This window comes from Taurulus bubalis (genome assembly GCF_910589615.1).
Source record: "Taurulus bubalis genome assembly, chromosome: 8".
Classification (NCBI taxonomy): Eukaryota; Metazoa; Chordata; class Actinopteri; order Perciformes; family Cottidae; genus Taurulus; species Taurulus bubalis.
This window is the reverse complement of record NC_136596.1, coordinates 8,597,066-8,669,154: the sequence shown is the minus strand read 5'-3', so window position 1 is coordinate 8,669,154 and position 72,089 is coordinate 8,597,066. Positions and strand designations below refer to the sequence as shown.

At 41.0% G+C, this 72,089-nt stretch overlaps 1 protein-coding gene across 2 annotated transcripts; it reads right to left on the bottom strand.

Moving 5' to 3' along the window:
- Positions 1–12,075: 12,075 nt before the first annotated feature.
- Positions 12,076–70,060, bottom strand: pdlim5a (PDZ and LIM domain 5a). 2 transcript variants are annotated; one of them, XM_079221967.1, is made up of 15 exons: positions 69,949–70,060; positions 69,302–69,554; positions 57,448–57,599; positions 35,751–35,790; positions 34,680–35,083; positions 32,267–32,287; positions 32,139–32,156; positions 31,527–31,699; positions 31,297–31,333; positions 20,508–20,590; positions 17,497–17,683; positions 15,906–16,086; positions 14,310–14,430; positions 14,004–14,119; positions 12,076–13,807 (listed from the first exon to the last, which is right to left on the bottom strand). In XM_079221967.1, the coding sequence occupies exons 2-15, from the start codon at positions 69,398–69,400 to the stop codon at positions 13,718–13,720; spliced, it is 1,722 nt and encodes a 573-aa protein (XP_079078093.1). In that variant the 5' UTR covers positions 69,401–69,554; positions 69,949–70,060; the 3' UTR covers positions 12,076–13,717. The 2 variants fall into 2 exon arrangements, with proteins under 2 accessions (XP_079078093.1, XP_079078092.1); XM_079221966.1 differs by lacking the exon at positions 34,680–35,083 and adding an exon at positions 33,497–33,522.
- Between the last annotated feature and the right edge of the window lie 2,029 nt (positions 70,061–72,089).

Sequence of the window (72,089 nt, the reverse complement as noted above, 5' to 3'; positions counted from 1 at the left end):
TGTACTAAATGTTATTATTGCTCTACACAGCTGACAGAATGTGTCAAAATAAACTTAAAAAGTTGATAAAAAGTGAGGGCTGGAATTGAAAATGTTCCCTCTGTGTGCATCAGTCTGACGTAATCGTTTGAGCACCGACACAGCAGATAACATCACATCATACATGAAATGCCCTCGTGCTTCTTTACAGTGTAGAAATGCTAAGAATCTAAAGAAGTTAAGAGGTGTACCAAACGAGTCAGGTTTAAGTTGCCTGAAAGTAAAGTTTAATAAATGCAGCGTGAATTATATTAGCATTCTTTGTCAAGCACATACAATGTTTCTTTCTCCGTCTATCTGTCCTTCAATTCATTCCTTCTGTGTTCATTCTCATTTACACACACACACACACACACACACACACACACACACACACACACTCTGTCTCATTCTCTTACCTTCTGTCCCTCTCCTCCACCCAGACATCTGATAGTGATTATAGCAAAGGCTCAGAAAGGCTCACTTATCTCTTTGCTATTAAGTGACTTAAGTTCACTTGGTACCACTGACATAATTTGTTCATCTACATATAGAATTAACTGACACACACACACAGACACACACAAACACGGGCCCCCGGAAAACAGCCATTGAGGCTCATGGACATACACACACACACACACACACACACACACACACACACACACACACCTCAATCATGCAACCACATGCGCTCTCTCCCTCCTTCTACCCTTATTCCCCCATTTCAGGCAGGACCCTCATCCTGCCCCCCCTCTCCCTCTTCAGTCCCCTGGAACAGAACAGTCACGGCTGTGTGCACCGTTGATTAGCTAGAACCTGAACCCAGTGGTAACACTGGAAAGCTCAATGTTCTTTATTGTGTATCCTTCTTAGAGAAAGGGAGCCTCTGACAACGTGGCTTTCCTTGTCCTATGACCTTATCTTGTACTAATGTAAGCCCAACATTAAAGCCACTTTCATTGTGACTCAGATATCTTTCATTTTTCAGAACTGTCACCAAGATACAATAGAATGCAATAGAGATTTTAAGACGAAGTTGACACGAGAGGAATATGTGTGTATGTGTGCAGGTCTGAGGTTGTAATTGTGGAGAGTTGAGTGTATGGTGGGTGCATGAGGTCATTTGCTGCAGTTAATTCATTAATCCCACAACATGTGCTTGAAACCGGCAACTGATGCCTCTGAGGACAATTCGCACACACAGAAAAATGACATTGCACCGCTATCATTACTGTTAACCCCCGTTCACTGCGCCTGCTGCAGCCGCTCATGTTGGACAGGAGAGCTATGGGAACTGGATTTAGAGAAACAAACGAAGAATAATGTGCCCTCGTCGGTTACAAAGCTTTTAAAAATGAGACTGCGGGATGTTTTACAATGTTCATGACAAATCCTGTCATTTTGATCTCGGAATCCTAAAGACAGACTCCACAGAAACTACACAGCGAATTAACAAACAAACATGTTGAGGTCTGTCGAGGCCCTGATCTCTGTCTGCTGCTGATATAACTAAGCTACCTGGCAGCTTAACAGTGATGCACGGTAGAAGGAGTAACACATACTTTGTACCATCCATTTACCACAAGTAGTCCCTGAAACTACAACAACAAAGTCTACAACATTACTACTTTCTTTTTCTAATGTTGTGAAGTAGAAATGAATACAAAATACACTGGCACTATTAAAACAACTGTTTCAAATTATTTCTAGCATAAAAAGAAGAAGATGAATTTAGCTAAAGCTTGTTTTGACCCATTAAACTAGACAATGTAGGACTTTTAAAAGGTGTAAAAAACATGGAGCTCTTCTATTAGTGTGTCAACTTGGTAGTTTGTAAAGTGACCGCATCTCATTGTGTAACACATGTGGAGCTTTTAAAGAGTGTGATATGAACGCTGATCATGTACACAGCTGACCTGCAGATGATGAGGGTTTCCTGGTGGCTCATCTGGCAGAAGCATTGAGCTTAATAAGACCCACGCTCTTAACCTTCAAGTCAGTCCCGTTCTACGATGCCTTGTGTCATCTGTTACTGTGTGCTGAGCAGACAAGCCATCTATGAGACTTAGAACATCACATAGAGCTGCGAGGGGTGCAGGTTAGGTGCAGGAAGCTGAGTGGACATGGTTCAGAGGCTTCGGCTCCCAGCATATCACAATGTATATAAAACCAGTGAGCGTGTGGTGCAAATGTGTGCGTATGCATGCACACCTGTTTGGTTATGAATGTGAACCCAGAGATGCTAGTCACACACGAGAGTGTGTGTGTGTGTGTGTGTGTGTGTGTGTGTGTGTGTGTGTGTGTGTGTGTGTGTGTGTGTGTGTGTGTGTGTGTTAGCGTGCGTGAGAGAGCAGACGGAATTTCTAAAGAAAGACTTACAATTTTAAAAAGACGGAAGTAAATAAATAGATCGTATTTTCAAGAAAGCAGTTCATGACTTCTTGATGAGTGATGCTTAATGCAGGAGGTTATAGTGTGTGTGTGTGTGTGTGTGTGTGTGTGTGTGTGTGTGTGTGTGTGTGTGTGTGTGTGTGTGTGTGTGTGTGTGTGTGTGTGTGTGTGTGTGTGTGTGTGTGATGCTGACCTAATATGTAGTCATCAGCTTGATGGTGTTTGGCTGGGAACCTACAGGGCCTGTTAAGTGAGGGACATCTGGCCTCTCTTGGACGCTGTTGCTCTAAATGTCTTTCTCATTTTGGATCTTGCTCTCCCTCTGATCTGGTAGAGCTGATTTGGTGTTTGGCATCAGGTCATCTCCTTTTTCTTTTTTTTATATCACTTAATCAAATCTGCAAACAACAGCCCTTGTCCTACAGCATCTGGCATGATGTGATCTATACGCCTCACATTTACTTCCTGTTACCGGTGTCCAATTAAACTCATCGTTAGTCTCTAAAGAAAATATACGTCACACTCGATCATAAATATCCTTTCATGCAGCAGATGTCAGGGATCAATGAAGTCCCCCTCTTTGCTGCATCCATCTGTCAATAAACTCATTCATTAAGCATTACATAACATACAGTGTGGCAAGCGACACAGATCAAAGACTCCCAGAGGCCTGCTTCAAATTGTAATTTGCTTATGAGGAGGATATGTATAAATCCATCGGACATGTAAGTGAAGAAACAGACCCCTCGAGATTGGATTTCCCCTGCATAAGACGCACTATCTCTGGGGCAAAATTGGATTTGGTATGAATCAGATTGAATTACTCTGGAATCATGACTTTGGAAAACACATTGACGAGCTCATCATGAATTTATGTCTCATGGGAAGGTGGTGTCTGCACAGGCAATGCGAACGCAATTTCAGAGCTATCAGGGTATCGATGATGTGACACAAAACAAGGCATCTGCAGATGGAGGGCTTTTAGACCGAGAGAAAGAGAATAACTAGTGGCTTCTGAGTTTGATTATACGCATTATACCCTGATCCTTTGCCAACGACACATCTGCACAAATCAAAGAAAGCCATTTATCATTCCAGACCTAAATGCATACGTGTGGAGGACTAGAAGACGAGTCAGTCAGAGACTGCGAGAGACACAGACCACAAGATAAAGGAGCAACTACATGCCAGAAAGAGGTGCAGATAATACCTTTAATAGTCACAATTTATTTTTCCACGTGATAACACGACCGAGTCACTGTGAGTCACCTACTTCTTTGTCCCTTTACCTGATCTGCACCTTTGCACTGGATGCCTGAATGCTCGGTCAAAGTAAAAGCCCCTGCCTGCGTGTGTGAAGATGGTCAGATATTCTGTTTTTGCTGTTCAAGTATGCATGGAAAAACAGAACCGATCCTAATAAATGCATTTATATGGCACCTTTCCAAAACAAAGTTTTGTCAATCCGTCAGATGTAAAAAATAAGCCACCTGGTAAAAGTGAGTCTTCAGAAGAGATTTTCACATCCCATTTTTTTTCACATTTTCAAATAAGGGAGTGATGGAAAACCCTCACTCCCTTATTTGACCTTTAATCTATCAGATTCTTAGAAAACTGACAACTGGCAAAGCCACAATTTAAAGTTATGTGAAAAAGAAATCTCAAAGCAGATACTTGATGCCGCGGTTTATCAGGAATTAGTTATCCAGTGTTTCCATGTCCTATTTAAACTACCTACAATGTTCATATCCAGGGTTCTTATTCTGCATGTAGTCGCCGTATTAAAGTTTTGAGTAGTGAGAAGATTTATATAGACCCAGAAGTAAAGGCACTTCCCTGAAACTTAAGAGTAACACTTGTTCGTAGACAAATGTTTCTTCCATCATTGATAGAATGGCACCTCAAAGGAGGCACCATGGAAATTGGGGGTCTCAGGTTTGGAGGGCAGGAGAGATGAAATTGTCCAAAAGTGGATCCAGATGGATATCTCCTCTACTTTTCTTCAGTCCCGCACTCATCACTCCATCATCTCTCTTTTTTTCTCTCTCTCTCCTTTGAGTGAACTACCGGCCCGGTGATTACTTTCGTTAGGAATGAGCCAAACCAAACACAAGAAGTTGTGGTCTACCAAATACAGAACAGCCTCACAGTTCAAAGCAAAACTCGGTGCAAGTTCAAGCACCCTCAGGGCCCAACCTGCTAATGTTTGTGATCGGGGTGTTCTTATCAACAATGCACCGTTTCTTTAATTTAGTCATGTACATAGTTATAAACATAGTTATAAACAGTATAAAAGCAATGATTAACCACAAGGTGACGAGAGCTAAGAGAAAATGACTTTGCTCACGCAGGAAAGGGTGCAGAATGCCAAAGAACTGAGAGGAAAGAACTGAAAGGGGAGTGGTTGAGTTGTGCGACCTGTGTGAATTAGAGAGCAGTGAGAAAGAAAATAGCCGAATCATGAGATCAGAAGCTGGCTGGTAGTATGCTTTAGCATCCGCCCTGTGGGACACAAGCCTTAACTGATTCTGTGGGCTATTAGCCGGGCTAATAAATCATAATTTAGACTTGTTTTATACCATCAACATATGCTGCTCTCGGTGCGATAGTATGGCCAGCAGCCGTAGTTTAGCCACAAAGTTTGTCACAGTAATTTGTTGATTTCTCATTGTTTCTCAAGGTGTTGATGCCAAACTTTTGTCATGTCATTCAAAAGAAAAAGAAAAAGGGGAAGACCGGGGGAGGAGTCGCTGAACTGTGTGTCCTGTGTGAATTACAGAGCACCAAGATGGAATAACTCCATCATGAATGTCCGCCTTGAGGGGGAACAGGGGAGTAATGGAGATGAAGATTAGAATAATGAGACTGAGCGTACGGGAACGATACGACTGATAAGCACAGACATGCATATAAACACACCACTATGTCCACCTGAATAAAAACACTGACACCTCAACTTTAGTATCTTACAAACCTGCAGCCACACCAAAAGTACATTCACACATGCATAAAACTACTGTTGCTGTAGCACTCTTTTATTCCTCTCTCTTTGCATACCGGCCATATCAGCGTCTTCATCATCATTCATCTACAGCAGCTACATGGACCCAGTAAAGAACACTTCCTGTCAGATCCTATCTTTGTCTCTGCGACTCACGTCCTCCACTAACAAGTCTCTTTTTAAAACAAATGTACTGCTCCCTTTATTACGAAAGAAATAGTAGACTGACAAACTAGTACTGCAGTGTGAAAAGGGCCAAATGCAACGCTTCAAACGTTGATGAGACAAAAAAAACACACACTGCAAGTCTGCAAATAGCCGGTGTACACAGGTGCATAGATTAAAATAAGATATCTGTGGCCTTAAGTGCAAATTAAAATGGTCTGAAATGCTTGCGGTCTCGACACGGCGTCACAGGAAGTAAGGAGCACGGACGCTGTTGCAGGAAAACATGTGTGTGTATACAAACCGTATGTTGTGTGATGCTCAGTTAAAAATTGTGTTGAAGCTTTGTGAGCATACACATGTGTCAGTGCATTCTTGTTTGAGCATGTCAAAAGCAGCGCGGGCAATAGATCACAGTTTCCATCGAGAAAGGGAAGGGTCGACTGTTTAACTCATCCCAGCTTCAGAAGACAACGGCGGAGACCGGATGGGATCCACGTATGTGGAGACAAAGACGCGACACGTACATACGTACACGCACAATTTGTATTCTGCTTATTCAGTCATTTTACAAAAAGTAGATTCACAAGAGATCATTTTTTACATTAAACTGCATAGGATAGACTTTTGAAGCAGAACACAGCACATGTAAATGTAAAGCATGTATTGGAAAGTAGGCATATTTCAAAGGAAGGTAAATGCATGCTTGAGTTTCTTGAGCTTCAGACAGCTTGAGTGAGCCTTTTGTCAAGATAAAGTTCACAAACATGGTGTATCTCACAGAACTAAGGATTTAGATGGAATGGAATAATTCACCTGTTCACATCTACCCTGAAGAAATCTGAAGAAATGTGTCAGGACTTGTGCTGTTTGATATGCGACAGCTAGAAAGCCTGTCTGGCAGACAGAGACGGTCCTGTCTGTACCATCTGATGGAGACCAGCTGAAGTGCTGCTTAACAGGCTGTTGTTTCTCTTCCAACTTGGGTGATGTGATGTGAAGTGCTTTCTGCATAAAATGAATGAAACACGCACTAATAAAGACAAACACCTGGCCCTCAACCATGTTAACAGGTCAGCTGCTTTGCACAGACGTCCTCTTCTCAAAGCGTGAATTCGTTAGGTTTTAATTGAGATAAGAAAGTGGTCTAAATCTACATTTTGGATTATTGTTTATTAATTTACAAAGGAGTTAGGGTTAAGTAAACACACGCATTCAAGGTCAACAATGCCTTTGGCCGTGTTTGATGCTCCATTTCTTCAGGATGACAGAGATCGGAGGCATGCTGATGCAGTTTTATGTTACTCAACACTGCATCCAGTCTTAATTTTGTATTGCCTTGACTCTTTAAGCTTTTAATAATGCTCAAGGCCTGTGGAAACCTTTCTAAAAAGCCCTCGTGTTACATAATTCTGGTGAAGATATATGCTGGAACGTTTCTATAAATCAAATTGACACCGTAATTAAGAAAGATAGATAGATCTTTTGAGAAGAAGGCCCCAGGCGCACGGCTGTTATCTCTTTTTGATGGTTATCAGCTCCATCGCTAAGTTGAGGAAATTGGATATTAGCGCAGCACAACGCAGGCAAACTGTCCCCAGGTTCACATGAACAATAGCTGTTCCTCTTTTGAGTTTGCCCTGATGTCTTTCTTGTTGTTCAACACATTTCTTTAGACACATGTACCTCCACAGAAATAATGCAATGACTGTAATTGGATTCTGCTGAAGGCCTTTACGGTTTCCTCAGTAAAATCCCCCCCGATAAGTGGAGAAGTGTGAGAGGCACGCAACCATCGCAGTGGCAGATGGGAAACGTTAAGAACACGACACATTTCAGAAAATGTAATAACATTTTTGGTCATTGTTCAGAAAACTTGAGGAAGTTCACAGGGCTGCCACCACTGCTCAGCCTGTTGTCAGATCCAAATCTAATTTCTTCTGTGAACTTTCTGAGCGCTTCATATTTAAATATGGAAATACGTCGACAGATTGCTTTGATATGTGTGTATATGTTAACTTTGTATTTTACTGAACTCACTTCAATCAATCAGACTTTACCAGACATTTGCTATAAACTGAATATTGCTCCACAGGCCCATTGTGCATGGCCATGTACCCTTTGGCTGTATCCTATGTCAGTCTTTTCCTCTTTCTGTCCCACTCATCAGACAGAAAATCTGTTTGGCTTGACAAATTTGCTATTCTTGGCACGTAGATTAAGCACCAGCAATGTTATCTGCATTTCCAGCAGTCAGAATCAGACACCTTGTCTCATGTCACGAGATGTCTGAAACTCTTAAGTGTTTCAACTGCTCTCTCTCTCTCTCTCTCTCTCTCTCTCTCTCTCTCTCTCTCTCTCTCTCTCTCTCTCTCTCTCTCTCTCTCTCACACACACACACACCCATCGGGAAAAGAAAATGAGGGAAATGTTCTGTTTACAGCTGCTATGTGAAACTCAATTACACAGCCAATTGAGAATGTGGCTATTTCTCAGATTTGCGTGATGTCTTGCTGACCTAAATAAGTTTGCTGTTCCTGCTGAAGCCTCAAGAACTGCATATACTTATAAGATTGACATACCCCCCGCCCAAAAAAAAACAGTACACACACAAACACACACACACATCTGGACCGGGACGTCTGCTCCTCTCATTCATATTTGCTGAGTGTTTTCCTGCGGGGTTCCCCGGTGTTGCTGCCCCCGGACTCCCTCAGATGAGGTGAGGTAAGATTTGGAGCCACATCGTTATGCCATCTGGATATACATTCACACATGCTTGCTCATGTGCACACGTACACACACGTACACACACACATATATACTATTGTCATAACCCACACTGACAAACACCTGGACCTGGTTACTGGACGCGGAGGGAGAGTTGAATATTTTGTGTGCATGTGTGCGTATGTGTGTGTGTGTGTGTGTGTGTGTGTGTGTGTGTGTGTGTGTGTGTGTGTGTGTGTGTGTGTGTGTGTGTGTGTGTGTGTGTATAAGTGGGGTGTATGGGGAATACTGGGTTGTAGGTTATTCAGCGCTGGAGGCTGAGTTGAGGTTCATTTTTGTTCTGCTCTCTGAGCCCTTGAAGAAGGGGGCTCACTCCCCAAAGTCTCAAAAATGACTTTTCTTTGTTACTAGAACAATATGTAGAGTAATTCTCACAAACACAAAGAATCACGACAGAGAGCGTTTCAACTTGTTTGTGATGGCACCTGAGTAACGTGATTGTTGGACTGCTGTGAACATAATAAGTACCCTGTTTGCTGCTGTAATCCTGAAATTTCCCCACTGCAGGAATAAAGGAATACCTAATCTAATCTCTAATCTAAAGTATTCATATGTTTACATAACTCATTAAAAAAAGCATTCGGCAACACTTTCCATGTGAACATTTTAAAGAAACATAATCCAGGAACTGTTAAGGCAAAACAAAAAAAATCTGCATCTAAATTTGACTGAAAGATATTGGATTTAAAGGAGTCTTAACACCAGTTATCGAGGTGTGTAATATGCTCTCACAGCTATAATTGAGTCATTACATCCAGCTGTTATTATGATGTTGTCATCCATTACCTAAAAAAAAAACGGTGAGATGAAAATCATCACCTTGAATCTCTGAAAAGACTGTCTGTCTAGTGTTAATATATTTAGTGTTATACCTGCAGTTACTGCTGTCCAATAATCTTTCTGAAAATAGCTTGTATTAATATAACCATTACCCTCACTACTATACTGATACACATGGACAAGAGAGTGTACTTTTCTGGGACCATCAACACACACAAGCACACACATTCACACAAATACAATAAACCATATTGCCCCAACACTACATACAAATAAAAGTACAGTAGTATACTGTCTGTTCAGTCATGCTAACTTGTTTCCAAACGCACACAGCACAGTGTTAATTAAGGACAAACAGTGAATCTGTCGCTCCTGTCACGTGCTCATCTTCTTTGTAAACAACACAGGTGACGTAGCCTGAAAGGGTCAACATGATGCTGCGCTGAGAACAACGTAAAAATATAGATATAGATATGTATGTAGATATGAAAGCCATTGGCAGACTGTTCGAACTCAATATAACTTCAACGTGTCTCTGCCGCAACGTCGCGAAATCTCCAACAAACGAGTGAACGGCGCGAGACTGTCAGCACCGCGCGAACCACACGAAAAGGGCAACGCCTGTCACTGCCGAAGGTGTTTGCAAAGCAGTCGCAATTAAAAAAAACAAAAAAAAAAAACATCGGAAAAGCAATACCAAAAAGAGTTTGTTCGAGTCAGCCGCCTGCAGTAAAAGTTGAACGCTAAGCTACTCACCTTTTTTAGAATACCTTCTTTCTTTTCTTATTTTGATGGAGAGCAGAAGTTTCGAGCACTCGGTAGGCTCCTCCGGACAGATGCGAGTCGGTCTCTCTGCACGCCAGAGTTGTGGCTTTGCTCGCTCTCTCTCTCTCTCTCTCTCTCTCTCTCTCTCTCTCTCTCTCTCTCTCTCTCTCTCTCTCTTTACCTCCCCCCGCACACACACATGCACGCGCTCACACACTGGCCCCTCAGCCCCTCGCCCCGCTGTATGAGGGGTGATTAATGCCTTGCTGAGGTGCATTAGCGAAGACAAAGGTGATTGAGTGAAGACGTGCTCCGACTGGCTTCCACAAGCACTCTCCTCTACTATGAATAATGAACAACCAAAAAGAGCCTAATTGTGCTATCTCTCCACCAGTAATAATATATTATTAATAACCTGGAAGGAAGTCATAGGAAGAAACAAATCAATGTGTAGGAAGTAGGCCCTGTCTGCTGGTTAGAATGGAAGGAATGTGTTTATTTTAAACCACAATAATTAGCAATGTAGGAAATTCATATTTGTTTTTTTGTTTAAAGAAGACAACTTTACATTTTTTCACATACATTTTACAGGAAAGGATACACTTCACAAAAAGTGTTACGTGAAAAGACATTTTAAATAATTGTTGCAAATCATGATACATTACAGGCAATTAGCAGCACCAATCCCAAATCAGATATGTAAACTACCATTACTTAACCTGTGACTACTGCATGATCATTCAGCCTGACCCTCTTCTGTCTGTGATGTCAGCAACTGATTCCTTTCGAATGGTAGAAAAACAAACTGCATCGTATCGCACACTTCACCTTCGAAATGAAAATGTTACACGTATTCAATGTTTCGCTGTCTTCATGAGCAAGAGCACTGAAGTACAGCGCACCTGGAAATCCAAGAGGACTCTTAGACAACTTTTGCTTGATCAGCTCCAAGAATAGAAGGATGATTAGAATTGGAGCCAATGCGACATATCTGATTCAGAGAGAGAGAGAGACATGTGTAGCCATGTCCACACACTCATTACCCGAGCGTGCATCTGTTTAACAAAAACACAGAAAAGTTCGACGCTCGCTCGAAAGCCGAGGAGCTGGAGAGTGGAGAGCCAAAAAGACAGAGATTCCAGGCTTCCCACCAAGCCCAACTGGAGGAGCAGAGAGCTGAGACCAGGAGGACACAGCAGCCCTGAAAAAGGCAGAAGATCTGCTTTTTTTGTGAAGGCCGTGGGTTTATGGCTTCATAGCGCCGCCTAAAATGTCTCTAACATCAAGCCCCTCATTGAGGTGTCACCTACATGTATTACATTTGGTAGACGGATGTAAAGGTGGAGACGGACAAAAATGCCTCTTGGAGTTATTCCCTAATCTCAAAAGGGAGTCAGACATTTTGAATTGAATGTGTGCTTCTAGCCTATTTTGAGCCCACTAGGCTCCGGACTTTAATGACCTCCTCCTACAGATTTGTTCAGGACAATCTAGAGGTAAAGAAATTGTTGTAACTTCAGTGTACCTTGTCAAATCTTCTTAACATTTCTAATTAGGGTCCAGGCCTGAATCATTCACATAAAAAATGGACTCATACAGTTCAGCCCCGCCCCGCCCCTTTCATAACTCATAAACTGTTTGTTGCAGACACTTGTGATACTTCATTGTGCGTGGGAGTGTATACTGGCGCAGGAAGATGAGGGCAGGTCTGTGTGGTAATTCATGCTTGTTTGAACGCCTCTAATAGACCAGAAGATATTTTAAATTGTTTTGCGGGGCAGATACTTGTTTCTTAGTGTCAGCTGATGGTGGTCCATGCACAAGTGATACAAAAGAGGTTAATGGAGTGGGGAAAGATGATATGCCTGCAGATTTTTTCACTCGAATCACTCACAAGTTCTTGCTACTATGGCATCGCTCACGTCCTCATCGCTCACAGTATCTTCAGCTCTTTGTTTTCTTTCTATCTCGGTCCTCTTGGACCTTTCTCAGCAGAGGAAGCATGCGTTGAAATCTGCATTTCACATTGCTCATGTCAGACTCCTCTGTGCTGCCATGTGGTTTTGTCAAGCCATGCAGGAAGTTTAGTGTGGTAAGATAGTATTACACCGACTGAGAAGAAAGCAAACATGAGGAAACAGAAGTTTCCTCTTGGGGGTTTAAAAGATCATCATTTATTAAACAAACCATTTATCCATTTCAACAGTTTTATTAGATGAGACTCAAGCTTTTTCCCCATGTTTGATCATCACTGTACACTGTACTCGCCCCCTTTTTGTCACATACAGTAAAAACCCAGCTTTCTTCTGATAAATATGTGAAATTAGTAATAAGTGAGTTGTGCTGCCGTTTATTCTGGTGTTTGATAAATAAACAGAAAAGACCGAGTGCACCCTTCAGCCATAATAAAAAGTAAATATATCCAAGTCAATATGTTGATCCTCAAAACGGAGGAGAAACTAGCCCCCATCCATTCCCTGAAAAGGAAACGCCAAGTTATTCAAATAGTTAAATACATATTGTCAGCTAAGACATTTCTCACTTCTATAAACAAAATACAATAAACAGTTTACAACACAAGGATTATGTTTGACCTTCCTGCAGGCCAGGACAGACAATTCTACTCATTTTTATGAAGCAGATGGAGGACCCCATAAACCACAAAATAATGCAATTTGTATAAATAGCATGAGATAAAATAAGTAAAAATATGAAATTGATTCATTAAACTATGGCACTCAGTATGGAACACATATTTCTGCAACTACTATGCAATTATCAAGATAATAGTCAATAATAGTAAGGAAATATACATAGATATAGAAAATATGGGCTTTACATTTTGTTACACATGTATCTATTTTGTATGGTTGTATCGGTCCCATGTATATGACTAAATGTAACCTTATATTGTGAAACCGGTAACATTTTATGTAAATATTTTATACAACAAATAGAAAATAAAGTTATTTTAAAAAATACAGAAAATTCTAATAATTCTAAGCACTGAAAATTCTAATAATTCAAAGGCAAAAGGTTTCCCTATCAACCCAGACATCCAGCTCATCGATATTAAAACAACCAGCACATATTTCTCTATGAAGATTCTGATTAAAAAAAGTTTGACACAGGAAATTGGATGGCTAATATTCTCTTGGACTTGTTTTAATACATGTGGATACGATTATTACATTTGATTAAAGCTACACAAACATTAGCAGTAACAAAAATAAACACCTGCTTAGAAAATAATTGCCCAATACCCTCCTCTCTTTAATTAAAGTCTGATAGCATATGTATGAATACACATGTATATTTTCGCTGATTTAGCAGTTTAGCGTCTTTGTACACTGACTTACAATTCTTAATGTGGCGATTTCACCACTGTCGTGCTTTTGAGAAACGCAAGATCAAACTCTGGATTAAGAAATAAAGACTAGGATTAAGTAAAAGACTAGGATCACACATATTGAATGTCTGACTTTGGTGATCATCATCATTTGGCAGTAAAACTATTCTTTACAGCAAAACAATCCAGATTAAAATCAATATTTGTGGTGGAATGTGGTAAAAACTGTGATTCTTTACTTGCTTGGATAAATCACATGAGAAAAGTACTGGTTTTAAAATGGGTCTAGGTCCCTAGACTAGAACAAGTTTACTTTTGCAAACATGGCAATGGTTCCCTTATTCTGACCTCTATGCTTCTGCGAGTACTGCTTGAGTTGTATTGTTGCAAGAACTATAACGAGGCCTTCCCAAGGGAGAAAGTAAGCTTCGAAAGATGAGAAGAAAGTCCAAGATTCATATTTTCAGTGTGTGAGCATGTTTCTTGCAAAGAGGTTTGTCTTTCTTGGAAAAGAAGGTCTGGCCTTGGAGAGTGGTGCAGCACACCTGATGAAAAATAAAACACATACACAGAAAGGTACATAAGTAAAGTTGTCCAGAAAACCTTTAAACTCCTTGTTGATAACTCGCCGTCTCCTTAGAAATAATGATACAAATGCCAGGACATGCATTCATCACATCACTGTGAGGGACCCTGGATCTGCTATTCAGATGACTGTGAATATACTAATCCTTCACTTACCGTGCAGACGAAGCAGGTGTCGTGCCAGGTGTAACCGAGGGACTCCAGGAACTTGTCTCCAGCCTCAATGGGGAACTCACAGCCATGGCAGCTGGTCCCAAACATACTGTAGAAGTCTTTTTACACACAAAGCAACATGGCATGACATACACTGCACTGAACAAAATAATCAGTACTTATTACTTATACGTATTTCTTTTTTTCTTTATAGTTGGCACCAAAATACAATTATTTTCCTCCTTCATCAGCCCCATCAGCAGATCAAGTGGTCCAATCAGCGTGTTGTTCAGAGTCCTCATCACTCACCTTGTTCACAGTACGGCTCTCCGTCCTCCAGATGGAAGATGTTGTTTCTGATTGGCTGCTGACAGCAAGCGCACAGAAAGCAAGGGACATGCCACGTCTGTTTGAGGGCATTTATCACCTCCTGGGAGCAAAAAGCAAAGAGTGTGGTTAGTTGGAGGCATCATGTAGCTCATTGGGAGCACTGGTCTTTGTGTGGCTCGGTCATAGTAACTGGAAATAATAAGATCCAGGAAACAGAGACTGTTGGTGGGATACTGCCGCGTTGATTGCTTATTATAAAAACGTGCCTTGTTTGTTATCAACCCCTGCTTGATTGTAACGAATAAATGTGTCTGTATGTCATATTTAAATATATTGTTTTCTTCTTGTGGGCCACATGGCCCACCTTAAAATAGACAAACCGCTTTCTTTCCCAACCTTAAACTGTGAGAACAAGACAGGACAGAGAATCAATGGAAAGTTGGTGGGCCGCAGTAAAATGAAGGATTAGGGTGAGAGGGAGTGAGAGTGAGAAAACAGGTTAATAAGAAGGCATAAGCTGGTTGAAGATGTGTGAGAAATAGAGGGTTGAAAGGGATAGAGCCTAAAGAGGTTAGAACATGTGAGGGATGAATGTCAGATCTGTTATGAGAGCAGAGATCTCAGCTTCCTGACACTCTGGGTTCATGCTACACCTGCAGCCTCGAGGCCAATAAGCCTAATTCTTCTAACACCAGAACATATATCACATTCCTGAGTCTCACTGGTGGTCACTATAGAAATTCCCTATAGCTTTCTGGCATTGGCCTCTTCAGCATTTATCCTGGGTTGGTCTGACCTTAAAGGTGACCATTTGAAGATGTAGCTTTACTATTTAGCCTAACATTGATTACAAAAAAGGTCTCAATGCACAAAGTAAAAAGACAGAAAAAGGTATTAAGAGAACTGGATTCCATAGTAATAAAGACGTACATGTCTAAGTTTGATGCCTCCATTTTCCCACTTCGAACCCCTCAACCTGCAGCTGGCTCACAGCGGCAAAACTACAGAGCAGTGAAGACTGAGAATTCAACTGACACGTGCTTAATCTAGTTGCTGTAAACCAGTCTGTTCACAGTCTTACAAACTGTTCAATCATTCTGAAGCACAAAAACCATAAAACAAAGTAGGTCAGGTGTCGGCCTGTGTGACAGGTTTGCACTGAATGCCAGAGGACTATCGCTTTGGTCTCTAAACAACAGGTGGTTGAGTTTGAAACAGCCACACACACAATGTGAAGGTCAGCTGTACAGTAAGTGAATGTTAAGGTATTCAGACAAATTCTACATGTTATCTTCGCTTGCTTTGTATTGCTAGAGCTTAGTTGTCATCTTCACTATCTTTTGCATTATCAAAGTTCATGAATCTGAACTGTACAGTACATTCTGTTAAATGGCCATCACACAACAGACAAGAGCAACTAGACAACAAGCCATCACCTCTGCACACACACACACACACACACACACACACACACACACACACACACACACACACACACACACACACACACACACACAAACACACACACACACAAACACACACACATCTGCTCTATTTAGCTTCACACTAACTCACCCCCAGTATTTTGGCCTGGCAGCGGCTGCATGTCGGAGCCAAGAAATCTTCATAGCAGTGTTCACAGTAGACAGATCCCTGTTCTTCCACAAAGCCTACATCTGCCAGTGACATACGGCAGTGGGCACAGTTAAATTCCTCCTTATGCCATGATTTCCCCATTGCTACCAAAAATGGTCCTCTGGAGAAAAAGAAATAATAGACAAGAAGAGACAACAAGATTAGTGGCAATCAACTTTAGATTTTGAACTGAAATTACCAAATAACTCAATTATGATGATATCTCATCATGAATGCACTATGAAAAGTAAACTACATTGCAAATGTACCCACTGCATAGTCTAATAAAGGAATATCTAATCTAATTGCTCAGCAGTTATGCTGATAGGTTCATTGCCATGCCTACAAACAGCCACTAGAGGGCAAATGGGCAAACCACTAATTAATAAATGAATGAATGACAATGTGAGTAACTTCTACAAACTGTGTCTCGCTAACTCAGCATATTTCCTGCTTCTTCGTTCTCCCTATAACAGAGTCAATACATTAATCATGATGTGCATTATGATGATTATGATTCGTATCAGAATTATTCCATCACTGATGGCTTCATTGTCTCAGTATTCCATTCGGGTCCCTCGTCGTTGCTTCAGAAAGGAGGAACACGGTTTAGAAATGTAATGTGTTGACGTCTACTGTTACCATCAGCCTCTGCGTCCACTCAGACGGCACCTTGGCACTGTTCACTTTGATGATTAGGCAAAGTGGGAAAACAACAGAGACTAATTTACTCCGCACAATACCGTCGCTGTGCTTATCGGAGCTTTCTCAGATAGTGGCCCAAGCTTGGCCTCCATTAGCATGTGAGCTACCCTATATCCTGAGTGATATGTCATGTAAGGTGACACAAGTTAGATAACACCTGGCTTAGGGCAGTCATGAGAAGAAGAGAAGGAGGCAGGAAGGAGGATGAGGACGTGATGTGCACTTGGTGGACTTACAAAGGAGGGAAATTAAAAAGACAAACCCTATAATTAAGCATAATAACTGAACAGGATAACTAAGAGTTGTATCATCTTATATCGTGTTTTCTTGTGTGTGTTTTGCATTCTGTATCTACATACTGTGTGTGTGCGACATCAACACAGTTTGATCTACTGCAGGTGCAACTTAATTCCTCTTCCCCTTATCTACACTACAGTCAGATCTTTGTAGTTCTACAGTTTCATACATAGATTATTTACTCGAGATGGGTTCCATTTAATTATTTTAAGTGCCGAACTGGGACAATGAATAATTGAGAAGTGGACATATTTTCCTTTCCGATCTTAATTTGCTTGAGTACAAATGGATGTCTGTGCAGCCGGGTGGAAGATATTGCCTGTTTTTTTTTTTATTATCATATCCTTGTGCAAGCAGCATATGAGCATTATATGATCAAACTAATAACCATGCATGTCAACTGTTTTAATTGAGTTCCATGGTTAAAAAGGTAGAATAAAATAAAATAATCCCTATAGTCCCTTCAGGGATCCTCATTCTTAAATTGATAAATGACGTTACAGTATTGGCCACGGTATCTGTCCCTCACCTGACCACCATGTTGCAGTGGGCACACATGGGCGTACGAGTGCCAGCAGGGATATGTTCTGCCATCTGGACTAGGGTGTCCTCATCTTTAGGGTGGGGCTGAGGTAAAGGCCGGGCTGGGACAGGACCTCTTCCATTACCCTTTATACCGAAAGATGGGGTGGTCAAACCTGCCCGTGGACCGTGACCTGAAGAAGATGGAGGAGAGACACAAGATTATACTGGTTGCGCAACAGGGACACAAAGATGGTAAAAGGAGGGAGGAACAAATGGGAAAACCCTTTCAAAAAGTGAGCACATACAGCATCGCAAAGGATGTGTGTGCAAGTGTGTGTCTGTGTTTTCTTCCCAGGTGTTTAAGTTATTTGACCTCTACCCTCTTTGTCTATACACCCAGCAGGTGTCATGGCGGTGCATGCAGCTGGCTGACTACTGTTGTCAAAACCATGAATTCTCCACATCAATCTTCCCTGAATCTTTCAGTCCACCTTTGACACATTCCTATGGCATATTATATGCACACACACACACACACACACACACACACACACACACACACACACGCACACACACACACACACACACACACACACACACACACACACACACACACACACACACACACACACAGACCACCAAGACATTCCCTCAGCTTAAACCCAGACCCACACCTGGCTAAACATATAGTTGGCCTTTGATCTCCACACTGTGGATGGAGATTGTTTTTGTATGTGTGTGCATGAGGAGGCAAGGGCTACTTTTAGAGCTTGGCTTTACCATAACATGCCATATTTAAGTGTGTCTGTCTGGGCTCAGAACGGGCCGGGTTTACATTAAATGTTGGGGCTTGTAAGGAATTCAATTGAGGTTAAACTCAGAGGCTGTATGTCAGAAGTGGACGTAGTCACCGTGACGTCACCTTTTGATTTGTGGACCAACGTTTGGAACCTTTTTTTTTGACATTTTGTCAGTCGCTATCTTGGCTTTTTTGTAACCAGAAGTGATACGAGAGGGGGGCGTTAAGTACAACCGAACGCAAAAAGTCATTCATAGGTGACCAACATGTTACAAAGTCTTTCATGGACTGAAAACACACAGTGAAAGGGTTAAAGCTGTAAGACGGAATAAGGAACACGCCGTTGTAGCGACCTGTTAACCACAAGGTAGCCAACCTCTAAGCATACCCTGTACTCTATTTTACTCTGAATCAGAACATCAGTGACCAAACGAACATCATGCTGTTTTGAAGAAGACTTGAAAGTAGCTTTTGAAACCATAAACTCATGTTTATAATTTTTACTTAGGGAATAAATCATTTTCTCTTGGACTTCTATTTAATCAGTTATTTTTGGAAACAGTGGAGAGGCCTCTCCTGACTATTAAAAAAAATCCACTTTTGTTGGTTGATCCTTGAAGATTTTTGTTGGCCACTTAAGGGAAACAGAAACAAATTGTGAACAGAACATATCCATACCTTTTAAGTTGATCTTGCAAACGTGGTAACACACAGCTACTTATTTAAACAACCAGCAGAGCAATATTACAATTTATTTGGATTTAGTTGTGTTTGCGCTCACCTGACCAAAACCAAAACTTTAGTTTAAACTCGCTGTAAAGCGCCACTAAGGAGCTGCAGATTCAGGTGATAATTCTCTGCAGGTTTGTCGCTAAAACTATGTATGTGTGCTTTTTTCTAATTGTAACATCATGCCAATGTACAGTATTTTACAATCGGCATTTGCACCAAGGCAGGGTCTGACGGCATGGGTTCCTGAACTAAGGATTCAAAAGGGATCAGTGGCTGACTGCTTCTCGGGGACTACACAGTATATTTTCATGACCCTGGGTCCATGGGTAAGTGACTATGTTCATGATTTGTGTTGAGTGGCAGTTACATCAGGGAGAGAACTGACTTGTGCTGACGAAATGGATGAGGTAAAAGTTGAAGCATATTAGGCTAGATTCATAAATAAATGTCCACAAACAAACGTCATGTATATTTTGTAGATAATAAGCAGAATAATGTCCAGAAAAGACATTCAATCTCTGAATATATGGGCTGAGTGCAGATGGAGTAGGGCCATTATACTCCAGCTCAGTGGCTTGCCTTTAAAACTTTATTCAGAACTCCCGACAGGTCCCTTCAGTAAATATTATCTTTCTAACCGAGTAGAACTGCTACATGTGTGACTGAGCAAGGCGCCACAGGCAGAGCGGGACCTTCTCGTCTGCTTAATGGGCTTCCATAGAGGAAAAAGACGATTAAAGAAAAAGAAAGTCTGCAATGACCTATTTCACAACATATGTGACGCTTCAAGCATGGAAAATAAGCCTCTTTCCCTTTGCTAACTGGCTGCAACAACATGCAATCCTACAGCAGTAAATCAGTTTTACAGATTTGCCAGGACAAAAAAAAAATATTATTTTTAACTGTAGGTGGGATACAAAATAATCAATCAAAATACATACTTGAAATAAAATATTGTTCAATTCCTAAATGAGAGCTTATTTTTGGGAATGTATTTTGGGGGACTCTACGTCATTTACTGTGATTTATGCTAAGAAAACAGTTCAGGCACCTTAGGCGGATTATTCTCCACTTGTTAATTTAGTGAAAAAATACCACAACATGCCCACAGGGAAAGCAACTCACACACAGTCATACAGATATGCTTTTGTTGGATTTTGCAATGGAATTTAGGCAATAATGTACTTGCAATTAGCTTGATGGACAAACATGTATTTTAGTTACTGAACACTATGTATAATACATTCTGTATTATTTAATGTGTTCACAAAATGTTATTTCGGTCAGTTAATAGGAAACATGCCAATTGTGGCTTGCTCCATGAATCATATTTTAAACAGAGGGAAAATATTACACCTGGGAAGAAGTAAATGAACAACCATTAATTAAAGATGAGCTACTATCACAAGTGGAACACACACACACACACACACACACACATACACACACACACACACACACACACACACACACACCATGTTTACCCTGGATTGCAACAGGTGCTTTGATCATGGTCTTGACAACTGCAGACTCATGGCTGTTGAGTTCCGGCTCATCTCCTTCCTCACTGTGCGGGGAGACAAAATGGAAATGATATGTAAATCAATTGATAGGTTTTGAAATGTAATTAATGTAATGAAAACACACCAGAAACCATTGCCCCTGCACATGAAACTCAACTTGCACTGCTTAGATTGCAAAAGGCACGGTTGCCATTTGCATCCTAGTCAGTCCGTGTCTTACAAAGATGTTGTTTTCGTGCCCATGAGGAAAAATAAATGCCACGCAAGCACATTCTCATTTGTCAAGTTCCTGTCAAAATGCAGTAAGACCGACTCCAGACCACCTACCTGCTGACAGAGCGGAGACAAATATGGTACCAAACAAAACACAGCATGCCGCTACAGCCAAAACAGCACAGTGCTCAACTTCATGGTGCACTTCCTACTCGTGAGCACAGATATGTTGCCCATGTGCTCCTTTCCCAGAAGAACAGAGACCAGGCCACCGGCCTAATGATGGATTGGAGACGAGTAGGTTTGCACAGCCCTGACGGTACAGCACACCCATTCAAAAATGATGCCGGTATATCAATGCAAATGACTTAACAGAGAGTAATGGACTACGGTGGAGTGAAATAAAGGCCTCATTCCAGATGTGCTGGGAGACAGATGCCAGATTGGCAGCACTAATGCTGGAGGGGAGACAGAGGTCTTATAGTGCAGTCGAGAGTTTACCTTATTCAGTGGATTACTTTGATATCTTTACAACTAATGCATATACAGATATTGTTGCCATCTCCCTTTTTTCTTTCAAATGTCTCCATTTAAAGTACGAGTTTGGACGCTTCTTTGAGGTCATGAAGAGACACAGTGAACGAATCCCCCCTACACTTTCATCTTTCATGGGCCCAAATAAATAAAACCTTCAAAATGTCACATTTGGGTCAAAAGCTGAGCAATTTTGAGAGACTCTGCAGTAAAATTCAGCGGTGATCTTTTCAAACGATGCCAGAACACTAAATTTAAGTGACAGAAGAAGGGAAATGACCTCACAGGATAAGCTCTCAACATAAAACAGATAAATGAACCCTTTAATGGGTTTTCGGTGTATATTTAGCCAACAGCCGACACATTTTGTCTCTAAATAGATGTATAATATTCCTGGTATTGTTTTGAGTACTAAGGCAAGACATTTGTTATATATTATTTTGGGGTCACACATTCTCTGTCGGGCCAGAATTGTTGCAGGACAAAACATGTGTCCTTAAGCGTTATTCCTGGATGCAAACTTTCTCTACTTGTTTAAGTTGTACATTGTGCGATACTTTTAGTAGGAAAAATACACATATTTATTTTTCTCTTTTTTTAGGGTTGTATTGACTGATTGTCTATTAATTATAACTGTCCAATTAACAACTAAAACCGGCTTTAAAAGTCCTTTTCTGTTTAACTTCCTGTCCTTGCAGAGGTGCCAGAGCTTGATTATAACGGAGCAAAATGTCTCTGCTCTTCAATCAAATGTGGCTTCAGAGCCTCAAACTCTCCATTGCCCTTCAATGTGATGCAAAATGAATTACGTCTAAGACTTTACGTCTAAGACTAGTCTATGACTAACATCAAGTGTGTGCTTTTGTGTGTGTGTGTACGTGTGTGTGTGTACGTGTGTGTGTGTGTTCATCACCAACCAGCCAGTTCAGGAGCTTGGGTGGGCCAGCAATCTCTATCCAAACATATTACACCCATAATGCATAATTGTGGCCGATGCCAACAGTTGGTTCACTGCTGTCTTCCCCTTGTGCTTGGCTGGTCGGGGACTCAAGTGGGAAGTGGGAAACAAGTGTTATGGCAACCGCAGCCATGGTTACGTTCAGTTTTGCCTGTTTGTTTTGTGTGAGTGAGAAAGAGGGAAGGGAAAATAAATGAGAGAGACTGATAGAAACCGTGAGGTGAATCAACAGGAACAGAGCGACAGAGAGAAAGATAAAGAGGAAGAAAGTCTGTGTGCTAACTCCACCTCATTAGATGCTCTGTGCATTAGCTTACCTCCCTGCCTCTGCCATGATCCATAACATCAAATGTCCCTACAGAGAGTTCTCTTGGTTTACCACCCAGGACTTACTCTAAAATCATCAATTCAAGCTTTCTGAATCAGTTTTGTGGAATAGCAGTTGTGGGATATGTGGTCAAATGTACAACTCAGGATGAAAGGAGAGGAGACTTTACATTTACCTAAAGACATAGACAGCATTGACGGGAGAAGACAAGAGAGGGTCTCCCTCTTCTGTGGCAGACTGATGCCAAGACACCCTTTGGCGTGAGAAGAAAACATATCACAGAAATAAGGAAAGCAACATACACACAAAGTGACGGAGATAGTTGGTTACAGCAGCCCAAAATGACAATCCCACCCGTAGTAGCTGTTATTGTGAAATATAGAGAAGATAACACAAACGCAATGTGAATCTTAACTCGTTGGGCAGATGGTTAGAAAAGGCATCCGATGAATATAAACAATGTTAAGCAATGAGCACACAAGCTACAGTGCAGTGACACGGATTGTGATGAATGCACCCTGCGGACGGCTGTGCTGGCATTGATTCCAGCTAATCAGCCTTTGGCCAATGCAGTCCTGATTTAAGTACTCTCTGTAGGAAAGAGACTGTCACACTCGTTATCTGCTTATCATTTTGTGTACCATGTGTCTGGCAGGAGGAGCCAACATTTACCTCTTACGCCGATAGCCAGAGAGAGAGAAAGAGAGCGTAAACAGTAGGCAGACAGCGTCAGAGCCGCCAGTTCAGAATCAGAGTTATATGACGAGCACGCAGGCTCTTGCAAGGAATTTGACTCTATTCCTTACATTTGTTTTATTTTGCATGTGCTGAATAGAGAAATGAAAATAACAGCTAGAAAAGAGGGAAAACAAAGCTGGACAAATGAAGGTAAAGAGACAAGTAGTGAAGAAGAGAAATGTGAAAGATGTTTACATAATCATTATATCATTATATTTTAAAAGTACCAATGAGCAAAAGAACAAAAATAAAATATCAAGTATTTATAAGTTGCAAAAAAATAACAACAGTGCAAATAAATAAATGATGAGTAAATCCTACATTTCATCATCAGTAGACCATTTACATTCTACCTTTTGCCAACCTTGTTGCATGACCAACAGCACTTCCACACCTGCTTGTAGTTCTGTACTTAAGTTATTGTACTTTCACTTGCTACAATTCTACTCATGGACATACTTTAGACATTAGCTGTAAGCAGTTAAACCAATGAGTGACCCCAAGGTTGCCACTGTTAAAAGTAAACATAATGCTAGAAATGTAGCACATTAAGTAAGTAAGTCACTAAGCTTTCTGGCTAGTTAATCAAACTAAATGTGCCGTTTTCTCGATACTGAAACAGAAACAAGAGCATCAGCTGGCGTCACTTTATCCAGCAGAACGATCCTGTAAAGAACAGAAAAGACCTCATCCACATAATGCCATTCAGCTGTAATGCTCTGTGAGATTAAAGGCTATAGTGACATCCATTCCAATTATCTTGGCGAACAAGCTAACAACATTCGTTTTCATTAGCTTCGGTAATTGGCTAACAACAGGTGACAAGTAGAGCAGGAAATAAGATGCTCGCCAGTCCTTCATTCATTAGAGCCAATTACAGCACAGCTCGTTAATATTCTCCACCAATCAGGACAATTATATGGGAACTTAATTGTATTCTGCAAGACTGTGATTGGTTGATTAATGGAGGCCCCGCTGTTCTGATTCAATAGGAGCCAGTTAGAGAGCTGACCATCTGGAAACACTGGGCCATATATGAACCTTGTTAACTGAAGGGATAATTAAAGAGGGATGGGAGGAAGGAGGGAGAGTACATTTATTTATTTGTATCTATATCTCTTTTCTGTCTCACTGTTTTACACTGTTATACCTTAATACAGTGCAACATAGACATTTTAAATTGTGTATAACTGCTCTGTCGTCGGGCGCTGCTCTGCATCTCTGCCAGGAGGATCACGCGATCAGTGTGTGTCCTTGAGTGAGTGAGTGAGTGAGTGAGTGAGTGAGTGAGTGAGTGAGTGAGTGAGTAAGTGAGTGAGTGAGTGAGTAAGTGAGTAAGTGTGCACCTCTGTGTCTATCCAGGCTATCAAACTGCATCATATTGTGAGTGCCCTGTTATGGCTCAATGGACATACTGCCATTAACTTCCTGCTGACTCCTCACTCACTACTGTTAACCGGCCTGTTAGGAGCCGCTGGTGATTACCCAGCCTAGTGCATCTTTGACCCCCCATCTCCGACTCTGCAGCCACAGCTGGGGGATAACATTATGTTGTGTGTTTGGCTAACAACTAATGGAAATACCAGCAACACACTGCTGCATACCTGTCCGCCTCTGCTCTACGGCTCACTTGTATTATTTTGGACGGTATGTTTTGCTAATCATAGATGGAACTACTACCAGGACACACAATACCTCACCACCAAAATGAGTTTTCATTTTGTTTTGAGGAAGATTGTGCTACGCGTCTTATACGACTGCTTTGAACTGATTGCCTGGCTTCACTACTTGTTTTTGAGTTTGAATGAAGTGAAATGTGCTTTTCAACACCTTACAGGCCACAGTTGGATTATCCAATTGTGGGTTGCATTCATTCAATCACACAATACAGTGCAGACACAACAGGCACAGATCTGCACTCCACTGAGTGCACCTGTCTAGTTGTTCCTATAGTCTATTTTCAGCACTACCGCCTAAAATGAGACTTCTTGTTTGCTGATATTAAGAGATAATGAGGAAAAAGAGTACAATTCAGTCCTCCAACTGTTTACATTAAGAAGTAACCCCTTGAGTGCTGCAGCTCCGATGAGAACTTGTTTTATGCATCTCATAAATGTGTGGGTTTGGTTTGAACATTGAACAAATGGTCCATTAGCATAGCTGACTGCTGTCCAGCAGCGCTCTCCACCACACAACAGATGGTCTATAATTCAGCACTGTGATATTCTTCGGATGGCATTCAATCCCCACACACTAAATCTTCCATGTGCATTCTCACACGCACACACAATGACAAAGACATCCACCCACACACTCTCTCCCTCACATACACACACACTTGTCATACTTCACGGTTTAAATGTGTACAGTTGTGTGGACTAGCCACCGACTGATCTGTGTAAGACGCTGCCAAGATGTTTCACAGTGACCACAGAATGTCATGAGTTGTCTCCAGAGACATATGGACCGTGTCTTTTATTGCTGGCATGCTCTGACCAAACACGGCCTTTTCACTGCATTGAATGGCATGTTCAGTGGATTCACAGGTTATTTCAACTACATGATGAAATTAGCTATACGTACCGTTAAAAAATAAAAATTCAACAACAAAATTCTACAACAAACACATTTGTTTGAGTGCTATCATTGTGAAACCTCATGCATCACATCACATTGGTGCATATCAATGAGTGAATGAGTATCCACACGTTAAATCGCATTAATTGTGAAGTAGATGATTATATTATTGTCACTCTTTAATGGACTTAGACATGGACAAAACTCTATTTAAAAGACTTTGAACCACAATCAATAAAACATTGCAGAATGCCGATTAGAAAGGATTGTTCACAATTGTTTTTAAACCTAAAACAGTGCCGTTTTGTCCAGGTCTGCCCCGTCTACCTCTTGTTCTTGGACAGGTGCAGCTCACTGACGCTATGGCGCTTCTTTTTCTTCTTCCTCAAGCGTAGTGGCGGAGCTTGAGAGATTGGAGTGGTTAGCAGGGCGTCCAATAAGCGGTGAGACGCTGCCTTCTCAGGAGGCGAAGGACTGCTCTGATAAGTTGTTCTGACGAGGGGACGGCACATTGAGGAAGAGAGGAGGCAGAGGAGGAAAGGGAAATAGTGATAGAACCAAGATGTCAATTGTGTAGAAAAGATAGAAAGAGAAAAGGGTTTTAGAAGTCATCACACACACACACACACACACACACACACACACACACACACACACACACACACACACACACACACACACACACACACACACACAGTTTACCTCGCCTGCACTGGACTGCTGTGCTCAGGTTGTGTGTTTGTTGTGGGCTGTTTGGGGGGACAGGGTGTGAGAGGAGGGGGCAGGAAGTCCAGTGGGCTTAACAGGAGCTCTCTCCTGTTTACAAATATGCAACCAAAGTGAAATTAAATGTCTCCACAGAAAATACTGAAAAAATAAGAAAAAACATTGTTTCAGTAATTTTGGCGGATTAGTATTGTTTCTCCCTAACAGTGAACCAGTGTGTAGTCCTTGCAACATCTAAGTATTACACTGTACCTGACTGGTTTGGTAGAAAAAACACGATGACGTGTTGATATATGAGATAGATGAGTATTGACTTGAGCTGCAGAACTTAGGGGACAGACATACAGAATGCACAGGAAGCAATTTATTGAGCAATTAATTGAGATTACTTCACGTGTGTCAAGTATTTGAAGTGTTGTGCAGCACCTGTGTTGAGGAGAAAGCTCAAACTGAGTTTGCATGGCCTTCAGAGACTTGGTAGCTTGTCTATATAAGTTGTGGTCATCACCATCATCATCATCAGTAAAACGACCACTGCACTCAGAGTGTTTTGAGTCTGTGCTGTCCTCTAGTGGTGTCGCAGGGGAATTGCTAGACCAAGGCAGCAAAAGTAAAGTATTACAGTCAAATCCTTTTTTGGACCTATTATGCATTTTACTGTAATACTGTCAGCTTTAATAAAACATCCCAAGCTCAATGCACCTTTCATGGATGGGCGGTTGAAAGCCTGGTGGCTCTGGAACGACGCCATCTGAAGCAGCTGGCCTGAGGACAGGACCAGGATCAGAAGACGCCTCAGGTGTTCGGTTTGGAACTAACGAGGAGTTGCTGCCATGTGATAAGTTAAGTCCTTGAGCAGGTAATCCACTAGAAACAGGTAAACAGGATGCTGGAGTGTGGGTACAAACAGGACTCGGTCCAAGAAAGCGTGGGCTGTGAGCTGACATTAGCGTTGCATCAAGAGAAAGGTTATTTGACCTTTGGGATTGACATGATTGTATTTGGCTTGGGGTTGAACTAGTGTGTGTTAAAGGTGCCAACAGTGGAGCAAATGGATCATAGTTCATATTCGACAAATGGGTTGGATGTATTTGACGAAACATGTTAAAAGGACTTGAATATGTCATTGGGATGGCAACTACGTGAATGGGTGTTGTAGATGAGGCATTGTTCTCTTGATGTTGCGTTTTTTAAGAAGCTGCCAGGTTCGGAGATGAGGATATAGTTGGGGATTGTAGCGCTCTCCTCTGGCCAATGCTGATTGGCTGCTGAGTCTGACACATGGATGTGGTTGGTCAATGTGATCAGATGTGGGTGTGGCTTCTGCATCATTCGTTGGTCTGAGGATTGATGCGTTGGAGCTCTGTTACTGGCAGATAGCAGACCATAATAGTACTCTCTAATGTGAAATCAGTGTTACAGCTTGCAAAATCACAGTGTATTAAACGTCAGTTCGTAACACATCAAATTATTGGCCACATGTGTGAACACCACAGACTATACATGGTTAGTTAGTGTGATTACATTTTTAAAAAAAGCCATTTTGTGACTGCCGTTTTATTTAAAAGTGACTGCTGTGTTGCAGGACAATCATGACAAACATGACAGGTGGAGAGGTGGAAAAAAGTGTAACAAGTTTAGATGACGATTTATACCATTGATATGTGACCTCCCCATGGTTTGTCTCAGATTCAGTGAGACAACTAGAAGAGCAAAGAGTGGAGAAAGGAAGGAAAAAGGAAAGGGACACCAGAGAAAGAAGACACAAAAAACACTAAATAATTTTATTAGCTACAGTATTGAATAATAGTATTTTTTTTTAAACTCAAAACACAGAAGATACATTTCAGACACCAGACGTCCGGCTGGTAAACATAGGGTTGAAACAAATGTAGAGGCACTGGAGACATAGCAAGGGCCTCAAAAAATACCTTTGCATTGCGAGCATAAATTTCATTTATACAGTCACTTTGCACACCATCAAAGCTGAACAACCTGCTCACTGAAAGGAGCCTTCCTGACTTGCATATCCCTTACTTGTACCATACACATGTCTTGTAGCAGCAATCTGGACGGTCTGTTTACATTCCAGCACCAAATCAAATAAGCTATTGGTCTATATATAATATACATGCATGAAAAGTTGAATTCTCGTCCCATTTTTTAGATGCCACCATATTTCACATTAACAGTTATAAACAAGCCATTAAAGCTCCAGGTTTGAAGTGTCTCCCCTGACGATGTCTATACAACAGTCCAAATACCAAGAATGGACATTCATAACTGTCCGATGTCAGACAGACCAAAGCCAGATTTGCTATATTCAATGATCTCAGAAATAGACTTCCTAATCCAAACCGCACACCTTTTGCCACATCTACACTACAGTGGCACAAAAGACCATGAGGAACCAGCAGTGCAGTGATGGAAGTGTGACTGACAGCTTTGCATCTCTCTCATTAGCTGGATGCAGACTTCCAGAATAGGCTGCAGGGTTTATATATTTACACATTTGAGTTTTTGAGATTTCTCTGTCACATCATGTTTAACAACATTTAACATAGACTGACAGATCCATTAAAAGATTGTTTGCCTTTTCTCCCCACCGTGGGAACCGGCCCTGTTTGCTGTCTCCATCACAGCCAGTACATACAGCATACAGTGTAGAGTCAGTGTATGTACTATATATCTCTAGTAAAGACAATACGTTATGTGTGTGACGTCTGAGATAGGCAGAGATGCAGATTCACAGCTGCATATTTAAATTTGCTCAGAGTATTTGATTAGATCATATTTAATAATAAAAAAATCTGGTCTACTTGTCTTCCATATATGTTAGTGTGGAATAAAACGCAAGACACTCAAAAAGCTCAATACTTTATCCTAACTATCCAAATAAATGTTTTAGTGTTTATTAGATGATATGCAGATACCTCTGGTTTCATGAAATCACTACCGTGTACACAGAAAGGAGCATACAAATGCCGTGACCAAACCCAAATTCATGTATTATGAGGTCAACACACTAATAAAAGTCAGTATTTACGCAGCAGTATACCTTTATGGCTGGAGTCAGTGGAGTGGCCAAGCACGTAAGCAACACTTCGTTAAAGGTCTGAATGAGGCCGGCACAGTGCAGCCAAATAAAGACACAGTAAAGGACAAGCACACACACACACACACACACACACACACACACACTAGTTCCTTTGCAAGCGTTCACTCCAGTGTCCTTTGCTTTATTTCCTTTATTTTCCATTAGGCCATACGCTTTTATCCTTTCAGCAGTCAAAGTCATGAACCGTCACCTACAGAGGTCAAACTGATATGGTGCACACGCACACGCACACGCACACACACACACACACACACACACACACACGCACACGACACACGACACACAGTCTACTGGACATTGAGGGTGCGAGCAGACACTCCGTGGTGCCAGTCTCTCAGCTCGTTGTACTTAGGACCAATCGCCTTCCGATTGGTGACCTTGTTCACTCTGTCATCACCAGAAGAGAGAAAGAGAGAGAGAGAGAGAGAGAGAAGAGAAAAACACACCAAACAAGAGAGAAAATAAAGATTTAGGAAAAGTAGATGCCCTGCAGTCTGCGATGAGAGACACTGTAAGCCATGCCACAAGGAGAGCCTGCTGATACAGAAAGGGCTGTTGGCACAAACACAAAGCTGATAATAGACAGGGGAGGTTTTGATGGGGTGGAAATGCGCAGCGGGTACTGTCTAGCTGTTGAATAGCTGTAGAAAGTTTCAGACCCGGCTGCCATGTTGAAAACAGTTGAGGCCAAACAAAGTCAAATCTCTCATTTCACAGCTAAGTTGTTCACTAAAACATGTTTCTGAAAACATCTGTCTCATGCACTAATGTCAGGATACAGTGACATCAGCAAATGTGATTCAGTTACCTTTTATAAAAGGGACCAACTGCAGCTTTAACTCTTGCGTCATGAGGTCTAAATGCAGCTCATTAGCATCATGGCCGGGATGGACTGAAATGATGAATTCATTCAACCATGAAGCAACAACACCCACGGACAGCGTGCGATCACATGTATCGCCACAAACCAGCAACAGCAATGGACAGCCAATGGACCACTCGCATCACACTGACAACACGACCAACGGTCCAGCCGTAATTGTCAACCACACAATCACAGATTGTGACACGCAGCACTGCAAGGCTGTCACATCCACAGGTCAATGCACAGACAACCGGTAGTGGCACACGAACACACCAAACATGACGCCGTTTAAAATCAGCTTTCAGCAATCTCAGAGGGGGATTCAATTCAAACTGCATTCTGAACTTATTGGTGCAATTAAAAATGGACATACTGTACAGTGCGCAGAGATCTGGCTTTTGACTGAATGGCTTAAAATGTGATCCCTTCTTTGCCGTCTACAGACAGGAAGAGGCCACACAGCATCAATAGTGGCTGTGCCACGGGGATCTGCAGTCAGATTGTCTGTAGCTCTATGTAAACGTGGCCTTTAAATGTTGGAGGCACCCGACTGAGTGGGTTAATACAAATAACAAAATGAAATGTGTTGTTATTCCACACAATGCACTTATTCATACGAATAACAATAAAACAAACTGATGCCGGGGAGTCTGGGGCTATTAAAACCCTGGTAAGCAGTTTCATTGCACTTACTTTGTCTTCTTGGCTACCTCAGCTTCCTCATCTTGAGCTAAAAGGGAAAGAATAGAAAGTCCATCAAAGAAAATGATGCGCTATTAATTGAGAAACAAATGATACGCGACACAGTCATAAGCATTGTGATGTTGCAACGTTTGTATGGAGGTCGCCCTTTGCTCAGATGTGTTGCGTCATGAGCTCAGGTGCAAACGTCGTCACCGTGTGCACTTCAGTGAGTAACATACCGCGCTCGGTACCGGTGATCTGAGCCAGAATCCTGAAAGATCTGGACTGGGTTGTCCCGCTGCGTGGGCGCCAGTCCTCCGTGTCCTCCGTTATGCGCTTCCTGCTGGCATCAGCATGAGTGGGCACATGGTAAAAATGGATGTCTGTGTCCACAATGTGTTTCCTGGGAACTCTGGAAGGACAGGGTAGAACGGGATGGATGACATCAGCGAATATACTTTTCATTTTACATCCTCCTTCTCATACAATTGATCAGAGCAATAGAGATGTAGACTGGTGTAATTTCCTTGAAGGCATTATAGCGTGTTAAAGTGAAACGTGTAATATTGCAGGATCCAAGAAAACATGTTATCTCGTCTGTCCATCAGACAAAGCCATGTTTAGTCTTTTTAGGTGGTTAATTTCAACCAAGAAATTAAGTTATTATGAGCATTATTTAAAGCAGAGTTAGAGGAATCTTTGATTGCAGTTTACATGAGGTGGCAATGTGGCACAATGTAAAAAATAATCACCTACAATTTGTTCTTGTTAGACAACAGAGGGGGTAAAAATCACACCGCACTTTGTTAAATGCATTTAAATGCATGTCTAGGTCTGAACCAATCTGATACCTTGGTGGCTGTGGCTTTCTGGAAAAAACATTGACAGAGAAAAGCAGGGCGGAAGAAATCAGTAATAGATTGAATATCGGGAGAATAAAAGAGACATTCATAGTTATAAAGACACTGAAAAGACTTACTTCAAAATACTTTGAGGTCCACTAAAGAGAAATAAAGTAGAGGAAGAGAGAAATACAAGTATGAAGAATAATTAAAAAGAAATATATATATGTATATATAAATAATCAAAAGGAAATGTTAAAAGCAGGCAGTAGAAGGCTAAATAATATAGCTGAAGAAAAGAAATCAAATCAAACATATGAGCCACAACTACCAATGCATGCAAAACCTAGACATTTGATCGCATCACCAATTTCTAAATACAAATCAGTTCTATTTCCGACCACATGGTGGTGCTATAGGTCGTCTGTGTTTCTATAGAAGTTTAGTCATTCATAATGTGGACTGTTTGGACAGTGAACCTAGAAGAATTTAATTCAAATGGTAAAGAAAAACATGATAAGAATTATTTTATATGTATTATTATTTCTTTATATGTGTTTCATTAAAATGTTGTTTGTGTTCTTTTATAAACATATGCTGAGTAAATATGTGGTTGTCCTTGGCAACAGGGTGCTGACAGGCCCATTACTAATTGGCTGTCAATAAATCAGTTCTTAGGACACACACACACACACACACACACACACACACACACACACACACACACACACACACACAAAGGGCATTGAAGACTTTTCAGGCCCTGCTGTCAATAAATCACCTATAAATACACACACACACATACATGCACACACCCACGCGCACACACACACACACACACACACACACACACACACACACACACACACACACACACACACACACACACACACACTGATGAATGTCTCTCAACACAGTCTTGTCACAGCAGCAGCTATGTGGGTGTGGGAGTGTTGACGGCTCTATGTGAGCCTGGTCACATACTGACAGTTATACAGGAAGTGTCTGACTGTGTGTGTGTGTGTGTGTGTGTGTGTGTGTGTGTGTGTGTGTGTGTGTGTGCCACTCTGTCAAAATATTGTTTTGTTATTTGCAGTAAAATATACTGTAGCCTCAGCATTTTTCACACACCAAACTTGAATTAGCTGAACGCATGTGTGCTGGAGTTCTTGCACAATTTAAACATGAAAATAAACCTCCTGAATGATGAAACAGTGCTATCGCAAATTATTTTCCGCAGTACAATCGTAAACAAATGCATGCAGATGCCATGATAAAGTAGACACACAGGGGGAGAGAGAGGTGCAAGAGTAAAACAGAAGGCAGGCTGACAAACACTAACAACCTGGCATGCTTTAAAGACTAACTTTGTGACTTGAGGATGTGCCGCAGTCTGCAAAGCAGAAAATAAGGGTTGAAAGGAAGGGAGAAAGACAGAGTATTGACACATCCACATTTTTGCCAATTTACAGTCGGTTGTCATTTAAAAAAAATCCCCTCTGAAACGAACCATACAGCTCTTTTACAGTACAGCATGCAAACAGGCAAGCATGACACATACTGTCTCACATTGTCACCTCAGTAAAATATTAAACACAGTGAATGGATTAACGGATACGGATAATGGAATAAACCAAATGCATTAACCTGAAGCTGTATGTTGACCTCTGCTGGAGAAGACAGTTATTTAATTAGTGTGGTTGTTGCCTAGTAGTCCATCAGTGGGAATAAAAGCAACAAGGATTTGAAAGAAAAATGAAAAGAACAAAGAGCTAGAAATGGTTGAGTGAGGGAAGTGATTAAAGTCATAAAAACACTAAAGACAGATCCAGATCTTGCCTAGTAAACTGTATGTTGGAATCCTAAACTTCAATCCGAGAAAAGATATGTTTTAGTATGTTCTATTATTTTACTGGACTGCTAAAAGCTCATTCAAAGTCCATCAACTATCCAGTTTTCCATGACAACATCCCAGCTATTAAAAATCTTTCAGAGTAAAATTTCCCTTCTCAAGCTAACCCACTTTAGTTTGCTCACATATCAGTGTTTCCAGACTGGTACAGTAGTAATAGACGTTCTCTAACATGACATTGTACACAAATAACTGACATTATTACTGCTTGGTGACATATGGTTGGTAACTTGTGACTGTCACTTGTCCACACTACAATAAAAACTCACTGAGGCCTCCTGTTTAGACTCAACCCATGCATTTCACTACAATGTGCCGTTTAGTATTTCATTCGGTCTTTTAATGTTTTCTCCTCTGAACAAAACACCAAACAGACATGCGAGTCTGATTTAACGACGTGGAGGAACTTTGACAACAGCACAAGATTCCAAGCGGGAGTCTGGTGGGCCTGAAGCTGCATGGAATAAATAACGTTCTGTCAGGATCATAAACTTTGAGCTTGGAAGAACACCAAAAATGATATTGTAGACATTTGACTGGCCAAGGAATATCTCATCTCCCATTCGAGAACATGGGAGGGAGATGAAATGCAGAGAAGTGATTCATTGGCTTGATTGGCTGGATAGAACGCCACTCACCCATTCAACTGCAAAGGCAAGGCTCCGCCCTGATTCTCCAATAGGCCCCTCCTCTGCCCCATGGCCACCTCACATGCGTTCTCGTTCGAGTAGAGGTTGATGGGTGTGTTATACACTGATGGCTGGGGCGCAACGAGGACAGGGGGGGAGGAGGAGGACGGGTAAGAGACAGGAGGTGGAGGAGGAGGAGGAGGAAGAGGACTGGTGTTGCAGGAGGCAGGAGTGAAGGCAGAGGATGGGGATGGGATGAAGGGAGGGTATTCGCTCTCCGATGCACAGCCCCCGTAAGGTCTGGGGGCCTTGTTGTAGCCGATGGTGGAGGGGCTGGAGCAGTGAGGGTGGGGATGTGGTGGTGAAGGGGGATGGGTGAGGGCCACTGGTTTTATGATGTCTGATCTGTTGTCCTAGCGGCATTAGAGAAGAGCATGCAAACAAAAACAAATAACACACGATACCGATGCCTCTCAGGTGATGTTTTTGTGTTCGGCCCTTTGACTTTATGCAGTACAAAGCCTATGATCCGTCTAGATAATGAAGCTTGATTCAGTTCATGAATAGCAGGTGAACACATCAATTAGAATAGACCCTGTAAATGTGCTGTGAGAGGTATCTGGGGATAGGGAGGCATCAGTAAACTAAACTGTCATTTACAATACAAAATAAATGTAGCAGGATTAGAACAAAAAAACATACTTAAATCAAGACAAAAGTTGCATGCAGCAAAAATACGTGTATGGCATCGTTTCAGAAGGGTGTAGCAGGTCAAAAAAATTATTCAGAGCGCTTAGTACCCCAGGTGAATTACTATTTTTATTTTTATGCAACCATACTGAAATGGATCAATCAATAATTAAATATGTTTTCATGGCATGGATTTATGCTTATCATTCCGTAAATCCCAACATCTTATTTAACTATAAGTATAGATTCAAAATATGCTATTTTTGTATGTATTTTCCTCTGGAGTACCTTGTGTTAATTAAACTATCATTTCATGACTTTTTTTGTATCTGCAAATAGACATGCTGTGCATTCAGATGCACTGTATATCATGTTCTGTTATGTCAGTACCTTTGGAGCCACAGGAGGAGGTTTAGGAGCACTGGAGGCCCTGCAGAGAAGGAGGAGTAAGAGAAAGAGAAAGTGCATGAGTTATAATTACACAATTAATTTTCCTTTTAATATTTTCTTTGGGAAAAATGCCTGCTGTTTTCCAATAATAGATTAAAGTGGCATTTATCTAACGCCATGTGGTTAAAATAGCACAAGCCTTTCAAAAGCATACTTTGCTGATATTTATAAAGCCATTCAACGCTACTAAGTACTACTGTAAAATGTTTTGAAACTGTGGTTGTGGTGAGTTATGACTAAACCTGAGCTCCTGGCACAGAAACCAACAAAGAGGTTTCTGTCAGCTATGACAGAATCCAAAAGAATCTCACTGTTTTGCGTCTGACTATGAAACTTAAGTTGCTCGGGCTAAAAAATTGGAGCCTCTTTTAACGAATGTGTGCTTTTGAAGGCAGCTGCTTTTAGTCCATAAAGGCCCGTATCAATGTGATACTCTTGATGCCATGAGCTCCTTCAAAGGTCATCTGAGGAACATGCTGGTTACACACTGTTACATTGACTCACAAGTGATATCAGCTCAGCACCTGATCCTAACAAAGATCATTCATCATCTGTTTACAGTGTTTTTAGTTGACCAGTCTGATATTGATGCAATAGGACATTACATCACAGTGAACTCAAACAACTATTGACAGCTGTTATGGAATAATATTCATTCTTTTGAACACTTAATGTCATATTAATTGTTCAGAAGAGTGAATTTCCGCACTAACAGCTTTCTGAGATACGCACATGGGACAAATAAATGTAACTGTTGCAGTGCATCACAACTTCATTGAGTAAGAGAATACATGAGTTAAAGTAAATCGAAGGTTAAGTAAGCTGTCCAGTAACCGAAGTCCTGTGAATCTTAGCAGCCCTGCCCTCCTTTCAGAGCGGCCCTTCTAGAAACCTCCAGAGGGAGGTTCATGTCCTTCACCTCTGTAAATTGAACTGACAGCCTTGTAGTAGCTGGAAACACATCAGTCCACAGACACAGCTTCTCATACGCTTGGCCTTCCCCCCCCCCTGCTTCTTGTTCCTCAGTAGTTTGCCAACAGCGTCCTGATAATGTCATCTTGTTTCATTGACGTGAGATGTGAGGATCTTAAATTATGTTTAACACCAGAGGCAAAAAGGACATAAGGCCATGGAATTGTTCTTCAACAGTTCAAATCATATTTAGAGCAACTGTCATCAAACGTGTGTATAAAGAGAGTGCCTTTTAAACGCCAAGCTATTTTTAGGCTTCTGCTCGAAAATTGCATACCCAAACTAAAAAGGGTGTATGTCTGCAACCACTCGGGCTATTTGAATACTTTTGGTGTTATAATTAAGTTAAAGTACAATGTGAGATTTTGTTCAGATGTGTAAATATCAGTCTACATGTTACTGGTTAAGAGTAAACGAAGATGACACACAGCAAAAATTTAAAGTTTTCAGGTCCGCCGAGAAAAAAAGCACTTTCAGGATGATTATTTCTTTGAAATGATGCAGCAGTAAGGTCTAAACTTCTCCCAAATCATAACACCATATGTGAACATTATCTCTGCAAAGTTTGACTTTGAAAAAGTGAAGCAGAACAAAGTTAGAGAGGGTTTAGTACAGAGAGAATTCAGGCGAGGACTCAAATGAGCATTTGGGCACATCTGTGCCATTTGAATTTTATCATGTACCAAACCATATAATTCACTTCTATATTACTTATGGTGATCAATACATTCAAATACAAATTTGTTTTAATGAATTATGATTTGTTTTATGAATTATAATTTTATGATTTGTTTTTATTCATAAAACAACCTATATATTTCCCATTAAAATAAAACAAGCACACAAATTAACTGAATGAACATATTTAATTTTGATCAAACTGTAAAAACACAGTAAAAAACAAAGTGTAACAACAATACTTATTATACTTTTATGATTATTTTTCTTTCTGTTTGAGCTTTTTGTTAAATGGCTTACTGATTCTTGTAGCAAAGGCTTTGGTGTTTAATTTGATGTGCAACATTAATATCATTTCTTGTGATTTATATATATATTTTGCAATAAATTAAAAAAGGCCCATATATGGGCCTATGGTGTTTAAAAGGAGAACATACAGTTGGATGAGATAAATTGAACAGGTCTGAACTAATCATCTGTAAGAGCCACCCTGAAGGGCACCCAATAAGGTATTCTGATAAAATGCTCTTAGTTTAGAGAACTTGGTTTGTGGTTATATGGATTGATACTCAAATTAAAGAAGGAGAGATGTGTATGCTGTCTTAAGTTAACACAATACTTCAAGGCTCAACTAAAAGCACAAGCAACTACATAAGAGTTGTAGACATTCCTGTTGTCATTTAATGCAATATAACTCATCTGTTTTTTGTCTCAATAAGACAATGTCAGCATTATGCCTGAGTCGTGGGCTTCCCTGGATGCACTACTGTAGATAGTCCAACAAGTATCCAACCAGTGAAACACCAGTATCCATTGACTTCAAAGCTGATCTGGGGAAAGCAACGACCACACTTGTCCGACCGATGACATGGACGGCAATATACTGTGAGCCTATCACAGTAATATCGATGGTATATTGCATTGGCATGCATGTACCTTTTTTTAAAAACAATAGTGCCAAATATATGGATTCATAGATATAAGATCCCAAAGGGAGGGCTATGATAATCAGTACGAATGTAAAGTGCATGAATCTTCAACTTCTCACCTATATCATTAAAGGTAGGGATCCAGAGGAACTTGACTTTGAAAGGTATACTTGCTTTCAAGAAATGTAACGACCACCTCACTAATGGTTAAAACTATAAACCGATACTACTCTCTTTTCACCCCCAAAAATCTGGTCGGTCTCCTCAGAGTAGGGAGGGGAACACCTGGGTATCAAGCAGGTATTTCAATTGGTTCCACATCATCCGAGTGTGCTATAGCCTCGATAGTTCTGCAGCTATAACTGGAAACACCAACATGGGAATGCGATGGCGTCATATGGTGAGATGAAAAGAAGCCGCCTGCTTGAAAGTGAATGAGACCCAGAGTTGAATTTGACCTCAGAGGCTTTCAAGCCTTTTCTCTGGGGTTGCATAGTCAAAGGTCATTTTAGGCTTTCAAACAAGCAACCTACTGTTACAATTACTTGTATGTTCTTGAGACTTGGCATGACCTCAGGAGAACGTGGTTTGATCTTCCTGACAGCTAAATAGTTGGCTGTTACAACTGAGCTTTAGAAAAGTGCTCATGTGGCATTGGTTGTTCACTGTACGCATTACAACAGCAGTGTCGAATTTGTTTTCATTTTCAAAATTGCCCCAAATAAAAAATATGTCACCAGTATATGGGCTTCTGCTGGGTGCTGATCTCCCTTACAGAAGAGGAACAACAGGACCGTGCACTGTTTCACACTTTGCCACAGGAATGTTTCTCCATAGCTCCAATGTGTGAGGGTCAGGGAGTAAGTGGATGCAATAAGTGTGACGGTGACAAAGATGACATTTCATATCATATGGAAACATCTGCTGGGCTGTCATTTGTTTCACTTGGAAGTTTAGTATCATATAACAGCGTGATTGGTCTGTTAAAGTATGTGTTTCCCCTACAAGTCTTTCAGCCGACAGACATTCTGATTTTGCTTTGATTCTTTATCACATGCGTGTGCATGTGGTGGCTCCAGTGGTTGAGTTTAAACACATCTTTAGATTATGTTAAGTATAAGCAACAACGTACCGGGACTGAAATTCGGCCCGAGCATGGAGATCCTTTTATGTGAGTGCCTCCAGGCATGAGCAAAACTATTTTTGTGTCAGTAATTTCAACACTAATACAGTTTTTGTGGTATAAAGAGAATCTGCTGATGCTGAAGATGTTGAAGACTCTTCAGGGTGACACCTGCAACCTCAGTTTGTATCAGCACTTTAAACTGAATCAAACCAAGACCAGTAAAATGAGCCAAGGTGAGCTGGAACAGCAGTCACAGATCGACAAGTGCACAATGAAAATGACTGAGTCGATAAGATTTCAACAAAAACGTCAATCAGTCCAAATGTGGTGGGGCTTCCTAAAATTCTCGACGGCCAGTCTGCCCCTGAGAATAAATCATTTACGTTGATATTTATTCCACTTTCATTTGCATTTTGGTCATCAGGATTTGTGCGTGCATACATATTTTGACAAATTGGGAATTTATAAAGTATTGTTCAACTTTTAATTGGTGAATTATAATAAAGGCTTTTGGTTTTGAAAAAAAAAGAAGAACGAAAAGGAAAAAAATGTCTAACACTTTGTGTGCTTGGATTAGTGCAAACTCCACACACAGTGTGTATATATTTATAAAATATATATAGCTTGAGCACAGGTGCGCTCCCTTGAGGGGATGCTCCTGGGAGGCCGCTCACTTGAGTTCTTGGTTACTTCAGGCCCAGGTGTACTGCCAGGATCCCTTCAGGGGAACTTGATCAATTTTATTGTTCAACTTTATTCTTGAATTAGTAAATTATAATATCAACTTCATCTCAAAATTGCAAAATGTTGCAATTGTTATGACTATTATGAAGACAAATTGGGAATCTATAAAGGATTGTTCAACTTTATTGTTCAACTTATCTCAAAATAAATGACCTTTTAGTCACATTATGACAATTCTTTCTCCTCAACTGAGCAACTGGATATCGGTTTTGAAATAAAAGAAAAAAGTCTAACACGGTGCTTGGATTAGTTTTTTGGGGGAGTTTTTCCTGATCCGATGTGAGGTCCTGGGACAGGGATGTAGTATGTGTACAGATTGTAAAGCCCTCTGGGGCTTTGTGATTTTGGGCTATACAAAATAAACTTAATTGAATTGAAAAATCAGCTTTTACATAACCCTGACAGCATGCTTTCATGGGCTGTTACAATTTATCAGATCTGTTTCCACTCATTGGGAATTTGAAGGGAATGAACAAAACAGCAGGAGATCATACAGTAAAAACAGTGTAATGTAAAACCTTTGAGTTTGTGATACAACTGAATCTAATGAGTGAATTTTGTGTGGTCTTGAATTGCATTTTATTGTTGAGTGTTGAGTGTTCCATCAATCTCAGGAAACATTACATCTCCTCATTGGATATTATTGTATAATACACTGCATCATTACAGACAGCTAAAGCTAAATGCTTATGCAATGTATAATTTTCTTGTCATATCTTTCTAAAAGCAGTCTGTTTTAATGTGCCATCATGCATCGCCTCTATGCTGTTTGGAGTCTCTTTCCAGTTTTTTTTTTTTTTTTTCATAAAGAGGACGCGGCCTCTTCTTCATCTCCTCTTAAATCACCCGTGCCCTCGCGGCTGTTCTCTGTTCTTAGTTGTGCATTTGTCTTTAATCTCTTGGGTCTATTCATACCGGAGTGAGATCATTGACCAATGTTTCCAGGGCTGTGGCCTGACATGCCATCAGCTTCTCCAGTGAGCAACCAACCAGACTGAATCAATAAGAGATTGTTGCACATTCTTGTGTGTGTGTGTGTGTGTGTGTGTGTGTGTGTGTGTGTGTGTGTGTGTGTGTGTGTGTGTGTGTGTGTGTGTGTGTGTGTGTGTGTGTGTGTGTCATGTTATGTCTAAAAAGGAGGTGGGTCAATGACAAGAGGCAGTTTACGGGGAGGTGACCATGGGTACATCCCAAGTCTCTTAATTGCATCCCCGTTTCCCTCACTTGCGTCTTTTCCTTGCGTCTTAGTCCCGCCTACCAGAGCTTCATGGAGAGACGCAAGGAAACCATGCGAGGAGAGAGGACACGAGGAAATATGTTTTAAGAGACATCGGTTTCTGATGACTGCGACCGCTGATCACAGCTGATCACATCTGATCACATCTGGATCAGCTGTCAGTCGGCTTTAACGGAGATTTATAATGGAGTTTGTGTCTGTACGCATGATCAGAGTAACAGAGTTGTTTTCTGGTCCGGACAGTTTTTAGCAAACATTCCAATAAAAATGCCCTTAAAATATTGATACAAAGGATCGTAATTGTTTCAGTTGATTTAATGGTGTTAAACTACTACTTATATTAATAGACACAGTTATCATCAGTGTCAGAGTGGAGATGTTTTCTCTGTAGTCTGTTACGTGTAACTTGCATTGAGTATTTATATATGTGTGTGGTATTTATACACAGTGTGTGGTATTTATACTGTGTTCGAATCCGGTGTCCTGCTTACGCGCAGGACACCGGATTCTACCGGCGGAATGCATCTTATGTATTAATTATTTACGTTTATGTTTTGAAATTCTGAACGTGACATCAATATAAAATAACCCACAATATGATTATGTTGTCTCTTCATTACATGTTGTAAAACAGTGTTTCCTCTCTCTAGCTCTCTCTGATTTTAATTATATACATAATTGAAGTTATTGAGGGAAAACACAGATCAAATCTTTTCATTAATGAAGAAAGTTGTTTGTGGTTCTTTTGTTGTTCAGACCTACAATGAACATATTTTAACCAGATGGTGACTCGGAAAGCAAATATAATATATCATTTGAGTTTAATCTGTGATCGTCTTCACTCTGGTATGAAACGTCAGCGATCCGCAGCAGCGTCCAATCAAATAACTGATAAACAGTGAGGGGGCGTGTCCAGCGTTAAAACACTTCCTGGAAGCCCGTCCTTGCTCCTCAGAGCAGAATATAAGAACTTTGGGACGGCCGTCAATATGGCGACGCAGAACAACATCCGGTTCAATCGAGGAGCGAGGAAACGACAATTAAGAGACCTAGAGGGATCTACCCACTGACTGGGATCGGTTAGTAACAAGTCGAACACATCCCATACGACACAAACACAGATATGGGCACTCACAATAAAGCTGTACGGCTGGAGGAATTGTTGTGGAGGTGATATGCCTTCATGTGTGTTTTTCATAAATGAGTGTGTTTTAAATTTTGAACACACACACACACACTATATTAATGCACATATAGCTCCTCTCAAGCCTCTCTGTTGGCCTCGTTTAAACAGCTGGACCATCATTGTATTCCAGCATAAAGCAGGCCTTTAATGAAGTGTGCTGCCAATTGTATGACAGAACCGTTAAAAGTAGTTAACGGACAAAGGCTCAGTTGACATACACCCACACAAATATACGCATACACACACGATGATGTATATTATGCAGGGTGTGGTGACAGTGATTTGGAGCATGTGGGCTTGGCCAGGGAAATGTTACCGGGGTCGTGCAATAACACAGAGTACAAGGACCAGTTCATGCTCTCTGCAGCATCTGCACCTGGGCTCCAAATTAATTCACACACATGTAGAAAGCCAGAATGTGTGTCCAGATCTATTTTTAGAGGTACTGCACCTTGGGCAATTCCAAATATTTAGATGTGTGAAAAGCTTGAACTCAATATGTTTTAAATGGCTTGGTTTTCTTTCCCAGAGCTGGGTCCCGTTTCCCTTGAATCCCGTCTGGTTCTTTATAAACGGTGATCTTATCTTCGTTTTGCACCTAATTTGTCTTGCTGAGACAGTTTTTGGCAGCTCGTGCATGTCTTTGTGGGAACCTTTGCATTCCTTCCGAGGACAAAAAGGAATGATTTTATTCAGCTGAAATCCATCAAACACTTTAATGCAATATTGAATAAATCAATCCAATATTTAAAAAAAAAAAATCACATGATTCGTGTGCCTGTGCATCCATGTGTGCAATAAGATCAAACTTGTTTATCCCAAGGGATACAGCAACAGATGAAACGCAGGATTCAGAGAGAGGTAGACAGGAGAGAGACGTCCTCCCTCACTGTGTAAATTAGGGATGTCAGCAGCTTGGTTATGTACAGTATATATAACTGTGCCCTGGGGTCATTCAAGTAAAACATGGTTTTAACTGTTTTTTCAGCCTTAACTTAATCAAAGTCATGACCCTAACTATTGTTCCTGTTTCTTTCTCTCGTCGTACCTCTTGTTACCTTTTTAGTCCATCTCTCCACTTTTCCATCCTTCTCAGTTGAGTAATTATCTCCTCTATTTACTTACTTCTTCCTGCCTTTCGCCCCTTTTTTCTCTTCCCTAAGAATGAGGTCACTCTTCTTTAAACAAAAGTGACGATGCTTATTGAAACAAAACAAAGATCTCTAAAATATATGCAGTCGTCATTCCAGAAGGTGGGACACACTCTCGGAGCCCTTGTCTATTTTTCTTTTACTGTGCCTTATTAGGAAGAAAGGGAACGAGAGGGCTGGTTTGGTTTCTTTTTAGGTTTTTTTTGTAGTTTCACCTTAAACTGAAGCAGACAGACCAACGTGACCGGGAGAGAATGCCAGGACACCAATAAGAGCAGAGTGACTGAATTATTGCCACGTGTGGTTCAGCATCCAAATGTCAACAGTGTGTGTGTGTGTATGTGTGTAGTTTGGTGGTGGTTGTGTGGGAGTATAGAGACCGAGGGAGTCCGTGTACAGTACGTATAATGTAGCTATTAGTATAAGAAAGAGAGAAATATGATGACTGAACAGAAACTATAACTCCTGATTTCACTAGCTGGTGTAACATTCTTTTCCTGGCGTGATTAAATCCCAAAACAACCCTGTTATTTCTCTGCTATTTCAAGACCAGTGTGTGAGTTTATCTAGAGCTGGGCTTTAAATAGATCTGCCCACTGAGTCTGTCTGTCTTTATCAGTCCTCACACTGTAAGACCATAGGAGACAGGGGTCACCCGCAGATCACAAGTACTGTAGGTCTGGTGTGTGTGTGTGTGTGTGTGTGTGTGTGTGTGTGTGTGTGTGTGTGTGTGTGTGTGTGTGTGTGTGTGTGTGTGTGTGTGTGTTCCATGTCCCATGTGTGTGATCCTCCCCATTCCTTATCCACTACCTCCCACCAGTATCTCCGGAGGCCTCGGCAGGCCTTTCAGCTGAGTGTGACGTCACACAAGATGCTAAAAGAAGCTTTGACGCTGACCAGACCAAAGGAACAAAATATGTTAAAAGTAGCAAGGTTTCCCCGACTAAACCAGAAGTTAATTAAAATCGACTTTTCTAGCATGCTAGAATTATGGTGTTTCCATCAGTTTTCCTTACTCACACACAGTGTTGGGGGTAACGAGATACAAAGTAACGGATTACAGTAACGATATTACTATTATAGGTAACGAGGTAAAGTAACGCATTACACTCAAAATATTGGTAACTACACTACTTTACTAGACCTCAGTAACGCGCTTTCCTGCGTTACTCAAGACATTTTTACCAGTCCGAAAAGTTCTCTTTTAGTGGCGCACGAGTCACACGACACTTCCTGCATGAACAATAGCAACAAGCTGCTAGCTAGCGCTGCTGCTGCTACTGCCCGCGACCCCTCTGCCCAAGTCGGGTGTCGCTACCTTCGGTGGTTTTCGGGGAGCTAGCGGAAGTTAACAGAGAGCTAGCGGAAGTTAGCGGGAAAGTAACGGAGCGCTAGCAGGAGCCCCAGCCGGCTACAGCGGGGAGCTAACGAGGACTCTGACCGAAGGTAGTAGCGGCTCGTAACCCGACGTTTACGGTAGATTGTTCATGCAGGAAGTGTCGTGTGACGCGCGCGATTATTATTATTGGAAATTATATTAATTAATAATAAATTATTATTGAAAATGTATCTTTGCAGTTAATTTGGACATTTGCTTAAAAAAATGGAAAGTAAAGTAACTAGTAGTACAGTTACTTTTCAAATGCTAGTTACAATTTTCAGAAGTAACTAGTAACTTGTAACTAGTTACTTTTTCTGAGTAACTACCCCAACACTGCTCACACATCATGAAGGCTGCGTTAGAATTGAGGTGTTGTATATAGTTGCTGTAATGTGTTTGCTTATTTATCTCCAGCCATCGATCAATACAGCTAGACAAAAAGCCTGCGGGTACGGGTCAACTGTTGTTTTCATGAAAGAGACTCTACCACCAGCTGCATCTTGTCTGTACTCAATGCAGACTTGACCAGACCCTCGCATTCAGGTCAATACCTCTGAGGGTTTTAACATGGTTATTCTGGGATAACATGTGTACATAGAGACCCATTTTCGATCCCTTTCCTTTGGCTAAATCTGTGAAAATCTAGCAGGGGATTTAATAACAATTACACAGAATTTCCTTCTTTTCTTTTTTTTTTCATTTAGATTACCGCAGAAGAAAAATCCTTGACATGCAACACAGTCTCTGTGTTTCCTGTGGCAACATAGCAACAAACAAGCATTTTATAGGAGCTCACTCTCTAACCAAAACACACAGCAGTGCACCGGTACCCTAAGGAGTCTTAAAAGCAGACCATGAGAGGAAACAGGCACATTAAGTTAAACCCCAGCAGGGCAGGAGAAAAGAGGCAATGTCTCCAACAGCCTGAAGGTCAACAGCACTGCATCCAAACCCCAACAGAGCACAGGAGGTCCTCCAACTAATGCTCCCCGCTCCACAGTATGAGGAGGAACACATCGGCCATGACTAAATAGAGGTTGGAAAACAAAAACAATTGGATGAAAGTAGATTAAGTGTGAGAATAGAAGTGTAAAAATAAATATGATGAGGCACAGAAACTGGAAAACACAGCTGCTGTACATATTTTTGCTGGGTTTGGGCATGACAAACATTATACAACGTAACAGGAGCGGACATATATTTAAGTAAAAAAAGCTGTAAAAGCGTATACGATGTACAGACGTTTTTACAACAACAGAGGAGAAGAGTTACTGCGCCGACGCATGTATCTATTCGCACACTAAAGTTCAAATCATTTAAACAGATGAACGGTCGACTTGCTTTTACCGCATATCTTTCTCTGAGATGCTTTCCAAAGGTCATAAAAGTGATTTTATGTCACATTACATTCATTATTTTAAAAGGCAGAGGACATGTTTTCTCTTTTTATGAGAAACAGTAAGGTTTGGTTCAAGTGGCAATAGGAGTAAGTTAGTCTGGCTGGCTGCACTGTCTCTGCAGTCACTGGGCAGTAAAAGAAGTTGATGGGAGGACTGGAATCTTGTGTTGTTGTTTGATATCTAATTTAACGTTTTGCAGCTTGATTTCATAGCAGACCCAGAAGTAAAAATGTAGCGTATAAACAGAGGAGCTCACATGGAGGTGCTAAGAAAGACTCAGGCGCAGAGAAAGGCACAAACACATGCTGCCATGCCCAAGTCCCAAATAGCAAAATGCAATATTACATAATACAGCATTTGTCACAGTGTTAAAGACTGTTGACCTGATAATGTCCAGCCATACCTCTGTGAACGCTTCACGGCAACGCCCACATTTAACATTGCCGACATTGTTTAAAAAATTGTGTAATTGAATAAACTAATGAGTCCGTGGGCCTCGAGATCGGAATGTGTGGCCATTTTCAACCTGTTTGTTCTGAAAGACGTGCTCGAAATTTTCACACTGCGACCAATATACAAATCTCAAAACTGAGCTTCATCTCTCGCTGCAGCTGATTGACAAACACAGAACTTTGACAATCTTGACCAGAACCCTACAAGCAGCCGAGAAACAGCGCACACACAGGTCTCCAGAGAAAATCGGGGTTCATCAAAGGCACATCGGTGCTGTCAAACTCATTTAAAGTCAAATTCGACACGACCAAAGCCCTGGTGTGGTTTCACGAGACTCGGATGAAGATTGCATAGTTTCAATTGTGGATCCTGGACAGAGAGAGTTTAGGAATATCTGCCTTGGAGGTAAACTCGGTACCTGCTGGGGCTCCGTAAGGGAAACTAGTGGTACAGGGGAGCCCAAACTGGATGAGGACATCCATGTGACAGGGGGCCCTAATGGCATGATTTAACACAGAGATTCAAGATGAATGAGTATTTAGTGCTGCAGTTTTGTCAGATCGGGCCCTGATGTGCTCATGTCTTGCTACATCAACAATGTGTGCAACCGGCAGAAGAATACACAGTAAAATAATGACGGGTACACCTAACATGAAGATTCAATGTGGGCGAGAGAGACAGAGAGTGAGTTGTATTTTCTGCTGTCTACTTTACAGTTCATAGTTTTCTCTCTGGCAGCTCACAGTTACTTTTCAAGGCAGCAGAACCAGTACATCAGAGAGAAATACAGCCACAAAGAGACAGCACTCCAGCTGGGTCCGGCGCTCAGACTGCCTGCCCATCGCAGCTGGATCAGGTAGTGTTTTCCATCTTCAACATCTGGCCTTTTTTTTATTCTCGGTTCAATATCCAACTTTCTCTTTCTGTTTACCTGGTTTATTTCTTCACTTTCTCTCTCTCTCTCTCCCTCTGGTTCTTTTGCAAGCACACAAACACACACACACACACGCTACACAGACGCTGAGAGTCTCATCAACTTAGACGACAGTCCTGTGACATAGATCATAAAATGATCCTGGCTCTGACAATGAACAAATACCTGAAGTTATGGAATTCCTTCAGTTGCTTTTTTCTCTCTCTATAAAATCATATTATTTTCAACAGATGAGCCTGAAGAGGATGATGGTACACACAAAAGGACAAGGTACACGCCTCACGCATCAGTATGTGCATCTATCATTTATAAAGAAAGATGCCGAAATATGTAATCATGCAATGAACATACAGTAGATTGTGTTGAAAAGTAACACAGATGCCATAAAAGACAGATGCTCCTAGGAGTACACACTCTGCCCTTAAACATGCATGGCATCTGATTATGGAAGTCAATTAGGGAAAAAACACACACTTTGAGTCATTTGGCAAAAATGTTATATATCCCAGCCAATCGGAACGGATAACACAGGAGACTTCACGCCCGATGTGAGAACTCCACGAGAAGCCGGTAAATTGCGTACGGGTCATGAGTGTATTTGGTTTCAAAACATGTTGATTACAATTTATTATTGAGTCATTTGCAACTCTGCTGAGTGTGCAGCTTATGTTCCGACTGGGTCTAACACCCCGACAGTCATTTATAGTGATTACTCAGCGCTTTTGAAATCTAGCTTCTCGTTTTTCTCTTCTAATTAGTCCAGAGGATTCTTCGCACTATTCCCACGACCCGTTTCGGGTATCATTCAACATTGCTGGCCGGCCTAAAGATGAGTGCTCTTGGCTTGCACTACGATATATTTGGCAAATAACAGAGAAAAACACAGAGACAGATGAGTTTAACACAGCGTTCTTGGCCTCAGAATGTGCGTGTGCTACCTTCAGAGACCCCTAATGTTCTTGGGATTTTCTATTTCCTTTGGCGAAAACAACACACTAGCAAGAGACAGGCAGAGACAGGTGTGCCTAGCCGTAGCTGCATTATCGTGGTATTAGGATATTACTGGCAAATACTAAAAGCCTAGCCAACGATGACTGCCATTGGTTTTAAATGATCTTTGGCAAATACTACTGACCCGTGAAAGACAGAGACGGGTGAGCCCAGTTTAGCGCTCTTGGCTTTGGAAAATCTTTGGCAAGTATGAGAGCCGAGTAAGTGACAATGGCAGCTGTGTAGGGCGTCTATGAGTACACAGGGTTTGCAGCTATAGTTTGAACTGATCAAGCCAATGCAATGCTTGTGTTGTGTAACTGTGTACACTACATGTTGACTAGTTGTATTCATCTTTTTTATTGAAAGCACTATGACCGGCAATAAGCACCCCAATTAAATTAGAGATTGAGTTTTGATACACACTAAAAGCCAGGACCAACAAAGTGAGAGGGTGAGGATACATACAAATAATGAGCCAGCCAAACATAACCTTTGACCTATGGTTTGAGTAAACCATTGAGGTCCATCAATCTTCAGACCAAACCAATTCATATTTACCCAATCAAGCACAGGTTTTGCAGTAATATCCTCTGAGGAGTAACATAGCTCAACAGTAATCATGAGTATGTCTGATAAAAGACATAACATGTACTGTAGAGCTCTAATAGGATAATCATCACCATCCGACTTAATGGTAGGTGCTCTTACAGCTCATGGACTTGTGTACCAGTTTACTGCCTTCAGACTACAGGGGCTACCCAGCATGGGTTCTTAATGTTTTAATATCACACTCTTTTTCACTGTAGTGAGATATTATTTCTGTTTCACACCTCTACATGCTCCTTCCTAGAACACCAGCTGCTTTGCTTTGCTCTGAAACCCTTCAGCAGGCCAAATGTTTTCCGTTGCATTAACCGAGGTATTTCTGCAAAAGCATGGTCTCTCTCTCTCTCTCTCTCTCTCTCTCTCTCTCTCTCTCTCTCTCTCTCTCTCTCTCTCTCTCTCTCTCTCTCTCATTTGTAAATAGGGAATCCAATTATCTCTCCCCTTCAAAGCAGAGCTTGTTCAAACACGCTGTTCTTGTTACACATGGGCCAGTTCCAAGTAGGCATGCCGTCCATTCTGGGTTTCATTTCAAAGTTAAGCTAAAAAAAGGCAATAGATCATTCGATTAAAGTATCAGTATAGTCTACAAACAAGCATGTGACTGACACATAAACCAAATAACTTATTTTGTATCTGATGCTGATGCAATGAGAAGCCATCAGTCGTCTATTTCAGATTTTATTGTGCGGATAATTACATTATACACAACAACTCTAAAGAGGAAAAGACATGAACCTCGGTGATAGAAGTGGCCAGGCCTGTAGCAGTGTTTATTGGGCACGTGGCTGTGCACAAGCACCAGCATATTCACATACAACCCGGGCATCTCGTTGATCTTTATTCAGAGATTATTTTTTTTTAAACAAAATGAAAATGTATACCCCAACCCAGCATGTTATTCTGTCACTCAACCCTTTGCCCAATCACCCAGAGCCAACTTCCAGACTCAAAATAACTCCAGCAGCTGTCATGGGATCAGTGTGTGTGTGTGTGTGTGTGTGTGTGTGTGTGTGTGTGTGTGTGTGTGTGTCTTCTTTAGGCACATTATAGTGTACCGTGCCAATTTGTATTCAGGTCCTCAGTTTCATTTTGGATGTATGCAACATGTGAATGAAACATGTCTGTAAGCTAAACGTCCTCGCTGACTGATACATGCATGTGTCTGGGTCTGTAAATCAGTGCCTCCACAGCAAAAAAAACATGCACATGCCCAGTAGATCTAAAACCTGATTGTGTTTATCTATGACTTATTATGGCCTGCCGCTGTGGCTTTCTGCATGGGTACATAAGACGTCATTATTATATATGTGACGCCTCCACCACTGAGACTCCAAGTCACAGAGAACGGACCTGTGAAACACTGTAAATATCCTCTTTGAGACCCTTTAAACAGGGGGAGATCTTCACTCTGATAATAAAAAAAGAGAACTGGAACCAATTAAATGAGCACAACAATTGCATCAGGTCAACTGCATTTCAATTTGGAGCCTATAGCTCCCTCGAACACATCGGCATCTTGAGACCAGTGAATCATCACCGGTGAAAAGCACTCAAACACACACACACACATACTCACAGGCCCATTAAAGTACCTTAACTGTTTTGGAATGAAGCCTAAAACCAGACACTGGCAACTGAAGTGCATAGCAGTGAAATACAAAGGTAGTTTTGTTGAGGCACGGGTTGATTGGTTGTAATGAACAGTTTAATACTTTGGTGTACCTCTAAAGAGAATAATAGCATCGCTTAGGAGGCTAATTTAAGTGTTGAAACTGTGTGATTGCACTGTAGCGGGACTGCTTAACTTTATCCCCAGCCATTTTGTGGCAAAAATTGCAAATGGTTTGCACCCCATACTAAATATTGATTATCTCCTCAACCACAAGGTCTATTTGAATCATTTCAAAAGGTATAATATACAGAAAAACCCTGTGAGACTAGTTAATAGTTCATATATATTTAAAAAAAGAAATCTTCCAGGATGTATTTTCTTATTTTAATTATGTTTCTGAATGCTTGTTTTAATATAATAACATAGCACTATGTGTTGACAGTATCTCTGCAACGTTTGGCTTTGATTAAGTGAAGTTAAGTATTTTTAATAATTAATTTAGTACAAATATTTCGAGCCATGTGTCAGATCGGCTGACACTGAAAATGCCATAACCTTTTTTCTGGTATTTGAACGTGCCTCGCGTCACTTCAGCCGGCTGCTGCAGAAGGATAAGCTGCTAAAGAGGCCAAGCAAGGCCGTGTGAAATATTGTTTCATAAATAAGTAAGTCATATTTCGCTTTTTTTGCTGGATAAGGGTTGCACTGTGGTTGGTAACTTGTCAATGCTTTGCTTGAGTAGATTCAGTAGGTTCTAAGATTTCCAAAATGGTGTGCTAATCCTGTTTAGCTTCATGCTATCAATATGGTTGCAATTCGGACTCAAATGCAGCCGACGATGTAAAGTAAATTTATTTAACAAAAACAGGCTTAAAAAAACACAGGATCAAGCATCAAAAACAGGGATCAAAAAAGGGCACGGGAACAAACAGGGAACACAGCGACTAACACACAGTACGATCTGACACTGGGGCAGAAGACAGACAGGGTTTAAATACAAGGGGAGGGTGAAGGTAATGACGCACAGGTGGAAACCATGAGGGCAGGTGAAGGGAATGAGCAATCAGGAGACACACCCGGGAGGCAGACAACAGGAAGTGTGGGGACACAGGATACCAGAGACACAAACTACAAAACAAAACAGGAAGCCATCCAACACCGTGACACTTATATGCTTTATCAGTTCTTCTAACCTAATCCTGCTCTGCTGACTACTTGTGATTACACATATATACTACTAATTAGCTTTATGCAAAAAAAAAGTACTTTTTGGCTAATCTAATGCCTAAACTAACCATACAACATGAATCATGCTTCAGTTGATAGGATATTGAGATATCATGCTCGGAATCAACATTCTGTTAATCAATAAGGAACAAGGTTTGTATATTTTTTCAATAGGAAATTGCTGTTGCAAGTTAGTAGTCTATACACATTGTCATCCATTCTTGCTCAGTTCAATATAGGTTCAATGTTATATGCTAAAACAATGTGTCTGTTCAGAACACATGCTCCACATGTGTCTTCACTTCTTTCATAGTAAAACAGTTCATCTAGCTAACAAGATATTTATATATATACAATTTTTTCCCCAGAAACTCAACTGCATTTATTTCCACAGTCGAGCAAAAGTAATCCCAGTCATATATTATGGATATTATGAATCTAAAAATGGTGCAGTGATAACGTTCTCACCTGGTGCCATCAAGCAGGGCAATTCAGGGTTAACAGAAACTGCAGATGTCATTGAACTGAACAGAAACTCGGCCTTAGAGAAACCATCTCCTCCCTTGTTTGTATGTCTCTCTTTCATTTCTTTGCTCTGCTGAGTTACTTCCACTGGCCTCCCTTGACGTCTTTTAGCGTTTTCCATCTTTCCTTCTATCCTGTTTCTTTCGATATGTAAACCTCACTCTCCCAGCAGGAGAGGTGGAAACAGAAACACACACATTATTATTATAATTCAGTTTGACAGAAGGCTCTGAAGGCTCCAAAGGTCAGGAACTGAACGTTTGTGTGTTGAGAGCATAACAATACTGAGTGCATTCCTTGACATAAAAACAACTCAGGGAATGATTTAAAAGGTCAAGTCAAACAGATCAGTAACTATGTATTCCCTTACCGCCATTCCAATTCAGTTATTGTAGGTTCTTACTGTATTTAATCCTGTTTATTATTTATATCACTTGTTTTTTTTAACTATGTCTCTTCTGTGTACTTTACCCCGTTTGCTGCTGTAATCCTGTATATTTCCCCACTAATAAAGGAACATATTATCTTATCTTATTCCAGTTATGTAGGAAAGATATCGTATTTAATGTGAGAGAAACTGCCTTCAATACAATGTACACATATAGTGTAGATAGTAAGAATGAATGAATATATACTTTATTAATCCCCAAGGGGAAATTTGGTAAATTCATTCAGGAACAGTATTAAACAACTAACTGAATCATTGTATGTGACACTGATAATACTGATCTATAACAGAATCTCTCGCTCAGTCCAGCTGTGATAAAGCGACACACCTACAGCCCTGTAATTCAATATTGCTATCGCCAAATGCTAAAACTTGGATTGAAACTAGATCTAGAACAAGTTGTCTGTGCACTCGGTATGTAAACTGATCATCTAGAAACAAACAGTGAAGCAAGTGAGATGGAATCTTTGTAAGTAAAACAAAATCAATAAAAGAGGGATCATTCCTGGATGAAAGAAGCTCATGAAACAGCCTTTCATGTATGTGAGATCTGGTTTTCAAGAACAAAACCGGTGTGATGTTTAAAGCCTGCTGTTTTAACAGGGAAACCAGGTGATGGAGTGACTGCCAAAGTCTCGTGCATCAAGAATTTGCAAAATCAGAATCAGGCATCATTAATCTACTGCTCATTAAAGTCTTGTTTTTTTAATAATAGGCAGATCTCTTGTTGCTGATTTGAAACCCGGCCTCTATACTGGTTAGCTCAGTTAAAACAGACTGATCTGAGCTGGAATGAGTGGGACAACAACAAACGTACCCTGATGTACTTTTGGCACCTGTTACCAGCCATTTCAGGGCTGCTTGCTTTCCTGTGATGGATTTTCCACTGTAGAAATAAATCTCACTGACAGCTAAATTAATGTTGGTGAGTGTTAATTACCCTGGTGACCATGGTCTTTGCATTCATGCATCTACATGGCTTTACCTTTCAGGCAATAAATCCCAGGATGTGCCAAGATAATTTGGCCCTCTTTACATCTGCCAAAAATAATTACAACATGGACAAATTCAGCTTCGTATGAGTTTCTACCTGGAGAAACAACTTTATTCTCCAGATTTTCCTTGTCTTGTCCATGTCCACACATCTGCTGTCCATCTCTTCTCCCCATCACTCGTTTATTTGGAAAAGGAATAACAACCTGTCTCCTTTTAAAATACACACATGCAGACACCGCATGAATTGTTAACATCTCTCTGTATCTTCTTGCCGTTATCATTCCTGTTGCTATCTGACCCAGTGACAAACCCAATCAAAATGTGCAGAGAGGAAAAACTAAAAGAGAAGCGAGCAACGCCTGTAAAAACTAACAAAAACGAGAGACGAGATTGGTTCTTTCCATTACGCATGTAAACCTATTAAAGTCCAGATGTTGACCTAGGCATGACACGTTCTGAATGTACAGGACCGTATGTCTAACTCACAGTGCCAATGAGTGCGACAAACAAAATGAAACCCTAAAACTCTGATCTTATTTCTTATTGTTAATGGAGTCTGGAGAAGGCACAGGGATTATCTGTCATTCCTCTGGACCCTAAAGTATCCTCGTATAGCAGAAGCTGGAGCCAGCGATCCCCAAAGCAGCTGCCTGGTCACACCGCCTCAACAATATAATACTGCCAATTAATGAAAAAAGCTGTTCCATGTGTTTCCAATAGGGCATGAATCAACCCTGCAAGGCCTGATGCCTGACACAGACACAGAGCGATGCAGAACAGATAATCCCTTAACTGGTTCCACAAACAAGCGCACCCTTACATGAGATTTGTTCAGTTCCATTGGGACTTGGCAACTCTTTAGGCCCCTAATTGGAAACAAAAGTCTTCAGGGGAAAGACGCTTAATCGCTTTCTTGTTGGATGATGAGACAGATTTCTTTTAAATCCACCAACCATCTCTAAAGCGGTCTAAATATTATATTCAATCACATTTGTTTAATTTGTAAAAACAGTGAAGTGTAAAAACAACAGGTTGTGGTTTTACGGAAGGTTATGTGCTGGATTATTTCTTGGCTAGCTTCTTGGAGTGCAGCAGTTTTTTGTTTTAACCTTTAGACTACTGTAGCTTCACATTAAACAGACAGGCGAGTGGTTTCAATCCTCTGATCTAATTCTTGCAGAGAAAGAAAATAGGCATATTTCCCAAACTATTCCATTAAGAGAAGATATATGGTGTGCCAGTCACAATAATAAATCAAATGTTTGGCAGGTTTGAGTTTTGAGTCCTGCAAACCTCCACGCTCATATCAACCTCTTTCACTTTATGCCAAACGTTAGATGAATCAGAGAAATGTTGAATCCATTAGTCGTCTCATCCACATCTTTAATGCAGCTTTAGGGAGACAAACTATGAAATCAGATGCATGTGCGGAAGTATTGTTCCACTATGTAAACCATGAGCTAAACTACACTTTGCTTCAAACTAATGACTGTAATATTCAATCAGTAAGACATCTTTTATTTTTGTCAACATTGTGAGAAAGGCTGTACGGTGTAATTGAGACGACATGAAAGGTATCAATTGAACGACTGACTACCGATGGGTAGTATATCTTCCACATTGTTTTCAGCCAAACCTGGTTGACTTTCTTCACAAAAATCTTCGTAATCCATCAGAATATGAACCACCACTTTGACAGGTAAATCATCCATTGACGATCTTTAGCCAAGTGTTATTCTGAGTCCTGCTTCACTCATCATAAAAACGAGAGTTAGATCATAGTCTCTCTTTCACGGAAATCCACACACTGACCCTAAATTACTATAAGCTCTGTGGTATTACAGGATGTGATCTCGGCCACGCGACCAAAAGCAAACATCTTTGGTCTGTCATCATTTGGACACAAATTAGAGGACATGCTCAGTTAGCCCTGAAGAAGGGGAGGGGTGATAGGAAGATGAAAGTCGTGGAGGGAAGACAGAATGTGAAATCCAGACACAGACGAAGAGAATCATCAAGACACAGAAGGAAAAGAAAACTGAGTTTTTTAATACTTCAATTAAGTCCATTTAGATTTCATATACCGTAGCAAAATTGATTCATTTGACCTCTGTATGTACCGCATACTGTAAATGTTCTCCCTCTTTCATGATCTTGAATTCAAAAAGGACAAGTATAGGAGGCTTGAACATTTGGGATTAAATGAAAACACACGCTTTGCCTACAGGTGCTGCCAAAGAACCGGACAATTCAAACCACATGAGAACCAATATAAAAACACACACACACACACACACACACACACTGCAACTAGAGTGCTTGTGATAAATCAGCTCCACTGTACAACAGGATTACACCAAACAGAGAGGAGTGGGCCTTGGGGAAGAGAGGGTGGTCCACATGTGTGATGCTATTGCTGGGATTTCAGTTATTCTGCTTTTCCTTCAGGGAATGGGACATCAGGCAGAACTAATGGTGTTGCGGTGTTAGAGCAAAGATTAACTCCTACAACAACAGTGAACATCTGCATGTATGTGGGGTGTCAGGGCTCAAAGGGGAAGCATGGACTTTACATTTGCAGATATGGGTTGTTTGGGAGTGTTTGAAAGGCAACGCATGGCGTCCACTTACCTTCATATATTAAATCATTCTAAAGTGAAGTGAATTTTTTGAAAAAATAGTGAAATACATCCTTTGAAAGAATAAAGGTAATTAACCATGCATCTGGCCAAAAAGGGCCATACAGAAGTTTAAGCAGGTAAATAAGTAAATTAGAAAAAAATAAATGAATCAAAACAACCATGCAACACTTCAACAACGCTGAAGTCAGTCAATCGTCAATCGTTTCAACCATAATTCAGCCCAACAAACAGATATACCAAATACATATTCAAAGGGTTCTGTACAAAGTTAAGTAAAGTGAAGTGAATTTATAACTATTACACACACACACACACACACACACACACACACACACACACACACACACACACACACACACACACACACACACACACACACATTTTGCTCATGGCTTACTTCTGTAGGTTGAGGCTGAGGTTCCCAGAGCAGCTCTTGATCTTGTTCTGGGCCTCCAGGTGGTTCATGCCCTCCGTGGCGATGCCGCCAATAGACAGAACCATGTCTCCGATACCAATGCCACCTTTAGCCGCCTTTCCACCATCTGTCAGCTGCAGAGACACAAAAACCACAAACAGCTTGAATTATGTGCATAACCAACAGCATCACGGTCTGGCTTATTAAGCAGGAGGGTGGGAAGAACTTATTCACTCTGTATTTATCGAAAGATTTATGGATCCATTGCATTACAGAAGTATTTGGGTAAAGCTAATGAAAGACCTGGTCCTCTACCGCATGACGACGGCTCTACTGTACATTCACTGATGCGTGTCTAATAGCAGGAACCTTCATCTTGGAGTTACCTTTGTTTCTTCTTTATGACCCGCTGTCTCACTGGGCTTACAGCTTGTTAAGAGAAAAGAGAAAGGTTTCAAATGACTCTTAACCACAGCATGTGTGGGAAGAACGATCACAGCCATAATGCAATCCTTCTGTCCAAATTCTCCACTATGTTCCCATTTCTTTATTGGAGGGTTATTTAATTAAATTCATACCATGAAAGAGATTATTTTATCAGTGTATATAAGCACTGAACATGTATCAGAAAGCGATGGCCAAACATGTTTGGTTGAACATTGAAAAATAAGTTGTATCACCATCTTTTAACATCAGCAGTGTAACCAAGAGGTTGGTGTTTTGGATTTGTCTGCTTCTATAAACAAAAACAAACTAAGCGTATCTTGACTCACATTTACGATCAACTTCAGTGAATAAAGTGGCAGTAAAAAGCAATTATGTCATTATACACTGTACAAAATGCAGTTAAAAAGGTGACAAATAGCTATTGTACGACGCTGCGCGTTGCAAACACATACCGGTGTGATTGGCTTTAAAGGAACAGCGATTACAGGCCAGACATCTCTTAGTTTGCACGCATCATAAAATATGTTTGCTCTCCACTTGCCTCTGGTTTTCAGTGCATCCCATGAATTTTGAGGTATGCTTCAAATATCTGCCTCTAAACAAACTTTAATTGCACTTCCACTCTGATGGAAGCGGGTTAATTTGACCCAGATTCAAGCCACACAGAGGAACTCGTGTTGAACAACAGGGTTTGCATTAACACACAAGATGTGCACAACTGTTATATTCTATCAATTCTGCTCTTGACAGAAATGGTTAATAACTACGATCATGCTGGGGCAACAACTGTAACATTTTCCCCACTGTTGATGTAGTCCTTCTATTTGTGAGCAATGCTGAACAGATTTTGTAAACAAGTGTTGGAAAAACAGTTGCGGGGCAACTAACCACTTAACAGGCACACAAGTGGAGCCCACACCGAAATAAAATCCAATTAGATTAAATGTGTAATTGTGTTCTATATTTATGTGTTGAAACTTATCCTGTTTCCTTTTTGAAAAGTTAAAGTATGTGCTATTGCAGTAAAACAGATTATTTTAAATGATTTAATGGATGGTGACACAAATATAATGTTGTCATTGATAGAAAAACAAACAGGAGAAACAGTTTAATAGAATCTCATCCTTGTATAAATAAATAAAGGAGACTTTTTAGTTTTTTTCCCTATAGTTGACTTTTTGACCTGAAATACAGTTTTTTGCATCCGTCATTTTTTTAAATTTGTATTACCGCCTTGAACTCAAAGTCCCCGTCACCAAAAAAAAGGGCAATACATCGGTGGCAGCATGTGTCATATAAACCAGAGACATTCTTATCGGGAGGCTGAGGGAGGACGGGGACGCATTTGGAAATGTGCGTAGGATGTTACACTCAGTATCTCTCGTCTTTTTCCCATGACGCCAAAGCACTGTATCTAAGTCCAATGTGATGGTGTCATTGCAAAATTATATATATTTATATCATATAGATTTTTCTAACAATTTGGTTTAAGTGTGTTTCTCATACTGTTGGGAAAGGGGCTTAGGTATTGTTGAAGTCCTTGGAGAAGAAAGACGCAGCTGCAGCTGTGATTCTGACCATTCTTGGTCAGACAGAAGGTCCACGTGTGACCAAAGGGGAGTGAGGTCATTTGTTTCTTTTGACACGGAGGAAAAAAAGACCCCACACATGCCGCTTCACTGAACACACACACATGCACACACAGACCACTTTGTGGTTGTTTCAGCTTTGAAGTGGCTCTTTCTCTTACCCGCCATACATCACTTCAAGTGCAGCTATTGTATTTGGAGCTTTGACAAGAAAATCCGTTTCTGCTGAATGAGAAACGACAGTCCAGGATGAGGAGGTGCGATGTGGGGTTAGTCGTCTTTGGTGCGTTGCGTCGCTTCTCTGTGTCCGTTTCCTCCGCCTCTATCTTTGTCTCTTGCTCACACACAAAGACAGACAGGCAGACACAGGCCAGGCTAATAAAAGAGGCTCTGCACCCGGATTAGCGTTAAGGCTCAGCGGCCCCAACCTTTTATAGTCATATTATCCCAACACACGCAACATCATTCACCACCACTCACGACCACAGAGGGCAGGAAGAAGAGAGTAATGAGGGATGGTCTTGACACTCATTAGAAGTGCGTGGATGGAAAGGAAGGCAGGAATAGAAGAAAACGGCTGAATCCGTGGGCTCTTTCTTCCATTTCAAGGGGTGTGTTCATGCTAACCACTCTGGTACTGTCAGGGACCAAATGCTCACCACAAAATGTTCAATTATATGTTTTCCCCCAATTTGTACTCTGTTCCTGCCCCATGGACACACAACCACTACCTCTCTCTCGCTCCTCATCCATACAGAAACACTCAAAGTAACCTGCATCCATAACAGAGAGGTCAACTGATTCAGAACAATGGGCCATACAACAAACAGAGAATACAAATGTTTCATTTGTGTTGAAAGTATTACATCTAAATCTAAAGTTTCTCTACTTTGGTAATATGACAACAGATACTGTGTTAAGGGAAGACAGATATCTGCTGAAAATTCTGCTAGCAGCTAGTAAAAAGGCTATTACAAAGAGATGGCACACAATAGAACCACCATCACAAGATGGATGGTTGAAAATTATGAGTGAAATATATGAGATGGAACTGGTAGCCCACAGAATAAGAGCTCAAGAGGAGCAATGTCGTGCAATGACAAGTGGGAGAAATGGACGATGTTTACACGTCAACAATAGAACAAGATGAGAAACACAATGTTTCTCAGGATTTGTCATGTTTTTGAGAGGACAGAGCAAACCAGACCCTTTTTGTTGTAATTATTATTGTGAAATAAAGAAAGTAGTTAATCTGTGTCCTCATTCCAAATAAGTCTAAGGAAATGATTCGTGCTAGCAGGATCTTCGTTTTCAAAAGAAAACATTTGCTTCCAATCACGATGAGGACAAAAAAATGTAGTTTTAATTTTCATATCAGAGACAGTGAAACAAATCATTGAGAAAATTAGAAACACAAATGTAAATAATCCGTCTGTGAAAAAGGCCGAGCACTTCCAAGTTTCCCAGGGTGTTTCATTTATAGCTCCTTTGCTTTGGCCATGTCAGAAAACCGCAGCTTTAACACTGCGCACAAATCCACTGGAGACGTAATACAGTACAAGCATGTTTATTCATACTCTCCGACAGCAGCTGAGCTCTGCTCCCAATGTGCAGGGACATCCGTCAACTCTTGACCGCAACTTTAAGGAATAACCCTCTGAATACTAACATCCCAACACTGAGACGACTAAACCACATGAGAAAAGTGAATTAACTAGGGAGGAATTTTCTAATTTTCTTGTGAGAATGGACCTTGTTGATCTCACGATGACAAAGGGTACTAAAGTTGCCATAGAAGACTGCATCAACATATCAACTAACTAAATGTTGCAATTTATAAAAGCAGGTACTAGCTGGTACTAGCTAAATATCTGATATTCATTCAAAAGTGAAAAGGTCAATATTCAAAACTCAAAAGAATGAGAAAAACACATGCGGTGTGTTAAAGCCTTCACAGATGAACTTGCCATTATGCTTCCAGCAACGTCAGTTTTCAACACATACGCTGTCTGATTTAAGTGCTCTGGTAAGTCAACTGGTTCCAACACAGCAATAAGGGCGAGCTGGGGTGCTGCAACGCTGTCTGGTTTGAACATACACTGACCAGTTTAAGTGCTTTGAACAATGGCTGCTTTCAGCACAAGGAGTGGCAGATTGAAACACTCAGAGCAGGAGACACGAATACCCGCGTTGTTCCTCGTGACTCAGAAATCTACAAAAGCGGCCACCATATGCCAGCCAGGTCAGATACGACCTTTTACTGTGATCCTACATGACAGGAAATGTTTCTGTATTGTATATTTGTAATATATGTAATGAGAAAAATATTACCATTGACATAAAGTTGTATCAAAACCATTTTGTTTATGGGCCATGCTCGTCATTTGTAAGCAGATATCAAAATGAAACATGTGCGGGGGAAATAGAAGGCCAGTTTCGGTGCTCTGATAAGTAAACAGTAAACCAACGACAAAACCTTATATTAACGACATTGAGATGGATTTGAAGGGTATGAGAAAGATAGAGAGAGATGGAAAAAGTTAAAAGAGCTTTAGAAAGGGCAGGAGACAAAAGCGGGGGCAGACGTCACCTCAACTGAGCTGGATCCATCAGTGACACATACTAAACTGTCACGCAGATTTTCATTCATAATTTATGCTCCTAAATGAGGTTAATTATGATGTAATGTCAAGTGCATCATGCACATACCTGAAACAGGTTATACAGTATTGATCCGACAAGATTCACTGCTCTTTTTCAGCTTTTTAAGTCTTGTTCTTGACAATGATCATCAATTGAAAAAATCCAAAAGAGACCATTGCATTAGGAATGAATAGAAGCTTACAGGACACATTACTGCTGGCAATGGAAGACACGACGCTCTGGAATCAATATGTTATACAGCAATTGTGTAAAGGGCCTCCGCCCACTAGTCGATCTCATTAAATGATGTAACAGTATATGCATGGTGTGTGTTTGCACTTTTAATCTAATGGGAGTATCTGAAAGTAACTGCTCCTTTCTTTAAAGCTGTGTGTGCACACCAGTGTCTAATAATCACTTCCTGACTTGTATGTGAATGTGAGACCTTTATAAGGAAAAGATATTTGGCGTTGAGTTAGATAGCTCCATAGATTGCTCACTGCAGCAACAGCTGCCAAACCCACAAAAACACATTGTATAAATTAAACATACAACTTTGCACAAGAGAGAAAGATATCTGCCATACTCATAAGAATAAGGCATAATCCTCCTCTGACATGAGCTGATAAGCCGTATTCAGTCAGAGTATGCTGCTTTCTCTTGATGTTGTAGATATAATGATTTTTCTGATGTTATTCAAATAATTGTTTTACTAAAAAGGTTAAACATAATGTCCATCAAAGTGCTGCAAATTCAGCATAGTGAGTCTATTCTTAATCCCAAAACAAAAGAAAGTAAGCACTGAAGCTGAAGCTGAGAGTGCATGCTTCAAGGTGCCCTGGGGAGTTTCCTTGTTGACAACGTGTCTGTTTACATGCAGTGTTACTCACCTAAACACATTGCGTATCTGTGAGGTCTAACACACATCTTTAATGCATTTACTTCCTTATAAAACATTTGCAGAAATAATTTGAAAGATACGTGCACATTCAGTCTTCTTCTGGCTGCTTTTCCTTGGACGTTGCTGCTTTTCCTGGCACTTTACTGCCACCTGTAGATAAGTGGAACTGTGTGATACAGCTGGCAGGAATGCGTATGTCTGTGTAACACAGCAGGGATCCACTCTGAACAACATTGCTAAATAACACTAAGGATCAAAAACTCCACATGGTACCAATAAATGAATCCATTTTGGGAAAAACAAGATAATTTACTCTTTGAGAGGTTGTGGACTAGGCAAATCTAGAACAAGTAGACACCAACAAAATAAACTGACACTCTTTTTTTAAGTACTGGCGGCTGGATGTTTCCTTCACATGTCCATTAAGTGAGGGGGTGACAGTAACAGTTTAACATGTGTAAAAGAGGACTTTATTATTACACTACACACAGGACCAGAATCAACAAATCCACATGACATTATTTCACGTTGTAAAAACTAACTGCACTTTGTAAACTAGAAGCGAAACAAGCCAGCATTCATGGCCAGACTCAATGATGTGATTGTCATGGCGCTGCGGGACTTAGCATTGGCAAGGCTGGCGAACACACTCAGAAATACAGCCATAATAACACAGGACTGGATTGTTCTTATTCCATAGTGTGCGTCATCAGCGGCACACTTACCAAGTATGTAATTAATCCAAAATGGTGGTTTTAAGTTATAGGTTAAATCATGTTTAACTTGTTTATAATATGTTCTAATTGGAATGCTATTAGTCAACATTTGAAAAGTAAAATCTTGCCAAAAAACATAAAAAATGAGTTAGGGTAACAATTATTTTCCTATATTTTGAGTGTTATTACGCAGTATGTTATAAATCAAGCCCGCTGAGCTACAAATAAAGTTGTAGCTCAGTGGGTTGAGAAATCCATCCAGAGACTGTGGGAATGAAAACTGCTTGAATCTTTATTAATGTGTGAACATCAAGGGGTTTCTGGTCAATGACGCAGTTGACCAGTTCTTAAAATTGTATACTTGCGAAGCCTCATTGCAAACACAGCAGTGCATTCAAGGTTACTTAAATAAGCCAATCAGTAGTGAATCAAATTGCCAGCTGTGTCTTCTATTCTAGTACTACTTCAATTCTTCTCCATACTGCCAGTAGGAATGAGACTTCAGGGTCTAGAGTCCACCGAACAATGTCCAAACAAAGCATCAAGATCAAATACCTAAAAGCCAAAGAGGAAAGAGGATAGCTCCAGCTGTTTTCCTTCCATTGAACTTCTAACCCACAGCCATCGCAGTTGTATATCTATCAGTTCTTGAAGTCAACCAATATTAGTCTGAATAAACATGATACCAGACGTGAGGCCGGTATCCTGAGAGGAAGGCAGAGGGGACACGGACAGATTAGCAGCTACTGTGGAAAATACCGTATAACCACATTAAACAATAGGGCATTCGATGCTCTTCATTGTGGCCTGGCTGTGCTCGTCCATCACCGCTAAAAACGTTTTCTGGCCTCATACGATTTCTGTTCATTCCAGTTAGCCTAAAGCAGCACCCTTGATAATTCTTTCAGTACGGTATATTTTATTACCATGTCCTTCCATCGACCGCTATGGGTGTCCTTGGTGCGGTTTGTCCACTTACTGTACATGAGTCATTTCAACCAGTGTAAGATAGTGTGACCCTGAATGAAAAACGGTTTCAACTGCTGAGGATTTACAGTGTGATTTTCATTTCAGCGCGGTTTCTGTATTGGCGTGTGTGACACTGATAGGGCTTTTTGAAATGGATTAGTCAGCCCATTACCGGTGGAGACAGAAATGTCCTAGTGAGGTCACCAGCAGGACTAGATAACTGTCAACATGCAATCTGAAGGTATGAGCTTGTTTTCATAAAGTAATCCTCCTCTTTCCTCTCAACTCATCACTGCTATAATGGTACCAACCAACCACACAAATGCTTACTACAGCAATAATACAAGATTAGTGACATCACAAAAGAAGCCACAATAACTGAACATCAAATCTTGGAACGCAATTTCAGATCTCACAAATGTTAAGGGGTGTAAGATTAATTATCGCGCTGCTGTGAGCGCAAAAAAGTCCAGGCTGTTACGTTGTCCAACTACAACAAGTGTGTGCCAACAAGTACACACATCAGCACTGGCAGGTTGATTTGTGGGAGAGGAAATGATAAGTTGTTGATTCTGGCTCTGGCTCTATTTCACTAAGATAGAAAGATACTCTAAGATGGAAGCACAGGGTTTGTTTGATTAAGATAGATCTAGGTATTATAAGTCACATGGAGGAGCTGTCAACTGGCTCTGGTAGTGCTGTGAAAGGTGATGCAATGTGAGTGTATGAGCAAGTACTGTAAGAGGAGGAAATAGAGGCAAGACAGAGACTATGTATAGAACTAAACAGTGAAATAGACCCATCATTGTGGTCAACTGTTGTCATCGCCTGTTGAAGCCGAGGAGGCGGGAGGTCACCACTGCTGAGTTCCAAGAACTGCATTCTTCCATAAAAAGGTATTCATATAGATTACCGTCGCAGTCATCTTGCATCTTGCTGTCTCGTCTGTGATTAATAATTCTCCAAAACCAGTTCTTAATCATTACAGACAGTGTAGCGGAAGGAATATATAGAGGAAGGACTCGTGCGGCGACGACAGATGGATGCATTATTATCGACCCTTCCTGGCATAATGTTGCAGACGTGGGAGTCTCTAAAATACCCAAGATGCACTCTGGTCAATATTCAGCCTGGACCCGGGAGCTCTTAAAACCAGGGTACAGATCCAGGATCAATTTGTCTCATGAGTGGGTGTGGTCACGGGGAGCAGACCCGAGAAACGACGCATCTATTTCAGAATCTTAATGCACTTGCTCCCCTGGGTGGCCCTCCCTTAATAAATTATTTCAGCAGTGCATCCTGTAAGTGGGCTGCCCGAAGACAGGTTTAAATATTGATTCACCGTGTTGTGCATTGAACTGGGAATAGAGAGCAGCTATTTTTGGTTTCCAAACATGAGGGACCTTGTTCTTGAGAATCCTTTGATCTGTTAAACAAGTGAATGGATTTCAAGATAAATGGTTTTAATGAGGATTAACAGGAGTACCTCTGCAAGCTATTTTCTACAAAATGTTTTTTGCAGCATATATCCGTTAAATGGTTGCTTCACTAAAAGGCAAGGTATTAAGGTAGTCTGCTGCCCATTGAGGCAAGTGTATCTAAACTATTTAACAGCTTCCACTTCTGTTGCTCTCTTTAAACCCACCTTTAGCCTCTTGTCTCTGAACAAGACTCTTACTTGTGTCGACTCTGTAGAGGAGCACCAGTATGTCCAAATGTTTAGCTGAACATCATTACTATGTGCAGTATTGTATATTGATTAATGTGCAAACCCCTGCCTAACTAATGCAGGTTATGTTCAAGGTGCTGCAGGCTATCAATACATATATTTAAGGAGAACATAGCGACCCCACTCTATCAGGCTGCATGCTTTTGCTAAAATATTTTCCTTTCTCCTCCAAATATCTCCTTTTATGGACAATGTCAAACTGGGTTGCCGTGGTAAAACGTTTCATTGGCACTTTGAGAAGCAGTATTGAGAATCATGGCCTGTTATTAAACTGTTTTTCTACCCTGTAAAACAAAAAAAGCAGTTACCGGACCGATAGCTCAGGCTTTACAGATGTGGTTACACCTTTATGTACGATGTGATAATACCATGGCTATGACACATGCCGTAAACAACACACACAGTATATCCACATTCATATAGAGCTCAGCAATAGCAGCTGTGAGGCTATGTGTGGTTTGGCAGGAGTGCTGCGTTCCCTTATTACCCCATTCGCAGAAGCAACTCCATGGTTAGACTGGCACAGAGCAAAGTGTGTGAAACACACAGCAGACACACACAGAGTGTATGGGTGATCAGCGGTCAGAAGCAATGCCCTTCATCACCATAAAATGGATTTAATAGAAAGGATAAGATTAGATTTGGTTTGATTCTTGTATGTAGACTGGAAACTATATTGGTTGTGGAAGTGAGTCATATCTTACATTAGGACTAATGAAAAAGAGAGGGATGGACGGAGAGAGACAAATTGAAGGGTATGATGGGATGAAGGAGCGATAAGAATAAGGGAGGCAGATCAAGATTCATGACCTGTTGAGTGTCACATAGACTGGCTGTCATCAGCCTTCAAGCTACCCTTCGCCTCTGTATACAATGTGTAGATGTATTTCCATACACTGCCTCTCAATATAACCTCGCATTTAGTCACATCTCCTTGTGCTGTGCTAATCTAAATGTCTCTCCTCTATAAGACCCTAAGTTAAATAATGGCCACACTTCATTCATGTGGACTCCCCAAAACCAGATGCACTGCTGCTCTGTTTTCCAATATTCTTACTTCAAGAGACAGCCACAGATTACGTTGCGTTTGATACATTTGGCCTTTATTTAATAAAATCCCAATCAACTAGCATATTGGGACTTTTACATTGAAAACAAGATGGTGAGTTGGGATGTAAATAAGGTTTTCATAACCGTGAACCAATGGGATATGAGCTGGCTAAAGATGGGGAGGGCAGAATTGTCTGTTGGTTTCATTAACTGAAGCTTTTGTTGCACAATGAAGTAACCAGTAACTGAGATTGTTCTTCAATTCTCCTTTCACTTTTGGCTGATTTATTGAAACAAACTCGAGCTGGATTTTTTTAGACGTGACTTGGTTCTAAAGGGGAATTACCTTGACGTATTACGGCATACTCATAAGTCATACAATCCACTTACGGTACACTTTACAGTCTTAAGCAGACCGAACAAGCATTTATTTTAACTAACATTTATTTTAACTGCACCAGCACTTGCTTACACTGCCAATGTCTTGAAACCTCAAACCATATAACTGTCATTGTGAATACTGCAGTAAAGGTCAGAGTCGGCTGCTGAGACAATTATAGTTTAGTAACTGCTAACTTCTCTGGGGATAAGAAAACCTTCACTGACCAACGTCAACATCACCATGTATTTCTATTTATCAACCTTACTTCTTGAGAGTACATCTTTTGCAATTTTCATCAGAATTTGTCATTTCAGATGCAACGGCATCCGCATGGCAACATTTATGAATCCATAAAAAAATAGTTGCTTTTGTTTCATTTTAGTTTCTTTCTCTTTTTCTATTTCTGCTTTCTGTCTGTCTTTTTTTTTTCCTCTGTTACTCAGATAGCGTCTTCCATAATTGTGAGTCCAGGCACACACTACCAGACACAAACACACAACTGTGGTAAGAATTCACATGGCTTCAGTTAGTGGGAAAAGTATCACATCCAAAGTAATAACACAAACATGGCAACCCAAAGCGGCCCCAAGGGGGATTGGCACAAGACCTGACAAGCCATTCATCATCAGTCTCATGTTGCCATTAGTCTGTCCACTGCCAGTTGTAGTGATTTGTGTGCGTGTGAATGCACTGGAATTGTGTATGTGGGTGCAGCGCAAGCATACTCCACTGTACTGTGTGTGTGTGTGTGTGTGTGTGTGTGTGTGTGTGTGTGTGTGTGTGTGTGTGTGTGTGTGTGTGTGTGTGTGTGTGTGTGTGTGTGTGCCAGTGAAGCTGCACTGTCCAAGCAGAACGGAACAGAAGCTTGAGCGGGATTATCCGTTTCAGGATCATTATTTAGTCAAAGTCACGGGGGAAACATATTTGTGTGAACTTTAATGTGTAAATGAACCGCAGACTGGGAGGGCAACAAGAGGTAACGTTAGGAGCACTGAAAGGCACGGAAACCAAAGGACCATCAAGTTACTTGCTTGAGCGAAGGGGCTGAAGCCAAAACTTGTGCGCCAGAACTTTGATTGCGGCACTTTTGCTGCAAACACTTCAAAAGTGAAGTGGAGTGCGTAGAAAGAAAAGGTTTCCTGTGCGGTCGATGCATGACGGATGGCATATGATTCGGCTATGACAAGTGTGGTGGGGGCCAGGTGGTGAAAAGAAGGAAAGGAGGATGGGGGGGGGGGGGCTTTTAACCACTTATAGGCCATGTGGCAATGCTGGGATGTCATTCTGCAGCTGCACTGCGAGGACAGAGTTTGGAGATAAAACAGGACATGTGCTTTTATCGCAGAGTAGATAGCGCGTGTTGGAGTAGACGCATGATCACGGGTGTGTGTCAAAGTGTTTTGGTCTTACCCTGGAGATGGTGAGGGGCATGTTGAAGTCCTTCCCTCCCTGCAGCCTGAAGCCCCAGGGGGCCGGGCCGTAGAGTGTGGCGCTGTAGTTGCGGCTCATGGTCTCTTTGGGTGATGTCAAATGCGTTCGGCGTAACTGATGATGGCGACGGCAGGAAAATGTGTTGCAGATCGGGTGATAATAGTGATGTCAGAGGGTGTTGGTGATCGGTAAGAATTTGGCTTTGGCTCCCTTTAGGGTGTTGTTTTAAGATCTGAGGGAAGATAGGAAGGAAAAGCATACATTATTGTATGGTATATACAAGACCAGTGAAAAGAGAAGAATAATTTAGTGGACAAGTGGAAAGGGTATTTTAGACAGCCGCTTTCAGTAAACTCAAAAAATTGACATATTCAACAGGAATATCCATGGTTAAATAGTTAAAATTTCCTTTTGGAACTGGCTGCACACTTGTATGCAGGTGAAAAGATGAACACATACACATGCAAACAATACTTGAGTATGCTGCAGCAGTTCAGTAGCATTAAATACTTAAAACAACTGCCAGGTAAACCTCACAATAGTACAATTACACAGCTAACATTCATTTAATTGCATTACAGTTCCTACTATTTAGTGCTAATACATTGTTAATGGAAAAGCTGTACCTCTTTAATGGAAATTCCAGAAAGGAAAATAATTCCTTCACAGGCAGGTTGACAATGTAATCTCTAGCTTCCCCTTGACTATCCCCTTCCAGACAAACACACTGTATGTGTGTGAGAGAGGCAGAGGAGGATGCAATGCTCTTATATACCAGCTAATGACAGAGGGGAGGGGAAAGGTGGAGGAGGGGATAGAAGAAGAGGGAGGCGAGAGGAAGAACGGGTAGAGGTTAGGTTGGAAGGAGAGAGGGAGGAGAAAGAGGAGGGGAATCAACCATGGGTGGAGTGAGTTGAACACAAGAGGAGGAGAAATGAGGGAGATGATATGAAGTGGGGAGATCAGGGGATGGGAGGACACAACCCTTTAAAAAAAATAAGGGGCGGGGGGGAGACGGAAAGGGGGGATTAAGGAAAAGAGTGTGGGAGCACTTGACACAGAGAAGAAAATCACGAGGGGAGGGAGAGAGGGGACAGTTTATCTTTCATCCAGATATTTTGGGAACATTGACTCAATGCTGCAGGCTGCTTCATTTAAGGGGGAACCAGATCATGACCTGAGGACACATCCCAAAGGCTTTGATCAAAATGTCTCTCAAAGGTTATCCTCAAATGATACATTGGGGTGATGGCGATTTGATACAAGCTTGGGATCACCTTGTTCAACTCCTGTAACATGTTTGTTTCTCTACTGCTGCGCTGAAGCCCAGTATGAATATGCAATGAAGAGTTGGAAGCTGTTCCGTTGATGTCACACTGAATTTTTAAACAGTTTTTACTTATACCATCGCTCCTAAACTAATCAGCTTGAGTTGCTTGTTACTATCCCCTCCCTCATAAAAAAATTGTGACGAGGAAAACCAATCTTAACTAATCTCCATTTTTCTCCTAATTTCCATCTTGTTCATCAGTTTCCTCATTATTTATGTCCAGTTCTTCTCCTTCTACACTTTTGTCCATTCCCCTTTTTTTTAATCCAAGACAGATCAATATTGGCTTACAATATTGGCTCACTGTAGTGGCTCATTCAAACGCTCATCCCATTCCTTTCTTGGCCCTGTCACACACAAACACACACACACACACACACACACACACACACACACACACACACACACACACACGTTACAGCTCTGCACTGTGTTCACTGCACTGCTAGATCAAAATACTTTTTCAACACATGAGCTTAGAGGAGGTGGCTGGACGGTCTTCAAGACAGAAAAAAGAGAGAAAGTACACACATAACTAAGAGGGAGAGACTAGAAGGGGGAAGCAAGAAGGCTAAATATTACAATTAACCTGCCTCTAACACTTTGCATAAGCTAACATCATGACGGATGCACAGTGTGAGAAGATTAAATACACAAAGTCACACACATAAACACAGGATGCTCTTCATTAACCTGCTGGCGGACGTTCCCACAGTGAGTCGAACACAGACAGTGCACACTTCTCCAGCACAGCCAAGTTTAACAACAGCAGAGCAAAGCCTGGGAGGAGCGGAGACGGTGGAGTCATTAACCCCGCTTCCTCTGCAGCGCTCAGGGGGTTAAGTTACATTTTACAGCGAAAGCAATTACAATTGCTTATTCAAAGCTATAGCACGGATAGTTGCCCATGCCTGTTGTAAAAGGGACTGACCACATCTTTATACATGGAGATGACATGGATAAGTGAGCCTTGGTTAGCCTTGGTTGATGCTATGGTGAACACCATGGGAGCTAACCTTTAACTGTAGTAACCAGGTTAATGCCAGCAGTCTATCTTGTTAAAGTAATCAAAAGCACACTGCTGATTAGCCACAACAGCAGTTACTATAACATCCTTTCCTTTCCTGTCTAGATGAGGTCCCACATGTAACACTGTATGCCTAAGGTCAGGGGTATCCAAGGTAAACAGAGAACAACAGGAAATCAGAGGGGAAGCAATGTAAGTTGAAGCCAGAGTTTTTTGGGTTTATGAACGTGGCTTTCTTTTAACCTGGCTGGATCAGCCTCAGAAGTATTGTAAATATGTTTACAGTGTCATCAGGCATCATATCTCATTGTATACTTATTAAACAACACTTGCATGTTATGTATTTCCAAAATATCTAAATAAATTTCAGCCAAACACTGTTGCCAATTCCTTCATACCATACCACTTTG

Excerpts from the sequence above, each read along its gene's own strand:
- pdlim5a (XM_079221967.1), bottom strand. The coding sequence starts at position 69,400 with ATGAGCCGCAACTACAGCGCCACACTCTACGGCCCGGCCCCCTGGGGC. Across the intron at positions 17,684-20,507 it reads AGCACCTGTTGCAATCCAGG|GTCACGGTCCACGGGCAGGT; the intron begins GTAAACATGGTG and ends CATCTTCTTCAG. Across the intron at positions 14,431-15,905 it reads GCCAGGCCAAAATACTGGGG|GAGGTGATAAATGCCCTCAA; the intron begins GTGAGTTAGTGT and ends TTTTGCTCCCAG.